Here is a 62,985-nt window from a genome sequence, read left to right on the forward strand (position 1 = left end):
GTTCAAGAATAAAGGAAAACAGAAATCCAAAATTTTTATGAGAAATATTACCTTTTTTTGAAAATGTTTAATGTTTTTATTTATTTTTGAGAGAGACAGAGACAGACCACAAGCAGGAGAGGGGCAAAGACAGAGAGAGACACAGAATCCGAAGCAGGCTCCAGGCTCTGAGCTGTCAGCATATCTGAGCTCAGCTGTCTGAGCATGATGTGGGGCTCAAACCCACGAACTGTAAGATCATGACCTGAGCTGAAATCAGTCACTTAACTGACTGAGCCACCCAGGTGCCCCTGTAAGAAGTATGATCTTTAAACACTGGTGAAGAAGAACACTGTTTCCTGTTTTTAAAACACTGGGGTGTCTGGCTGGCCCAGTCAGTAGAGCATGCAACTCTTGATTTTGGGGTTGTGAATCTGAGCCCCATGTTGGGTGTGGAGATTACTTAAAAATAAAACCTAAAACAACAACAACAACAACAACAAAACACTGTGTAGGCCAAACAAAATACTTACAAGCCGGTTGCCAGTTTCCAACCCCTGGTTAAAGACATGAAAAATACATACATTAGGATAATGTATTTTATCCATTGTATTTATTTTATCCATATGTATTTTAATGTATTTTAGCTTTTTCCAACTCTAAATGATGAACTCAGCAACTGCAAGGATCATCTGCTTAGCCCAGCCAGAACAGACCTTTGATAAATAACAATAATATAACTAATCAAGGTCTTGGACCCACGCCAAAAAACACATACACAGTGAACATGCATTCTAGAATCCGTGGTATATTTCATTTTCAAAATTCTGTCCAATTGGCCACAGAAACTACAGTATTAGTTTCCTGGGGCTTCTGTAACCAAGTACCACAAATTTGATGGCTTAAACAACAGAAATGTATTAATTTGGGAGGCTAGAAGTCTGACATCATGGTTTGGCAGGGCTGGTTCTTCCCCAGCGCTCTGAGGGAGACTGCTCCATGCCTCTCTCCTAGCTTCTAGTGGTCTTAGATGAATTCTAAGTGGGTGGTAGATGATTTCTCTGTGTCTTCACACTATCTTCTTTCTATGTGTATCTGTGTCTGTGTCCAAATTTCCTCTTTTATAAGGACACCAATCATATTGGATTAGGGCCCTCTCTGATGACCTCATTTTTAACTTGATTACTTCTGTAAAGACCCTGTTTCCAAATAAGATCACCTTCTGGGTTGCTTGGGGGTTAGGACTTCAACATGTCTTTTGGGAGGGACACAATTCAACTCATATGGGACACGAAGATCTGTGTCCAGAAATATCTGTATTTAATCTGAACAACTTCTCTTTTTTTGTCTATGCTCAGACACATCACAAAAGCCGAGATTAAGTAACTTCTACACAATTTGTATAACCGTTTCAGGTTCTCTGTTTTTTATACCAGACTTCCAGTTAATGTTTGCTTTGGAAATAGGGTACCACTCCTTAAAAAAAAAAAGTTTAATAAACTTGACTTTATAATGTTGAGGCAAATAATAAAAGCATAAACATATTAAACTCTTACCTTATGTTTCAAAGCTACTGCTAACACACAAAAATCAGAGACTTTTTGAAGAAAGCTGAAAAGGAGAACTTCAAATCTGGTGCTAAACCAGAGACAAAAATTCAAAATACATTCTCTAGGAATTGACTTATAGGATATATGCAAATTACTCAGGTAACTACCTGCTATATATATTTTTAATTTTTTAAAATGTATATTTATTTTTGAAGGAGAGAGAGAGAGAGAGACAGAGCGTGAGCAGGGGAGGGGCAGAAAGAGAGGGAGACACAGCATCTGAAGCAGGCTCCAAGCTCTGAGCTGTCAGCACAGAGCTCCATGCGGGGCTCAAAGTCACCAACTGTGAGATCATGACCTGAGCCACCCAGGTGTCCTTGCCTGGTATATTTTAAAGGGCAATAAATGGCAACAAATGTTGTTATTGACAATGTATCATTGTGCAAAATGAAACTTTTAGTTAGGTCTCCTAGGTAGGAAAGTAACAAGAAACCAGTTCTGACTTTGAAAGGAATTGATTGAGATACTGGGCAACACATAGGATGGCAAGGAAGACTGCTGACAACTTGGAAAAAGACAGGAAGGAGGAACACAAGCTAAGAGCTCAGAATACAACCACCATTGTACCACAAAAATCAGTTCAAGACATAAGAATTGGAAATGAGGAAATAAAATCATCTCCATTTACTGATGTGATTGTATACCTGGAAAAAAAAATCAATTGTAAAGCTACTACAAACAAGAATTCAGAAAAAGTGAGTCAGTATAAAATTAACATTCAGAAATCCATAGATTTCACATATACAAACAATAACCAGTTAGACAATAGAATGGAAAAGGAAGTCCCATTTACAATAGCAATCAAAACATAAAATTCCTAGTACTGAGTGGCACCTGGGTGGCTCAGTCAGTTGAGCCTCTGACTCTTGGTTTCAGCTGAGCATTGACAGTGCAGAACCTGCTTGAGATTCTCCCTCTCACTCTCTGCTCCTCCCCCTTTCACCTGTGTGCTCTCTCTCTCTCTCTCTCTCTCTCTCTCTCTCTCTCTCTCTCTCTCTCTCTCAAAATAAATAAATAAACTTAAAAAAAAATTCCTAGTACCCAGGCACCTGGGTGGCTCAGCCGGTTAAGTGTCCTACTCTTGATTTTGGCTCAGGTCATGATCTCACCATTCATGGGTTCGAGCCCTGAATCCGGCTGTGTTGACAGCAAGGAGGCTGCTTGGGATTCTCTCTCTCTCTCTCTCTCTCTCTCTATCTCTGTCCCTCCCCTGCTCTCTCTCTCAAATCAATAAACTTTAAAAAACAAATAAATAAACTTTAAATATTTTTAATAAAAAATTCCTAATACTGAATAAGAAATCAGATTAAAATATACAATATCCTACAGGTGTCAATTCTCCCAAAATTTATTGGTAAATTGAATGAGATCCCAATAAATATGCCAACAGAATTTTTTTTTCTAGACCTACACAGGCTGGTTAATATCTGAATATGAAAAAAAAAAAACAAAAACCAACAACTAAGAATAGCAAGAAATTTTTGAAAAAAAAAGCAGCAAGAAGGGAGCAGTCCTATTAAATATAGAAACATATTCTAAAACCTCAATAATTTAAAATATGGATTTTGGCATATGAATAGACAAATCAATGGAACAAAATACAAAGTCCAGAAATAAACCCAAATAAAAACAAGAATTTAGTACTTATAAGGTCAATATCTCCTATCGATAGTATAAAGATAAATGGTTTGCACAAATAGGAAGCCATTTGGAAAAAGATAAAGTTGGGTTCATACTCTACGTACTATCTTCAAAGATATAAATTTTAAAAATCCATTAAAGTCTCAGAAAACAAAATTATTTTATGATTTTGACCTTGTCCTAGGACTTAAAATCTAAACACCAGGGGGGAAAGTTTCAAAAATTTGATTATAGGCTTTTCCCAAAACTTTCAGAAATCTTCTGCAAGACCAAAAAAAAAAAAAAAAAAAAAAAAGGAAATAAAAAGTAAAGTTACAAGGCAAATAACAAATTTGGAAAAATATTTGCAACTCATATCACAGGAAAAGGAAGTAAAGGATTAATTTTCTTTTTTTTAAATTTTTTTAATGTTTTTATTTTATTTTTGAGAAACACAGTGAGAGCAGGGGCGGGGCAGAGAGAGACAGAGACAGAATCTGAAGCAGGCTCCAGGCTCTGAGCTGTCAGCACAGAGCTTGACGTGGGGCTTGAACTCACAGACTGAGAGATCATAACCTGAGCCAAAGTCAGACACCTAACTGACTAAGCCACCCAGGTGCCCCAAGATTAATTTTCTTAATATATAAAGAACTCCTAGAAACAAATAAAAAACATCATGTACTTAATAGGAAAATATTTATTTCCAAAGAGTTTGTAGAAAAAGAAATATAAATCACCCTAAATAAAAGATTTCAAACCTGACACACAATAAGAGAAATGCAAATTAAAAGTCAGATTATTTTTCTTATTTTTAAGATTATCAAAACTCAGAAGTTTGACAACATACCTGTTGGTGACACTGGAGAAGCAGCACTCTCACATACTGTTGGTAGAAGTGTAAACTATGGAAGGTGTATTTGCAAGAATTAAGTTTGGCTGGGAGTCACAGTAAAACACACAAAAAATAATTTCTGACATTAAAGTTGAGAAGTTAATTACTCATTAAAATCAAGGTGTAGGCAGGCTAAGCATGAGGTGTCTGTTCCAGGAAGTTCTCATTCAGGCTGCTTCTCTGTCATTGCTCCATTCCCAAAGTCACCTCATGGTTCAAGAATGCTGTAGCTCCAGCCATCATGCCCACATTTTAGCCAGCAAGCAAAAAGAAATGAACGAGGAGGACATGGTCTATCTGGGGAGACTTCTTAGAAGTTACATACGGCACTTCTGCTTACATCCTACTGGCAGAACACAGACTGTATCTAACTGTGTAAGAACTGAGAAACAGAAGAGACTTTTTGTGAGTACTGAAAATCACTGCCACAAAGATGATTTTGTGAAATTTTTGTTTCAATTTTATATAAACATGTATATGTATATTCCTTGACAAAGCCAAAAATATTCTTCTAGTGGGTCTCAATTTTTTTAACTTTGAAAACTAAATGAGGTGATATGATATATTACGAGAACACGGGAAGAAAATAGACATGATTATTCTTCTGACCCACGTGGAAAGGACTTTTCAAAGCATAAGAACAAAGAAGAATGATCTGGTGGGATGAATTGGTAAAAATTTTAAAATTTTTATATCAAAAAATATTTTAAACAAAACCAGTAGGAAAAAGACAGATTAGGTAATAAATGCTGTTAGGACAATTGGTGAGCCATTTGAAGGGATGAGAAACTGGCCTCCATAAAATTCCTAACATCAAAAGCGTGACATACAAAAAAAAAAAAAAAAAAAAAAAAGGAAGGAAAAAATTGAAATATTCCACAGCAACCTCTGGGGTCCAGTCAGGAGACAGAAACCATGTCAGTTATTTTTATAGAGAGAATTTAATAGAAAGAATTATTAACTACATACTCAAGAAATAAAGCACAGAAAGAGGATGTGAGATATCAGAGGGAAAACTGAAGGAAGCAGCCACTATCCCCAAAGGCTGGAAGAACAAAGGAAGGAGTGGGGATTCGTACAATTTAGAAGGTTGTAGATGGGGCCCTCAGAGCTATAAGTGAGACCTCCAGAGAACTGGGGGGTACCAGCTGGCTGATGCCTTTGAGGTGGTGCAACAAGTCTTCTGGTGTCCATTTTGGAAAAACTGCAAACTGGAATATTGCTCTGGAAGCAAGTTGCTCCTGGGTGAATACTCATTGTTGTAGTGCTGTTGACAAGAACAAAAACAAACAAGAATAAGGGAGTCCCTTCTTCTTCCTGGATCCTTCCAGTCTCCCTGTCCTGCCTCCCATTGGCAGAGCCTAGCAGGGAGCCAGCTATCAAAGCTCAAACAAGATTTGCAGAGTCCCAGATGCAGAAGCACAGAACAGAATATAGAAGGGTGAGTTTGAAGAAAGAGGGGATTACTTAATAATCAGCACTACAACTTTAAAAAATTGTAAACAACTAAACAAAGTAACAAAAGCATCAGAAAGAATAGAGTACAATGCATGTGTAATTTAGGGGTTAAGGAGACTTTTCTTTGAAAAGTTAGGAAACCTAGAAGCCATTGAAGAAAAATATAGAGTTCACAACGTTAAAAAAATGTAATGCGATATGGCAAATACCATAAACATAGACAAAAGGCAAAAAAAAGTAGCTCAGGGGAAAGAATTGAAACACATATGAAAGATAAGTGATTAATATCTGCAATATACAAGAAGCTTTTTCAAATTATTGAGAAAATGACAAAAACAGTCCAATGGAGAAAGAGGCCTACAGCTATGAATAGCAATTCAAACACACAAAAATCCAAATGATCAATAAACTTTTATAAGCCTGCTCAAGCAGACAACTGTCAGGGAAATGTAAATTAATATAACAATGGGATATAACTTCTAATTTATCAAATTCACAACAGTTATAAACCAATCAAACACCTACTGCTGGTAGGGATATAAGGAAAACTGTATTCTCATCCTTTACTGCTGAAAATGTAAAATAATGCAGCCATTTTGGAAAGAAGTCTGGAAATATCTAAACAAAGTTTTATTTACTTTTTATTTTTTAGAGAGAGAGAGAGAATGAAAACAGGGGAGAGTCAGAGAGAGAGAGAGAATCTCAAGGAGGCTCCACATTGAGTGCAGAGACAGGCGCCCCCAAAGTTTTCTTTAAATTCATATTCTTTAAATCTAGTAATCCCATCCCCTAAGAATTTACCCCATACACATAAAAGCATCAGTCCAAAGTATATACTGTATTTGTAAGATATTCATTTCAACAATATTTGAGTAGCAAAACAACGGGATATCAATCAGTAGGGAGACAGTTTAATAAACTGCGATACATTGACTATTGTGAAGCCACTAAAAGGACTGAGTTCTAGGGCACCTGGGTGGCTCAGTTTGTTGAGCATCCAACTCTTGATTTCGGCTCAGGTCATGATACCAGGGTTGTGAGACTGAGCCTCTCAGCGGAGTCCCCACCAAGTTAAAACTTGCTTAAGACTATGTCTCTCTCTCTTCCTTCTGTCTGTCTGTCTGTCTCTCTCTCTCTCCCTGCCCCCCCCCCCCTCACACGCAAGGGCTCTCTCTGTCTCTCAAAAAAAAAAAAAAAAGAAAAAAAGAAAACAAAAAGAAAGAAGAAAAAAGGACTGAGTTCCCTCTATATCAGTTAGTTTGTTTGAAGAGACTTCTTTCCCAATGTATTTTCTTTTTTTAAATTTTTTTTTCAACGTTTTTATTTATTTTTGGGACAGAGAGAGACAGAGCATGAACGGGGGAGGGGCAGAGAGAGAGGGAGACACAGAATCGGAAACAGGCTCCAGGCTCCGAGCCATCAGCCCAGAGCCTGACGCGGGGCTCAAACTCACGGACTGCGAGATCGTGACCTGGCTGAAGTCGGACGCTTAACCGACTGCGCCACCCAGGCGCCCCACCCAATGTATTTTCAAGTAAAAATAACAACCTTCATGAAAGTAAACATAATCTAATCACATTTATGAAATAAACCAAAAATCCATGTATTGTATCCAACCATGTAAACATGGAGAAATATGTAAACACAGGTCAGAAAGTTATTAATTACCTGAAAGGAACAGAAGCAAAGAGGGATGTGTAAATAGCATAAAGAGATGATTGAAAGGATGGTTATCAAAATTAAAATAAAATATTTAATACTTTAATGTCAAAATTTTTTTTTATTTTAACATAGTACATTTTCTTTTTCTTTTTAAGTTTTATTTATTTATTTTGAGAGAGAGCGCACATGAGGGGCAGAGAGAGAGGGAGAAAGGAAATCCCAAACAGGCTCTGCTAACAGTGTAGAGCCCGATGTGGGGCTTGAACCCATGTACCATGAGATCATGACCTGAGCCGAAATCAAGAGTCAGAGGCTCAACTGACTGAGCCACCCAGGCACCCCTTAATATTGTATATTTTCACAACCAGGAAATTGAATTTGGTACAATACTATTTACTCAGGTGCTGATCACATTTGGGTTTGATCAGTTTTTATAACAAGCACTGATTTTTTCATAGTTTTATTAATGTATAATTGATACACAAAAAAACTGCACATATTTGATGTATGCAACGTGATGTTTGAACATATGTATGCACCTATGATACCATCACCATAAATCAAGGTAATAAACACATCCATCACCTCTAAAAGTTTCCCAGTGCCCCTTTGCTTTAAAAAAAAAAAAAATCCCCAAAAAACAATAAGAGTACCTGTGTGGTTCAGTTGGTTGAGTGTCTGAGTCTTAATTTCGGCCTAGGTCATGAACCCAGGGTGTGGGGCTCCATGCTGAGAGTGGAGCCTGCCTAAGATTCTCTCTCTCTGTCTCTGCCCCTGTGATCTCACTCTCTCTCTAAAAAGAAAAAACTTTTTTTTTTTTTAACTTAAAAAAAAGAAAAAAGATGGGTACCTCAGTGACTCAGTCGGTTAAGCGTCTGACTTCAGCTCAGGTCGTGATCTTGCAGTTCATGAGTTTAAGCCCCACGTCGGGCTCTGTGCTTAAAGCTCAGAGCCTGAAGGCTGCTTTGGATTGTGCCTTCTTCTCTCTCTGCCCCTCCCCTATTTATGCTCTGTCTCTGTCTCTCAAAAAAATGAATAAATATTTTTTAAAAATGTTTTAAAAAAGAAAAAGAAGAAAATTTCTGTTATAGAACATTTAACATGAAAACTGCCCTCTTAAGGCTTTTTTTTACAATTTTTTTAGGTTTTTTTTTTTTCATTATTGACAGAGAAAGAGAGCACAAGCTGGGGAGGGACAGAGAGAGGGAGACACAGAATCTGAAGCAGGCTCCAGGCTCTGAGCAATCAGTGCAGATCCCAGTGTGGGGCCCAAACCCACCAACGATGAGATCATGAGCCGAGGTTACACGCTCAACTGGCTGAGGTACCCAGGCACTCTTACCCTCTTAAGTTTTTAAGTGCACAACACCATATTGCTAATTACACACAATACATCCCACAGAAGATCTCTAGAACTCACAGATGTTGTATAACTATAACTTTATGCCCATTGAACATCCACTTCCATCTCCCCGTCCCCTGGCAATCACCATTCTCTTTTCTGCTTCTCTAAGTTTGACTATTTCGGAGACCTCGTATAAGTAGAATCATACATTATTTGTCCAAGTATTGATTTTTAAATGCATGCTTCACCATTTCCTCAAACTTTAGACTTTAATAAACCCTATAATAACATATCTATAAGTCCCATTACAAAGTTCTGAGGAAGACTAATCTTTTTTTTAAATCTTTTTCATGTTTATTTATTTTTGAGAGAGAGCATGTGTGAGCAGGGGAGGAGTGCAGAGAGAGGGAAACAGAAGATCCAAAGCAGACTCTGTGCTGAAAGCAGACAGCCTGATGCAGAGTTCAAACTCACAAACTGTGAGCTCCTGACCTGAGCAGAAGTTAGACACTTAACCAACAGAGCAACCCAGGTGCCCCCTGAGGAAGACTCATCTTAAGCAGTGAACTTACTAATTTTGTTTCCTAAAAGACTAAAAAACACCAGACCATGTATGCAAGGAAGTACATCCTTGAAGAAATTGTTTGCTAAAAGTCACATGACCATTGCAGAGGTTAAATTGCCACCTTGCAGATCTGACACATATCCACAGTCACTACAGACACTTTCCCACACAGGGTATCTATCACTTTGCACCTCTCAGCAATTTTGCTAAGCAGGAAAAGTTTGACAATTTCCATAGGTACAGAGTGAAAAAAGGGTTCTGTTGTGATTTCAGATGAGGATCTTTGAGACCACAATGAAAGTCAGAAGGTGTAACTACCAGGTTGACATTCATATCCTCGGGGATGATGTTCAGAACGTTTCACAACTGGTACAGCTTTCACCTACTGAAATAGCCATCCTAATGCCTCCCAGTTGAATATCAGCCCTAAAGAAACTAAGGCACAAGGATATACATATATGGTAAATCATAAAGGTAAACTCTGAATCCACATCTTAAAACCCCTAAGTTTGTTTATAGGGGAGGAGATCAGACAATTTTCCTTATAATAGGCAGTTAAAGGAAACTTTAAAATTATAAAATGGTTCAAGGTGCCTGGTGGCTCAGTCGGTTGAGCAACCAACTTCAGCTCAGGTCATGATCTCACGGTTGCTGACTTCGAGCCCCACGTTGGGCTCTGTGCTGACAGCTCAGAGCTTGCAGCCTGCTTTGGATTCTGTCTCCCTCTCTCTCTGCCCCTCCCCTGCTCATGCTGTTTCTCTCTCTCTCTCTCTCTCTCTCTCTCTCTCTCTCTCTCTCAAAAATAAACATAAAAAAATTTTTTAATTATAAAATAGGAGTCACAAAACCCAAGGCATTATTTCTAAGATAGTATTCCATAGAACAGCATTTTGCAATTAGCATATTATATTTATAGTCAGAAATTTACTTTTATTTAAAAAACATTACTTCAAAAATTTTAGAACATTAAATTGCACACACACACAAAGCTAGTCTATAGTTACAATTAATTCCTGAAAAAAAATATGTGAATAAACATGAGGCCCACCAAGGATTTCAAAAATTTTTCACAGTTTTGAAATTTCTACAGATTAATTTTTTATTGTCTTATATGTGAACAACTGTTTTTTCTAACTTCTATGCATTTTATGAAATAACAAACCTTGAATTTTCTTAGTGTATTTATAGTAGATACATTCCTAATGCACATATTACGATTTACATTTAATAAAAAACATGGAATACAAACACATTAAATATGTGAGAATGGTAAAGATATATAGGAACTAGGCGTTCTTATCAGTGGAGGGAATGAACTGCTGCTTTTGAGGAAGACACTTGAGTACGTAGGAAGAAGCCATAAAGCTGTTTATGCCTTGGACCTCCCCTACTAAGACTGTTCTGAAGAAATAACCAGATATGCAAATAATGAGTTATGCATAGGAAATGTACAAGAATGGTGATCCCATCAGTGTTTATAGAGTGAAAACTCAAAGTCTACATGGCCAGCAGTCAGGGAATGTGTATATAAGTATGGCAAATATTTAAGAAACAATACACTAAAACCTTTAACAACAACAACAACAACAACACTATTTTTAAAGAATATTTAAGGATTGGGGGAGGGGCACCTGGGTGGCTCAGGTCATGATCTTGTGGTCTATGAGTTCAAGCCCCCGTGTGCTCGTGTCTGCGCTGACAACTCGGAGCCTGGAGCCTGCTTAGGATTCTGTGTTTCCATCTCTCTGCCCCTCTGCCATGCTCTCTCTCTCTTTCTCTCTCTCTCCAAAATAAATAAACATTAAAAAAATTTTTTTAAGGATTAGGGGAAATCTTCAGTGGAAAAATCACCATTTTGCAACCCTTAGTAAACAAATGGATCTAGGCATATTGATTATCAATAGCTGCTTAAATCACAGAGAGCGAAACAGACATTATGTACCTTCATATGAAAGTCCACAATAATACCTTTTAAAACGTCTTGCCTGGGTGACCGGGTGGTTCAGTTGGTTAAACATCTGACTCTTAATTTCATCTCAGGTCATGATCTCAGGGTCCTGAGTCGAGCCCCGCTTCAGGCTCTGTGCTGGGCTTGGAGCCTGCTTAAGATTCTCTCTCTCCTGAGGCACCTAGGTGACTCAGTCGGTTGAGCGTCGAACTTTGGATCAGGTCATGATTTCATGGTTTGTGAGTTCAAGCCCCGCATTGGACACACTGCTATCAATGCAGAGCCTGCTTGGAATCTTCTGTCTCTCTCTCCCTCTACCCCTCCCCCAGTTCGTGTGCACTCTCCAAATAAATAAATAAATAAATAAATAAATAAAGTCTTGCAGAAAAAATTCAAAAGTGAATCTGTTATCAAGATGGCTCAGCCCTTGGGGCGCCTGGGTGGCGCAGTCGGTTAAGCGTCCGACTTCAGCCAGGTCACGATCTCGCGGTCCGGGAGTTCGAGCCCCGCGTCGGGCTCTGGGCTGATGACTCAGAGCCTGGAGCCTGTTTCCGATTCTGTGTCTCCCTCTCTCTCTGCCCCTCCCCCGTTCATGCTCTGTCTCTCTCTGTCCCAAAAATAAATAAACGTTGGGAAAAAAAAATTAAAAAAAAAAAAAAAAAGATGGCTCAGCCCATTAAGCCTCCAACTCTTGATTTCAGCTCAGATCATGATCTTGGGCTCATGGAACAGAGCCTTGTATTGGGCTCTACACTGACAACGTGTTACCTGCTTGGGTTTCTCTCTCTCTTTCTTTCCCCCTCCCCTGCTCATACTCTTGCACTCTAAATAAACAAATAAACAAACAAACTTAAAAAAAACAAACCTAGATCTAACAATTTAGGGAAACTAAAAGTAGAGGAGGGGTGTCTGGATGGCTCAGTTGGTTGATCTGACCCTTGATTTTAGCTTGGGGTCATGATCCCAGGTCAATCCCAGGGTTGTAGGATTGAGCCCTGTGTGGGCCTCTCCACTAAGTGTGGAGCCTGCTTGGGATTCTCTCTCTCTCTCTCTCTCTCTCTCTCTCTCTCTCCCCACCCCTGCCCCTTTCCCCTGCTTTCACAGTCTCTCTCTAAAATAAAATAAAAAAAAATTGGGGTGCCTGGGTGGCTCAGTTGGTTAAATGTCCAACTTCAGCTCAGGTCATAATCTCACAGTTTGTGGGTTCAAGCTCCATGTGGGGCTCTGTGCTGACAGCTCAGAGCTTGGAGCCTACTTCAGATTCTATGTCTCCCTCTCCCAACAATGGTGCTTTGTCTCTCTCTCTCTCAAAAATAATAAACATTATAGCATTTTAAATTTAAAAAAAAAGCAGAGAAGCATATTAACTCCACCATGGCAACACAATCAGCACAATCTAGATGTGAAAAACAGTGGGACAAACAACCTGGTTTCTATTTTTAAAAAAGGTCATTTTGAAGGAATAAAAGGAGACTAAATAGAAAGCTATAGATTAAGAGAATTTTAAGTGATGGATCAACCAATTGTAATGTGTGGACTTCCCAAGGATCTTGATTCAAATAAAGAAACTGTAAAATATACATATGGCAATAAGGGAAATATGAAAAGTAGATATTTTATAATATTAAGAAATCATGAATAATAAAAAAAGAATTTTAATTATTGGGGGGGGGGAGTCTATCTTGACCAATGAAAATGGTCCAAAATCAGAGAAAGCAGTTCTAAGAGAGAAGTATATAACAATACAGGCCTACCTCAAGAAACAAACAGAAAAAAGGCTCAAATAAACAATCTAACCTTAGGCCTAGATGAACTAGAAAAAGAACAAACAAAGCCCAAGGTGAGTAGAAGGAAGGAAATAATAAAGATCAGAGCAGAAATAAATGACTTAGAGGCTAAAAAAAAAAAAAAGAAAAGAAAAGAAATAAAATCAAAGAAACCAAGAGCTGGTTCTTTTGAAAGATAAACAAAATTGATAAACTGTTAGCCAGACTCATCAAGAAAAAAAGAGAAAGAACCCAAACAAATAAAATCAGAAATGAAAGAGGAGAAGTAACTGACACCACAGACATACAAAGGATTATAAGAGAATAGCATGAACAATTGTATGCAAACAAATTGGACAACATAGAAGACATGAATAAATCCCTAAAAACATACAACCTTCCAAAACTGAATCAGGAAGAAATAGAAAATCTGAAGAGACCAATGAGTAAAGAAATTGAATTGGTCGTAAAAAGATAGGATTTTTTTTGTCACCAAAAAATAAAAGTCCAAGAACAGATAGATTCACAGATGAATGCTACCAAACATTTAAAGAAGATTTAATAGCAATTCTCTTCAAACTATTCCACAAAAATAGAAGAGGAAGGAAAGCTTCCAAATACTAAGGGCCAATGTTATCCTTATACTAAAACCAGACAAGACATCACAAAAAGAGAAAACTACAGGACAATATCCCTGCTGAACATAGATTCAAAAATCCTCAACAAAATATTAGCAAACCACATTCAACAATACATTAAAAGGATCATTCAAAAAAAAATATACTTAGAGTAGAAAAAAAAAAATAAAAGGATTATTCACCACAATTAAGTGGGATTTATTCCAGGAATGCAAGAATGGCTCAATTTATTTATTTATTTTTTAATTTTTTTTAATGTTTATTTATTTTTGAGACAGAGAGAGACAGAGCATGAATGGGGAGAGGCAGAGAGAGAGGGAGACACAGAATTGGAAGCAGGCTCCAGGCTCTGAGCCATCAGCCCAGAGCCTGACGCGGGGCTCGAACTCACGAACTGTGAGATCGTGACCTGAGCCGAAGTCGGACGCTCAACCGACTGAGCCACCCAGGCGCCCCAAGAATGGCTCAATTTATAAATCAACCAGTGTGATATACCAATTCAACAAAATAAAGGATAAAAATCATATGATCAAGTCAATCGTTGCAGAAAAAGCAGTTGACAAAATCAACACCCATTCATGATAAAAACTTTCAACAAAATGGGTTTAGAGGGACCATACCTCAACATAATAAAGGTCATTAAAAAAAACCCAAAACCACAGCTAACATCACACTCAATGGTGAAAAACTGAATGCTTTTCCTCTAGGAATAGGAATAAGACAAGAATTTCCACTCTTGTCACTTGTATTCAACATAGTGTTGGTAGTTGTAGGGATAGAAGTCAGAGAGAAAAAGAAATAAGAGACATCTCCACTGGTAAAGAAGAGATAAAACTGATTATTTGCAGATGACATGATACTATACATAGAAAACCCTAAAGACTCCACCAAAACAAAAAAAGAAGCTACTAGAAGCAATAAATGAATTTAGTAAAGCTGTAGGATGCAAAATTAATACCCAGAAATTGATAGCATTTCTATACACTAATAACAAAGTAACAGAGAAATTAAGGAAGCAATTCCATTTACAATTGCACCAAAAAGAATAAAATACTTAGGAATACACTTAACCAAGGAGGTGAAAGACTTGTACTTTTTGAAAATTATAAAACACTGATGAAAGAAATTGAAGATGATACCAAAAAATGGAAAGATAGTCCATGTTTATTGATTGGAGGAATTAATAGTTTTTAAATGTCCATACTACCCAAAGCAATCTACAAATTCAGTGCAATCCCCACCACAATACCAACAGCATTTTTCACAGAAACAGAAGTAATATTAAAATTTGTGTGGAACCACAAAAGACCCCAAATAGTCAAAGCCATCTTTTAAAAAAAATTTTTTAAGTTGATTTATTTATTTTGAGAGAGAGAATGAGACAGAGCTCATGAGCAAGCACGAACAGGGAAGAAGCAGAGAGAGGGGAAGATAAGAATCCCAAGCAGGCTCTGCACTGTCAGCACGGAGACTAACATGGGGCTCAAACTCATGAAACATGAGATCATGACCTGAGTCAAAACCAAGAGTAGGACGCTTAACTGAGCCAACCAGGCGCCCCTAGGCAAAGCCATCCTGATAAAGAAAAACAAAGCTGTAATTATCAAAATTCCAGATTTCAAGATACACTACAAACCTGTAGTAATTAAAACAGGATGGTATTGGCCCAAAAATAGACACATAGATTAATAGAAGAGAATAGAGAGCCCAGAAATAAATTCAGGTTTATATGGTAAATTTATCCATGACAAAGGAGGCAGTCTCTTCAACAAATGGTGCTGGGAAAACTGGACAGCTACATGCAAAACAATGAAACTGGAACACTTTGTTACACCATACACAAAAATAAACTCAAACTGGATTTTAAAGACTAAAATATGAGACCTGAAACCTAAAAGTCTTAGAAGAGAACACGGGCAATAATTTCTCTGACGTTGGCCATATACAGCAACACTTTTCTAGGTATGTCTCCTAAGGTAATGAAACAAAGGCAAAAATAAACTCCTGGGACTACATCAAACTAAAAAGCTTTTGCACAGTGAAAAAAATCATCAACAAAACAAAAAGGTAACCAACTGAATGAGAGAATATATTTGCAAATGATATATCTGATAAGGGGTTAATATTCAAAATATAAAGAACTTATACAACTCAACACCAAAAAAGCAAAATCCAATTAAAAAATGGGCAGAGGACCTGAATAGACATTTTTCAAAAGAAGATATGCAGATGGCCAACAGACACATGAAAAGATGCTCAAAATCAGAGAATGCAATCATCTAATCATCTCATCATCAGAGAAATGCAAATCAAAACTACAATGAGCCATCACCTCACACCTGTTAGAATGGCTAAAACAATAACAAACAAAAAAGACAAGAAATGACAAGTATTGGCAAGGATATAGAGAAAAAGGAAACGTCATGCACTATTGGTGGCAATGTAAATTGATATAGCCACTGTGGAAAACACTACAGAGATTTCTCAAAAAATTAAAAATAGAAATATTGGCGCACCTGGGTGGCTCGGTCAGTTAAGTGTCCAACTCTGGATTTTGGCTTAGGTCGTGATCTCACTGTCGTGGGACAGAGCCCCTCCTTGGGCTCCATGGTGAGTATGGAGCCTGCTTGAGAGTCTCTCTCTCCCTCCCTCTCTCTCTCTGCCCCTGCTCTGCTCACACATGCGCACATGCACACTCTCTCTTTCCCTCTCAAAAATAAATAAATAAACATTTTTCATAAAAATAGAAATACCATATAACCCAATAGTTTCACTACTGGGTATTTACCCAAAGAAATAAAAACACCAATTTAAAAAAGTTACATGTGGGGCCCCTGGGGGGTTCAGTCGGTTGAGCGTCCGACTTCGGCTCAGGTCATGATCTCGTGGTCCGTGAGTTCGAGCCCCGCGTCGGGCTCTGTGCTGACAGCTCAGAGAGACTGGAGCCTGTTTCAGATTCTGTGTCTCCTTCTCTCTCTGATCCTCCCCCATTCATGCTCTGTCTCTCTCTGTCCCAAAAATAAATAAACTTAAAAAAAAAAAGTTACATGCACCTGTATATTTATTGCAACATTATTTACAATAGCCAAGGTATAGAAGCAATCCAAGTGTCCACTGATAGATGAATGAATAAGGAAAATGTGATATATGTATATATGATATAATCTTGCACAGCCATAAAACAGGATGCAATCTTGCCATTTCCAACAATATGGATGGACCTAGAAGGTATTATGCTAAGTGAAATAAGTGACACTGAGAAAGACAAACATATATCATATAATTTTACTCATATGTGGAGTCTAAAAAACAAAGAATAAACAAAACAAAACAAATAGAATCAGACCTATACATACAGAGAACAAACTGATGGTTGCCAGAGAAAAAGGGGGTGGAGAGATGGGCAAAATGGGTGAAGAGTGGGAGGTACAGGTTTTCAGTTATGAAATGAGTAAGTCACGGGAATAAAAGTCACAGCACAGGGAATATGGTCAATGATATTGTAATAGCACCCTATGGTGACAGATGGTAGCTACATTTGTGGCGAGCGTAGCATAACGTATAGAGAAGTTGAATCACTATGTTGTACACTTAAAACTAATGTATCATTGTCAATTATTTTTTTAATTCCTATTATTTAGAGAAACATACTGAAATATTTATGGATAAAATGATGATATGAAGTGATGGTTTGGGATTTGCTTCCAATATCCCTGTAGGAAGGGGGAATGAGTGGGGCAGAGATAAAACAAGTTAATCTGCAAGCTGATAACTATTGAAGCTGGAGGATAGGAATATGAGGATTCATTGTCTCTTTTTGTACATGTAATTTTCTATAATACAGTTATTTAAAAAAACTAGTACTATAGACTCATAGTTAAAAAAAGGCCAGTAGACTTGCAAGAGAGTAAGATTTCCTGGACCATATTTTTTATAGCTTGTAATAAATAACCTATAAATAGCTATATTTAATTCTTATGCTACTGTAAATTTTGATATAAACAAATTCACATACTGGGAAAATTGCCTTTTCAGGTTATATATCATGAATTTGGATTTAAAAAATACATCAATATAGAAATCATGCCCATGATCAAGTGAAAAGACTAAAGACTAATGCCTGTGAAACTTTGCCATTCTCAGGATATAAGGCAAATCTTTCCCAAATCATTGGCACTAACCCCAAACGTTAGTCCAGAGCCTTAAACAAGGTCTTCCTCTAGAAATTAAGTATGATCCTCATTTAGTTCACTCTAGAATCTTTCTCCCAAGTAACTCAAGTTTAAGAAGAAAAATGCAGATTTTCTGGATCTGTTTAGAATCACCTGGGTAGATAGAGTTGTTTATTCTTTCATTTCATGCACACTTACAAAGCCCTAAAATGTGACAGGCTTCTGTGATAGGTCTTGGGGACACAGTCCTGTCCGTTAATTATCTGCTAGGGAAGACAGAAAAGTAAAGAGGCAAGTAGCACAAATAATTTTTTTAATGTTTGTTCTTGAGAGAGAGAGACAGAGCATGAGCAGGAAAGGGGCAGAGAGAGACAAAGACACAGAATCTGAAGCAGGCTCCAAGCTCTGAGCTGTCAACCCATAGACCGACGCGGGGCTCAAACCCACGAACCTCGAGATCATGACCTGAGCCAAAGTCGGAGCCACCCAGACACCCAGCAAATAATTATTTAATCTGGATAAAGTCAATTTAATTTGAAGGAGGAAACTGGTTTACAATAATCATTTTCTAGTCATTGCCAGCTTACCCAATTGCTTTAAAACACAACTACCTCCTAATCCTTAAGTGTTGGGCAAACAATAGCTAGCAGATTATGGGAAAGAAAAAAAAATGGTATACATACACAGCCAATTAGGGAAATAGTTATAAATTCCTACTTTGGGAGTCACTACGGTTTTTTTTTTTTTTTTTCTTTTCAGTAGAAAAATCCCTAGAGTAAATAGAATGGGAGCTGGCAGTGAGGAGTAGTTAGCCTGAAAATAGTTAATTCTGAAATCAACTAGGGTTGGAAGGAAAATTTTGAGGCATAAAATCAACTCAAAAAATGGAGATTAAGGGTTTTTTTTGTTTTTTTTGGGTTTTTTTGTTTTATTTCGTTTTTTACTGTTGGTGTGGGTGTCAATAGATTCAGCAAACACCCAGAAATTAAAAGCACTAGGAGACTCTTATTATGAGGCTCTTACTACCTTTCATAAGGAAGCTTAAGCATTTGTACTGGGAGGGTGGGTAGGGAGAAGATAATGTTTTTACATTTTTGCCTCTATATGCATAAAATATCTCCGGAGGAATTCACACAAAGCTAGAAACATTTCTTTCATGGAGGGGGATTAAGAGGCTAGGAAATGGGTGAAAGGATATTTTTTTTCTCTAAAACCTTTATGCCTTTTGGGGTGCCTGGGTGGCTCAGTCAGCTGGGCATCCAACTCTGGAGTTTGGCTCAGATCATGATCTCACAGTCGTGAGACAGAGCCTGAGGGTCAGGCTCAATTCTCTCTTTCCCTCTTCCTCTGCCCCTCCCCTGTTCCTGCTGTCTCTCTCTCAAAAATAAAAATTAAAAAAAAAAAAAGACATCGTATTAAAAAAAAAAAAAAGAATTTCCCAATACTCTGGCAAAAATCTAACTGTCAAGGGGAAAATAAGGAAAGTAAGCAAATACATTTGGGATTTCTGACTTCAAACTTTTTTTAATTTAAATCCAAGTTAGTTAACAAATGGTGTAATAATGATTTCAAGAATAGAATCTAGGGGTGCCTGGGTGGCGCAGTCGGTTAAGCATCCGACTTCAGCCAGGTCACGATCTCGCGGTCCGTGAGTTCGAGCCCCGCGTCAGGCTCTGGGCTGATGGCTTGGAGCCTGGAGCCTGTTTCCGATTCTGTGTCTCCCTCTCTCTCTGCCCCTTCCCCGTTCATGCTCTGTCTCTCTCTGTCCCAAAAATAAATTTAAAAAGTTGAAAAAAAAATAAAAAAAAAAAACAACTATGTTGGAGATAATTTATTAAAAAAAAAGAACAGAATCTAGTAATTCATCACTTACTTATAACACCCAATGCTCATCCCAACCAGTGTCCCCTCTAATGCCCCTTTCCCATTTAGCCCATCCCCCACCCAACACCACTCCAGCATCTCTCAGTTTGTTCTCTATATTTAAGAGTCTCTTATGGTTTGTCTCCTCTCTGCTTTTATACTATTTTTCCTTCCCTTCCCTTATGTTCATCTTTTTAATATCTTAAATTCCATGTAAGAGTGAAATCATGATATTTGTCTTTCTCTGATTGACTTATTTCGCTTAGCATAATACACTCTAGTTCCATCCATGTTAGTGCAAATGGCAAGAATTCATTATTTTTGATCACCAAGTAATATTCCATTGTATATATATACATACATACATAGATACATATATATTTTCTTTATCCATTCATCTGTCGATGGACATTTGGGCTCTTTCCATACTTTGGCTATTGTTGATAGTGCTGCTATAAACATAGGGGTGCATGTGCCCTTTCAAAACAGCACATCTGTATCCCTTGAATAAATAGCTAGTAGTGCAGTTGCTGGGTCATAGGGTAGCTCTATTTTTAATTATTTTACTGTTTTCCAGAGTGGCTGCACCACTTTGTATTCCCACCAGCAGAGCAAAAGGGTTCCTCTTTCTCCGCATCCCCGCCAGCATCTGTTACTGTCTGAGTTGTTAATGTGAGCCGTTCTGACAGGTGTGAGGTGGTATCTCATTGTGGTCTTGACTTGTATTTCTCTGATGATGAATGATGTTGAGTATTTTTTCATGTGTCTGTTAGCCATCTGGATGTTTTCTTTGGAAAAGTGTCTATGTCTTTTGCCCATTTTTTCACTGGATTATTTGTTTTTTGGATGTTGAGTTTGGTAACTTCTTTATAGATTTTGGATACAAACCCTTTGTCTGATACATCATTTGCAAATATCTTCTCCCATTCTGTTGGTTGCCTTTTAGTTTTGCTGATTGTTTCCTTCATTAACCAGAAGCTTTTTATCTTGATGAAGTCCCAATAGTTCATTTTTGCTTTTGTTTCCCTTGCCCCCAGAGACATGTCTAGTAAAAAGTTGCTGCAGACCAGGTCAAAGACGTTGTTACCTGTTTTCTCCTCCAGGATTTTGATGGCTTCCTGCCTTACGTTTAGGTCTTTCATCCATTTTGAGTTTATTTTTGTGTATGGTATAATAAAGTGGTCCAGGTTCATTCTTCTGCATGTCGCTGTCCAGTTTTCCCAGCACTATTTGCTGAAGAGACTGTCTTTTTTCCATTGGGTATTCTTTCCTGCTTTGTCAAAGATTAGTTGACCATACGTTTGTGGGTCCATTTCTGGGTTCTCTATTCAGTTCCTTTGATCTATGTGCCTGTTTTTTGTGCCTGTACCACTATCTTGATGATTACAGCGTTGTAATACATCTTGAAGTCTGGAATTGTGATGCCTCCAGCTTTGGTTTTCTTTTTCAGGATTGCTTTGGCTATTCAGGATTTTCTCTGGTTCAATACAAATTTAGGATTGTTTGTTTTAACTCTGTGAAGAATGCTGGTGTTATTTTGATAGGGGTTGCATTAAATATGTAGATTGCTTTGGGTAGCATTGACATTTTAACAATATTTGTTCTTCTAATCCATGAGCATGGATTGTTTTGTTTTTTGTTTTTTTTTTTAAGAGAGAGCATGAGTGGGGCAGAGAGAGAAAGAATTTTTGTTTTGAGAGAGAGAGAGAGAGAGAGAGAGAGAGAGAGAGAGAGAGAAGGCATGCATATGGGGAGGGACAGAGAGAGAGGGAGAGAGAATCACAAGCAGGCTCCGTGCTGACAGCAAATCATGAGATTATGACCTGAGCTGAAATCAAGAGTCAGACAGTCATGTAAGTAAGCCACCCAGATGCCACCCAACAAAGAGAGAATCTTAAGCAGGCTCCAGGCTCAGCATGCAGCCTCATGCAGAGTTCAATCCCATGACTCTGGGATCATGACCGGAGACCAAATCAAGAATCGGATGCTCAACCAACTGAGCCACCCAGGTGGCCCTGACTTCAAACTTATTTTTTTAAATATTTATTTGTAGGGGTGCCTGGGTGGCTCAGTCAGTTGAGCATCTGACTTCGGCTCAGGTCATGATCTCATAGCTTGTGAGTTTGAACCCTGCGTCGGGCTCTGTGCTGACAGCTTGGAGCCTGGGGCCTGCTTTGGATTCTGTCTTCCGCTCTCTCTGCCCCTAACCCACTCGCATTCTGTCTTTGTCTCTCTCAAAAATAAATAAACATTAAAAAATACATATTTATTTGTATTATGAAATGTAAAGAATTGAATTGAATTGATTCACCAACAGTCATAAGGATTGTCAGAGTATTCAAGTTCCTACTTGAAATTTTAGCTGTACTTAACAGCTCAGTCAACAATTCTTTACCTAGAATTCTCTTATGTAACACTACCAAGACATAGGTTCAAATGACTGCATTTTTTTTTTTGAGAGAGAGAGCACATGTGAGTGTGAGCAGGGGGAGGGGCAGAGGGAGAGGGAGACGGAGAGAATCAGAGAGAATCTTAAGCAGCCTCCACACCCAGCCCGAGCCCAACTTTGGTGCAACTCTGGGCTCGATCTCACAACCGTGACATCATGACCTGAACCGAAATCAAGAGTCAGATGCCACCCAGGTGCCCCCAAATGATTGCATTTTAAGGTAAATATCAATTGTTCCAGGACACACTGTAGTGATCAGAGAACAAAGCTCTGGAGTTAAGCTCTCCAGGTGGTTCCACCAGTTTTGAGTAGGTATCTCATCTACAGATAAAGACTATTAGAAAGATCACATTTCTTTTTTTTTTTATTTTTAAAAAATTTTTTTAATGTTTATTTATTTTTGAGACAGAGAGAGACAGAGCATGAGCAGGGGAGGGGCAGAGAGAGAGGGAGACACAGAATCTGAAACGGGCTCCAGGCTCTAAACGGTCAGCACAGAGCCCGACGCGGGGCTCAAACTCACAGACTGTGAGATCATGACCTGAGCCCAAGTCGGACACTTAACCGACTGAGCCACCCAGGCGCCCAAGATCACATTTCTGAGACACAGAGAGAGCATTAATTTTAAATGTTAATTAACATTACCCTTACTTCTTTCATTTTACCTGAAATTAGCATGGCACTTCCAAGTAACTTCTGACAAATTTACTTTTTCTCCCATGAACAAACCTATTATAGGTTCTCACACAGAATAGGATTGTTCTTTAAGACTCAACTTCTTATATTCACCTTAGGGATATTTATAATATGTTTTTTAAAAATTCTATTTAGCAACTGCAAAATAGTTTGATTTTGGTATTTCTCATCTGTTCCTTTCAAAATACTTAAATGGTTTTCAAAAACTTACCTCCCAAATAGCTGATTTCTTTGGCTTTTTTTTTTAGTAGCCCACAAAGAAATCAATTTAGTTAAGACTTTGAATATTTTGTCAATTTTGTCTTAATCTAAAAAAAATTTTTTTTAATGCTTTTATTTTTGAGAGAGAGAGAGAGAGAGAGAGAGAGAGAGAGAGAGAGAGAGGAGCAGGAGCAGGGGAGGGGCAGAGAGAGAAGGAGACACAGAATCTAAAGCAGGCTCCAGGCTCCGAGCTGTCAACACAGAGTCTGCTGCGGGGCTCGAACTCACGAACTGCGAGATCATGACCTGAGCCAAAGTTGGATGCTCTACAAGCTGAACCACCCACCCACCCTTGTCTTCATCTAATTTAAAGACCATTTTGGAGATAAGGTTTCCCTTTTCATCATTAGAGGTCATTCCATCTGCAAGACAGAAAGGTATTTTATAAACAGCAGAACAAAACAATTTGTGCTCCTATTAATTCCATTCTGTAAATTAACAAACGTCAATCTTTTCTTTTTTTGTAGGAGAGAAAAGCTGTCAATTATCTTACAATGCCTCAGTGGATTCTTGAGATGAGCTGCAACTTTTTGGAAAGAAAACAGCACTCAGTGACACAGAGTTCTTTGGGGGAAAATGCTGGTAATGTGTGCCATTACCTTGATAATTTCACTCAAGTGCCTGCAGAATCTGACTCTTATACCCTGAAAACTTCAAGGTTAGCTTAAGCAAGTTCAGATTAGTCAGTTCAAGGGGGCTAGTGCATAAAGACCGAGTGTCAACGTTTGGATTTATAATAAAAAAATACACTGGGGCACCTGGGTGGCTCAGTCAGTTGAGCATCCAACTTTGGCTTAGGTCATGATCTCACAGTCTGTGAGTTCGAGCCCTGTCTCCAGCTCTATGCTAAAGGCTCACAGCCTGGAGCCTGATTCAGATTCTGTCTCCCTTTCACTCTGCCCCTCCCCTGCTCACACTCTTTCTCTCTCAAAAATAAATAAACATTTAAAAATACACCTGTACAGAGACTAGATACTCAAGTTAACATGCCTGAACATTCTTTTCCAATGGGCACACCTCCATGGGAAGAAACAAAAATCATGATCACAAGATTGAATAGTGGACAGGGAAATGGAACAAAGGGAATAAGTTAAATATGCTGAATGATTGCTAGTAAGAGAGCTTGATGAGCCCACTTTCAAACATGGGTTAGATTTGCCCCAGAGAAGGGATTTCTCAAGCGTTGCAAGTAAGTTTTTTTCTCTGAGCAATGTCGAATGAGCACAGCTAAAATTTTCTTTAGGAATTTCCTTTTTCTTGTTTTAAAGGATAATCAATTCCGCTTCTGATTGACATTTGTTCTTTAGCAAATGAATTCAGTTTAGCTTCTGTCTTCCAATCCTTGAAAGCTTTTTTTTTTTTAAGTGACATCCCTATTTGAAATCAGGATATATCGTTTTTTTAATTTACTCCAAAAGATGGAATTTTGTTTCCTTTATTTATAATTAGTATTTGGGTTTCCCCATCCCTATCATGCCCACACATATATAAATCTGCCCCTATTATATGATCATCACCGTTAATTTTACAATTATATAAAATTAGGATTGGGACTGTAAAAGCTTCTTTTTGAACACTCAGGCAAAAATGTTGATTTTATTGTAAGAAAAGATATTCTCAGAACTGCTGAGGACTTGTAAGAATACCATCTTTATAATTTATGAATTTTAATAGATTTTTAAGTTTTACTACCACTAGATCTAAATCCTAAATTTTGATTGTTTGCAGTGTGGACCTCATATAATAGAAAATAGAAATGCTCTCCTTTGTCTTCACAGAGTGTAGGAAAGGACTAAGAAAATCTTTGAGTAAAATATGTTTAAGTAAATACACACATATTCATACACTTACAAATATACACACATTTATATTTATAACAGTTGCATCCTAAAACTGGAAAAAATATTTCAAATTAATGTTTTTTTCTTTTCTCTACCACTTATTCTTTTTGCATGAAATGTGATTACAGGGACTAAAAATTACAAAATAAAAGGCTAACTTCTTAGCAAATGATTTACAGGTATTTCCCATGGATACAGCAGGTACTTTCTTTGTAAAATAGATGTTTGATGTTGAAAGAAGACCTAAGAGTATTGTTGCCTAACCATATAGTCATTCTCATACAACAGCTATAATTTAGTCCTGACTTCCTCCTTGGAATCATTTGCACGACCCAGGATGAAAAAAATACACCTTAACATCGAAGCTTTGAAAAATAACCAGGAAATTTAGTAAGAGTAGGGGGCACAAGTGATAAACTCACAACATCATCTACTTAGGCCAACTCTTTTCATTTGTACATAAGAATGAAATGTAATCTATTATGTATAAAATATGAGAACGATATACATTATAGCTCTCTCTCTTTAAGCTGTATCTGGAGAGGCAGTATCTGAATGAGTGCAGTGCTGGAGGCAGGCTACCCTGTGAAATTGCCTGCACCACCATTTGAAAGTTGTGTGATTTGGGGCAAATTAGTTCTGATTTTTGTACTTCAATTTCCTTATCTTATATAATTTGGGTGATATTAGCACCTGTTTTATTGGGTCATTGTGAGGCTGACACGGGGCGACAGAGGGAGAATTGGGCATAGTCCCTGTTGTAAAGGAGGAAAAATTTTACCCATCTTAGGTTTCTGGCTGAGACTCTAATAAAAAGACAGATTAACAAGAGAAAAACATGGACGAGCATGGCGCCTACCATACTTTCCAGAAACTCTACTGGAAAGTAACTGAAAATGGCAGCTTAGACTTCCAGCTTAGGTAGCACCTTCAACAAAAGGCAATAACTGGGGTGCCTGGGTGGCTCACTCGGTTAAGCTATGACTTCAGCTCAGGTCATGATCTTGCCCTTCCCAAGTCTGAACCCAGCATCTCGCTCTGTGCTGACAGCTCAGAGCCTGGAGCCTGTTTCAGAGTCTGTGTCTCCCTCTCTCTCTGCCCCTACCCTGCTCACACTCTGTCTCTCTCTCTCAAAAATAAATAAACATTAAAAATTTTTTTCAAAAAAGGTAATAACTGAAAGGCAAAGAAAATCAGTTTTTGATTTCCCAAGTCAGCAAACTGAGGAAAGACAAACATATGAGAGAAGAACAACGGAGTAAGATTTGTTCACAGATTCCTCCAGTCTCTGATCTGACAAGAAGGTCTTCTATCCTCCTGGTACAGGGAAGGTATGGTTCACACGAGAGTTTTATCTCCTGCTTTCAGCAAGAAAAAGAAGGGTCAGACTGTCCTTGCACCTACTCTTAAGTGCTCTTAATTCAAAATAATCAAATATGCCCAAGTGGCATATTTTGGGTGACATATTCTGGTTTCCTTCACTGTCATACAATAGGACAGGATTAAGTGCTGGCAAGGAAGTAGAGTAACGAGATTCTTATCTTTTACTGGTAGGACTATAAGCTGGTGTGCCCACTTTTGAAAACTGTTCTTACTAAATTTAACACATACTTACTACATGACCCAGAAATTCTACTCCCAGGTATTGAGAGAAATGAAAACTCTTATCCACCAGAAACGTTTTCATTACTGTTTAGAGCAGCTTTATTCTTTTTAATTTTTTTAATGTTTATTTATTTTTGAGAGAGCGTGAGTGGGAGAGGAGCAGGCAGAGAGGGAGACACAGAATCGGAAGCAGGCTCCAGGCTCTGAGCTGTCAGCACAGAGCACGATGTGGAGGTCAAACCCACAAACTGAGATCACGACCTGATCTGAAGTTTAACTGACTGAGCAACCCAGGCACCCCAAGCAGCTTTATTCTTTTTTTTTTTTAATGTTTATTTATTTTTGAGAGAGAGAGAGAGAGAGAGAGAGAGAGAGAGAGAGAGAGAGAGAGACTGCCAGCAGGGGAGGGGAAGAGAGGGAGGCACAGAATCTGAAGCAGGCTCCAGGTTCTGAGCTGTCAGCATAGAGCCTGACGGGGGGCTCAAACCCATGAACCGTGAGATCACAGCCTGAGCCAAAGTCGGTCACTCAACCAACCCAAGCGGCTTTATTCTTAGCTGAAAACAACCCGAATATCCATCAAGAGTGGAATAAATAAATTGTGATATGTTCATACTACTCAGCAAGATGAAGGAACGAATACCTGGAGCACACAATAGCATAGATAATCCCACAGACATTATTCTGATTAAAAAAGAAGCCAGATACTAGAAAAGTACATACTGTAAAGTTCTATTTATGTAACTTTCAAGAACAGGCCAAGCTACTTTTTAGAGATAAAACAGAAGTTACTTCTTGTAGAGTAGGAAAAAGGGACCTGAAAGGGCCACAGGGAAGCTTGAGGGGTGACAGGTGACAGCAAAGGTCTACAGCTTAATTGGGATGTGAGTTACACAGGGACATAAATATCTATCAACGCTCGTCAAACCATATTCTTTTTTTTTCAGTGTATTTATTTATTTTGAGAGAGAGAGAAAGAGCAGGAGCAGGGGAGGGGCAGAGAGACAGAATCCCAAGAAGGCTTTGCACTGTCAGCACAGAGCCTGATTCAGGGCTTGATCCCACAAACTGCAAGTTCATGACCTGAGCTGAAACCAAGAGTTGGATACTTAAGTGACTAAGCCACCCAGGTGCCCCTCATCAAACTATATTCTTAAGATCTAAGCATTTCACAGTTGTAAAAGCTAAGAAGAGTTCTATTTTACATCATCTCCTTTATTTAAAAAAATTTTTATTTGACATTTATTGATCATTTATTTTATGCCAAACAGTTTTACATATGCTTTGTTACAAGTATTCTCCTATAACCTTATAATGAGTCTAAGATTTAGGTGTTATTATTATATAGGAATATATTATATATTGCTGGGAAAGCTTAAGTAACTTAACCTAACTCCCACAGCTACTAAGAGATGCTGCTAGGGTCAGATGTCTTATCACTTACAATGCTCTCCTCTCTTCCTTACTTCAGAACGAGCTTATGATTCAATCCCATAACTAGAACAAATCATTTAAAAAAAATTTTTTTTAACATTTATTATTTGAGAAAGAGACAGAGAGCAAGCAGAGGAGGGGCAGAGAGAGAGGGAGACACAGAATCAGAAGCAGGCTCCAGGCTCTGAGCTGCCAGCACAGAGCCTGACACGGGGCTCCAACCCACAGGCCACAAGATCATGACCTGAGCTGAAGTCGCCCGCCTAAATGACTGAGCCATCCAGAGCCCCTAGAACAAATTGTTTTAATTGTAGTTCACTATCACATGTACTTTTAAGAATTATTTTTTTAATCTTGACAAAATTTCAGACTTCTGACCTAAAGAACTATGAGATAACAAATGGGCATTGTATTAAAGCACTATGTTTGTGGTTTTCTTATAGCAGCAATAGAAAAATAATACAGATGTCTGGCTCTTCTTCAGCCTGGGCATCAGCCACCGCCAAAGCCCTTCCATTCAGGATGATATGGTAACCCTCAAACAGCTAGCGCCATGCAATATCCCCGTTAAATGTTAAATACACTTTTTGAAAAATAAAAAAATATTTTACTAAAGGATCTTTTGGTACCTAGAAGCACAAAGCCATTCAAGCAATCCAAATGTTTTCAACCTTTATATATTGGGGCACCTGGATAGTTCGGTCAGCTGAGCATCTGACTTGGGCTCAGGTCGTGATCTCGTGGTTCGTGGGTCCAAGCCCCACATGGGGCTTTGCACTGACAACACAGAGCCTGCTTGGGATTCTCTCTCTCTCTCAAAAATAAATAGAGAGAGTGAGCAGGGGAGGGGCATAGAGAGATGGAGAGAGAGAATCTGTCAGTGCAGAGCCCAACACAGGGTTTAAACCCACAAACTGTGAGATCATGACCTAAGCCGAAACCAAGAGCCAGATGCTCAACCAACTGAGTCACGCAGGCACCTCTCAAGCAATCCAAATTGAAGGGAGTTTGTTGTAAGAATATCAGAGGAGGGGCACTGGGTGGCTCAGTTGGTTAAGCATCCGACTTTGGCTCAAGTCATTATATCACGGTCCGTGAGTTCAAGCCCCTCGTAGAGCTCTGTGCTGATAGCTCGGAGCCTGCAGCCTGCTTCAGATTCTATGTCTCCCTCTCTCTCTCTGACCCTCCCCCCCATTCATGCTCTGTCTCTGTCTCAAAAATAAATAAACCTTAAAATAATTTTTTTAAGAATATCAGAGGAAATCTCATGGACCACCACCACAGGTAACGAACCTAGTCATTACACAAAAGAAAAGGGATTGAATAGCATTTCTGGAAAAGGTTTCCCTCATAGCTTCAAGCAAGAGTAGAGTGAGAATAAGTATAAAATAATGTCAACAAATTAGTTAAAATTAAATGCTTCCTTTCTCTCTGCACATTCATGGCTCATTTGATATAAAACCCTCTGTAAATTTGGTTATATAGGAGCTATGCAATTCAAGCTTTTAAAAAAGATCTAGCGTGGTGATGCTGGTGGGAACCAGAGGAGAAAGGATGTGTAGTACCTTGGATGGAAGTAGAATTCACAGGTCTTCGTGACGGAAGCGGTGTAGGGGTGAGAGAGAAAAAAAACCACATAAGAGTCCTAGGATATTAGCTCTTCCATAAGCTCCAAGAAGATAAATACCAAATCTTTATTTTCCTTATCCTTGTATCTACAGTATTCAACACATAGTTTAGTGTGAGATATTTGTTGTTCACTGATAGAAAACCACTACGTATTTTTTTATTAGAATTGTTTTTAATTTTAGAGAGAGTGAGGGCACACTCACAAGCAGGGGAGAGGGGTAGAGTGGGAGAGAGAGAGAGAGAGAAAGAATCTTAAGCAAGCTCTATGCTCAGCATGTAGCCCGATGCAGGGCTCGATCCTATGACCCCGGGACCATGACCTGAACCAAAATCAAGAGTCTGATGCTCAACTGACTGAGCCAATCAGGCGCTCCTATTTTTATTTTAACTGAGGGACTAACATGATCATATTTAGGATTTAGATAGCTAGCATTGATAGGGGAGAGGATGAACAAGGCTGAGAGGTATCTATCAAAATCCAGTCTCCTTTTCTTCCTGAGAATACGGCTATACTAGAGTTCCCAGCCGCTATTAAGTTAGGTACAGTTATGCAAGCATGCTCCATCCAAAGCAATGTGAGATGCACCAAACCCACATCAGTACACATTAGGCTGAACCTTTTTCTACTTTCTCTTTCCAGCAGCTGCCATATGCACATGGTGACCCTGCCTCTACTGCACAAATAAAGAAAAGGTCCTAGCAGTTGACAGAAACACAAGATGGGAGGAGTTTGGATCCCTGAATCACTAGATAGAGGAGAGTTACCTGCTGACTTAGAAACCTACTCTGAAATGAGATGAGAAATGAACTTATTGTTCTTTCAGAGGTCTACTTTTTTCTGTCAATGTAGCCATCCTTATTAATGCAGGGTGGGAGCAATGCTAGTGCAGAGTATGTTGTGGAGTCCGCTGGGGTCTTCACCACCATGGAGAAGACTGTGGTTCACCTTAAGGGTGAGGCCAAGAGGGCCATCATCTCTGCCCCTTCTGCTGATTCGCTCATGTTTGTGATGGTCATGAACCATGAGAAGTATGACAACTCCCTCAAGATTGTCAGCAATGCCTTCTACCAACTGCTTGGCTACTCTGGCCAAGGTCATCCATGACAACTTTGGCATTGTGGAGGGGCTCAGGACCACAGTTCATGCCATCACTGCCACAGTCTTCTACTGTGGACAACCACTCTGGGAAGCTGTGGTGTGATGTCCAACAGGCTTCCCAGAACATCATCCCTGCTTCTATTGGAGCTGCCAAGGCTGCTGGCAAGGTCATCCCTGAACTGAATGGGAAGCTTACTGGCATGGCCTTCTGTGTCCCCACCCTTAATGTATCAGTCATGGATCTGACCTGCTGCTTGGAGAAAGCTGCCAAATACAATGACATCGAGAAGGTGGTGAAGCAGGCATCGGGATGCCCCCTCAAGGGCATCCTGGACTACACTGAGGACCGGGTCATCTTCTGCTATTTCCACCTTTGATACTGGGGCTGGCATTGCTCTCAATGACCACCTTGTCAAGCTCATTTCCTGGTATGACAATGAATTTGGCTACAGCAACTGGGTAGTGGACTTTATTGTCCACGTGGCCTCCAAAGAGTAAGAGCCCCCTGGACTACCAGCCTCAGCAAGAGGAAGAGAGAGGCCCTCAGCAGCTGGGGAATCCTTGTCCCAACTCATCCCAAACACACTGAGAATCCCCTGACCTCCAGTTTCCATCCCAGACCCCCTGAAGAAGGGGAGGAGATTGGGGAGTCCTACCTTATCAGGTACTATCAATAAACGATACTGTATCCAACAAAAAAAAAAAAGTAAAATTTTAGCTATATTTTCTCTTCCCTCCTCACACTATCAACTAGTGTGAATAATAAAATTACATTAAAATGGAGCAGGAGGGAGGGCTTAGATCTTTTGACTTTTGCCTGCAATTTACCTGAGACAATTGCCTGCACCTATTACTCTATAGTTTATTTCCCTCTTCCCAAGCATTAAATTGTGTTCTCTTCAGCCTGGGTCATCCAGGAGGGTTAGAAGACTGGCTGATATTTATAGGTGTGCCCAGTGTTTGCTGGAATTTTACTTCTTATCTAAAGATAAGCTGAAAACATAGGATATTTAATAAGAATAACTCAATATAATAGAAGACAAAAAGAAAAAAATTGACATTTGCTAAGAGTGATTACATGCCAAACCCCATGTGGGAGTCTACTTTAATATCAAGAGTTGTTTGTTAAGTAACTCTTAACCTTAAGATTATAATTCATATTTCCTTGTTTGGTGTAGGAAATTTTATCTGTTCCCTGTGCATGTTAAGGGAAATTAAACTTAAATATACTCATTAATCTTGCAATGTTTAGCTACTATGACTTTATAGATCTAGTTATAATTAACTCAATCAATATAAAGTACTATTTAGACTATCTTCAGTTAAGGAAAAAGGCACTTCTATTCCTTTTTAAATCAGTTATGATGCACATAAAAATAAATGGCACATGAGGTGCCCAGGTGGCTCAGTCGGTTAAGCACCTGACTTTGGCTCAGGTCATGATCTCATGGTGCGTTGGTCTGAGCCCCAAGTCTGGCTCTGTGCTGACAGCTCAGAGCCTGGGGCCTGCTTCAGATTCTATGTCTCCCTCTCTCTCTCTCTCTCTCTCTCTCTCTCTCTCTCTCTCTCTGCCCCTCTTCCACTCACACTGTCTCTCTCTCTCTCAAAAATAAATAAATATTAAAAAAATGTTTTTAATAAACGGCACATTATAGAACTTGACTTTTTTTTCTGTGACTGTTTCCTGAACCCACAATTCTCCCAGCACAATAAACTTATCTATTAACTCTTATTTGAAAAAATTTTAATGCTTATTTATTTTTGAGAGAAAGAGAGAGAGGTGGGGGGGGGGGGGGAAGAGGGCAGAGAAAGAGGGAGAGAGAGAATGCTAAGCAGGCTCTGCCCTGTCAGTACAGAGCAGCCCAGCAAGGGGCTCCCACTCACAAACTGTGAGATCATGACCGGAGTCAAAATCAAAAGTCAGTCCATTTAACTGACCGAGTCACCCAGCTGCCCCTAACTCTTGTTTGAAATGTGTTTAATTATTTCATCACAGAATCCTCATGGCAAGTATGTTAATAAATTAAGAATGTTGCCTTTCAATGAAATTTCTGGGTCAAGTGTTACCTGGGCTATGCTAATGTAAATGTAGCCCTTTTTTTTTTTTGCAAAGGACGAGGTACAATTATAATATTCACCATATTTAAAATTTAAATGTAGCTTGAAAAACAACCACCCCTAACCGTAAACTATTCCTGCAATAATTTTCCAGTGCCTCCCTCCTCAGACTAATAATAGCCACATTAGCACATCTCTGAGACAGAAGCATCCTTAGTTCTTTCTGGTTTCTCTTGGGGATTACAGTTTCGTGTTTCACTTAGGAACCCATTAACCCACCTACATTACAGTATTTTCACATTGTCATCATTATTTCCAGTTTCTTGCATGTTGCGCAAACATGTTCATGAAATGAATAGAGGACACCTATCCTAAATCTAGGATTTTGATCTTCACAAAACATTCATATTTGGTATATTTATCAATACCTGATTTCAAGGCCTCTAGGAAATATTTTCTGATGAATACATATTATTCAAATGGCAGCCCAAAATAGTGAGTTAAAGAAATCAACATTCAAAGTAACTTCCAAAGGTGAAAAAGAAACTTGTTAAAAAGTTCTTTTTCGAATCAATATTTCTAAGAGCTTCTACCTCTAATTTTACATCTCTTCCATTTTGACCTTCTCTTTCACTGCCTTCCCTTAAGGGGATTAGCATCTGTAACTGACAGAAGTAATCACGTTCCCCAACCTTAACCTGACCACTCATAGAAAATAAGGTCAATAACCAGCCTTATTGGGGTGCCTGGGTGGCTCAGTTGGTTAAGTGTCTGACTTCGGCTTAGGTCATGATCTCGCGGTCCGTGAGTTCGAGCCCCACGTTGGGCTCTGTGCTGACAGCTCAGAGCCTGGAGCCTGTTTCAGAGTCTGTGTCTCCCTCTCTCTGACTCTCCCCCCGTTCATGCTCTGTCTCTCTCTGTCTCAAAAATAAATAAACATTAAAAAAATTAAAAAAATAATAACCAGCCTTATTAAACAGTTTATTCTTTTAAAAGCTTAAGTAGTTGTATTCCATTACCTAGAAATTATAATTCTAGGATACAAGATATTTTTAAAATTAGCATGAATGACTAGTTCTGTGATTAAAACACACACACATATTTTAAGTAAAGAATGATCATTCACTGATGAAGCCTGTACTACTTTGGAATCATTAAGTGAAAATAACAAAAATTGCGGGGTGCCTGGCTGGCTCAGTTGGTAGAGGACTGACTGATGCTTGACCTCAGGGTTGTGAGTTTGAGCTCCATGCTGGGTGTAGAGATTCCTGATAAATAATAACAAAAGCTTACAATTTTTGAGCACTTCATATGTACCAGGCACCATTCTAAGAGTTTCACATGAATCAACTTAATTATTCTGATAAAAATTATTTGAGGAAGCTATTATTATTGTAGTTTCACAGACTCAAACTGAAGTCAAGTAACTTGGTCAAAGTTATATAACTGGGACTCAAGGGTGCAAGAGCACTTGGCTCTGGGGTTCCATACAGTCCCAGGTTCCACCACTCCCTGCCGACAAAATCCAAAGGCAGAGATACCAGCAGTGGTAAGGAATTTCTTTCTGTGAGGCCAACACCTGGGAAGACAATGGGACTAGGCTCAAAGACTGCCTCCAAAGTGCTGAAAATACTTCCAGGTTTATGTAAGGAAAATGTGGGGCAAGTGTCGTTGGGTACGTGCAGGTGGGCAGAAAAGGTCTGGTCAGATCAGTGTCTTGGGGTCATTCACAGTAGGGTCTTGCTGGCCCACGGTGGTCCCTATTGCTTGAGGGGTAGTTTTGCCTCTCAGGATCCTTTGCCTGCAGGGTCTTTTGCCTGAATTAAGAGATAAGCTGGAAAGAACTTAATCAGAAAGTACCGACTGAGGTGAGGACCAAAGGCTGAGGGCAAAACGCAAGCTGACACCCCTGGAAACCTCCCCCACCACACACACTTAAGGTGGGACACGTGTAACATTCCTCAGACACTAGTGACTGCCTAAGAACAAAGGCGAGGGGAAACAAATGGTGAATCGATAAAGATCGAAGTCACGTAGGACATGAAACTGCACTATAGTTTGTAACTGTCTTAATGATTTACAGGAAAAACACAAACTTAATAATAGACCCCCAGACTCCATTTCCTGGAGCCCTAATGTCACTGTCACCTCCGTAGGTTAGAAAACCCCATAAAAGCAGTCACTCCTCACAATCACAGTGTGGCTCTTTCTGCCCATGGGTCCTGTAAAAACACCTTTTTCCTCTATAAAAACATCTTAGGAATTCTTCCTTGACTGTTGGGCTCCATGACCCCGCATCAAAGACTGAGGTCAAAATAGAGGTAGGTAGTTGAAGTCCTCTTTCAATTACATAGTTTGTAAGTGGAGGAGTCAGAATTTCATGCCTGGCCATTTGTGTTTGAGCCTGTGTTCTTAACCAGTATTGTAACACGCCTTTCAAATAGCATTTACACACTTGTTTTGAAACTGAATTACTGAGGAATTTACCACATTCAGTTTGGCACCAAAATTAGGACTGAAAATGTAATCATGTTAAGAAAAGAGAAGAATTTGTTTTAACAGCAAAACACCAAAATTATCTCTCATCATCTCCTCCTGAACACCCTTATCTCTTGCCTACAGCAAAAATATCAGTCAGCACTCTTTTACTAAGCCCAGGTTAGGCTTCAGGGTCCTCTCAGTACAACATATGTGGTAGTTGGGACACAAGAGGAAACCTGTATGCTATGTCTAGCAATACACTAAAACAGGCAGTTTCATATAACACAAGTGTATGAGACTTTCCAGTCTTTTTCCTTTTTTTCCACAGTGTATCTTAGAGAAAATTTGCCAGTCCAAAACAAGTTGAGAGGTCACTGCTTCCATTATTGACATCCCCATTTAATTGTACAGTTGACCATTGAACAATGCAGGGGTTAGGGGCGCCGATCTGCCCCTCCCCAGTCAAAGCTCTGCATGTAACTTTTGATTCTCAAAACCAGCCTACTGTGGACCAGAAGCCTTACCGATAACATACACAGTCAACTGACACATTTTGTATGTTACATGCATTTTTTTTAAACATTATTTATTTACTTTGAGAGAGCGAGCAAGCAGGACAGGGGCAGAGAAAGCAAGTGAAAGAGAGAATCTCAAACAGCAAGCTCCACACAGTCAGCACAGAGCCTCCATTGTGGGGCTCAAACCCACGAATTGTGAGATTATGACCTAAGTGAAGTCAGACGTTTAACCAACTGAGCCACTCAGGCCCCCCTGTATGTTACATGTATTAAATACTGTATTCTTAAAATAAAGTAAGCTAGAAAAAAGAAAAGCTATTAAGAAAAAGCTATTAAGAAAAAGCTATTAAGAAAATCATAAGGGGGTACCTGGGTGGCTCAGTTGGTAGTGTGTCCAGCTTGATTTCAGCTCAGGTCATGATCCCAGGTCGTGGGAATGAGCCCCACTTGAGGCTCGGTGCTGAGCATGGAGTCTGCTTTAGATTCTCTCTCTGTCCGTCTGCTCCTGTCTCTGCTCACGGTCTCTGTCTCTAAAACAAAAATACTTTTTAAAAAAGAAAGAAAATCATAAGGAAAAGAAAATACACTTGCAGTACTCTACTGTATTTTTCAAATATATATATATATATATCACGTATAAGTGGACCCTCACAGTTCAAACTTGGGTTGAACAAGGGTCAGCCACATTACTGCTTGGGGTCAAATTCTCTGGAAGCAGAGACTGAAACAGGAAATGGTATGCATGTGGTTGATTGAGGGAGTGCTCCCAGGAGTCAGGGAGTAAGAAAAGCAGGATAAAGCTGGAGAAGTAGCTAAGCGAGGATGTTGTCTCTACCTGTTCACACCGTGGAAGCAGGAGCACAAATTGCCACCAAGTATTGATCCCACCTTGAGGCAGAAGAGCCAGCTTTTTGTACCCATGCATTGGGTCAATTATTGGCTGTGGGTTGCACCTGGGGGTGGGAGGCAATCACTCCGGGAAGCAGATCCCACTTGGCCAAGAGCAATTCTCTGGAGAAGGTTGCAGCTGTGAGCCCTAACAGCCAAGACTCAGCAGCCTCGAATGGGTGTGCTGGCCAGGCGGAAGACCTGCGTGGGCACCAACGGTGTTGACTACAGAGTCCTTTAATATTTGAAATTTTGTCCACGTGTGTATAGAACCTGTATATAAACAAGAAATGTTACATATATTAGCATCAAACAACGGGAAGAGCTGTGTAAATATGGCATCTGAGCTTCATTATATCAAGATGTTAGAAAGAGAGGGTATGGAGAATCACTTGTGGGACATCCTCACGGGCAAGGCCTAGAGGAGATGCACATCACCTCTGCGCATATAAGGGTCAATAGATGGAAAATAAAAAAAATTTTTTAATGTTAAATTTTAAATGGGAAACAGACAGAACTTTCCCCATTTCCCTCTTCTTTAGCATTTCCTTTAGAAAACTTGAAACTGAATGCTTTCCCTTCTCCCAGAAATGTATGTAATCTCTTTAAAAGCTAAATGAGCCTCTTGCCAGTTTTGCATTTAAGGAACCTCTTTCTCACAGCCACCTTTCTGAAATATGAACCTCAAGGAGACTGACACCCCGTCTACCTGTTCTAGCCCAGATGCTTGACTCCGAGATGTGACTTCCCGGTTGTTGAAAAGGTATGAGAAGTTTTATTTTCCCATTGGATAAGGACAATTAACATGCATATGTAAAAGGATGAGATTTCTTTTTTCTTTAGCCATTACCTGTGATGGGCATCACACTATTGTTTAATATGTATTCAATAATAAAACTTTTTTTTTTCTTTCTTATCTACCTTTGTGGAGGTGTTTTCTGGGTTGGCAGGAAATTTATTTTTAAGTATTTCCTCAAAACTCATGTTCCATGGCTTGTATTCAGTCACATGGCCACAGCTACAGGGGTAATACAGGAAACATAATTCATCTGTGTGTCCAGCTAAGTAAGGCACTGGGTTTTTTTTTCTTTTTCTTTTCTTTTCTTTTCTTTTCAGAAAGAGAGCAAGAGTGAAGGAGAGACAGAGAGAGAGGGAGAGGGAGGGGAGGGTAGAGAGAGAGGGAGAGAAAGAGAATCCCAATGCATTCTCTCCCTCTTTCTCTGTACCTCGTGGGATTCTCTCTCCCCCCCCCTCTCTGCCCCTTACTCACTCATGCTGTCTCTCTCAAAAATTAAAAGATAAAAATAAATAAAAATAAATAAATAAAAGAGAGTGGTTTAGGGCTGCAATGGGGAAGTATGGAAGAAAGGTTCTGCTTTTTTTTTTTTTATACTTATGGGCAGCTGAATTAATACTTCCTCGAGCTAAGAGTCCGTCTTCTTCCAAGTGGGAAACTCTCTTCAAGAAGGGTCAATGGCAACCGTATTTTGGGGAGGCTCTGCTTAAGCTTAGATGTTTCTTTCTGTGGCTGCTGACTGTTGAGATGTTTCCAGGTTAGAGTAATTTTCATACGCTGTTAATCCCTTCAGTTTGATAAACAACCAGCTAGCCTCGGTCTCTTTCAAATATCATGTCTCCCTGACAACACAGAACACAACTCAACACTTAACCAAAGAGGACATTCGAACATTCTGTTCTACCCAGTTACTGCATTCAGGAACATAGTGATTTCCGCACAGCCCTGCTGAAGATCTGGTCTCCTCTTGCCAACAGATAACCCAGCAGAGGTATTGAATAGTTTCTTTACATCCTACTTTTATACTGGGATCTTACAAAATTTTTGGATCTGCCCTATGAAGGTGGAAGAAGAATGACTGACATTTAGGAGCTACTCCTCTCTCTAACCCACTATGGAAGGAAGTCATTGGTGGTACACAGAGAGGGACCAGATATCAGCAAAGAAAGACAGGTCATGCTTTGGGGACAATGGCTAGGATGAGAAACAGATTCCAATTTTAGTTTCTATTCTAAAACAATCACATAATATGAGATTCTTAACCAGTCCTTTCTCAGAGCTCCTCGTGTAAAGTGAAGCAAGAATATACATGAAATGGACTTACCTCAAACGAGTAATAAAACTTGTCCCATGTGAAATCCTTGATTCCATGAGCTCTCTTTCCCTAAGAGCCATGCATCAATATCCTGCCTTTCTCAGACTCTGAGATTGCTTCATTTAATCACAGTCTTCCTTACCTGCAAGGTTTTCATAACCGCCAACACAAAGGTTCTTCACCTATCAAAGCCTCCATCTAGCAACACCCACATTTCACGCGATCAATTGCTCAGTGCTGACTACTGCTATGGCAACTGCCTGAGTTCTGCCTCCTCTGGCATCTGGGATGCCTTTAGCGTACTGCTGTTTTATCTCAGACCCAATCTCCAGTTCTGGAGCATCCTTACTGTTTCCCTTTCCATTTCCTTTCCAAACCACGAAGTTTTTAAAGGTTTTTTTCATTTTTAAGTAATCTTTTTTAATTTTTAAGTAATCAATGCAGGGCTTGAACTCACAAGCCCAGGATTAAAAATCGCATATTCTACGGACTGAGACAGCCAGGCATCTTCCCAAGCCACAAAGTTCTAAAGAAAGATGCAAGTCCGGATAGGCATGGTAAAGTACATATTCTTCATGACACTTTTCTATTCTTTAAGAAATTAATTCTGTTTTATTCTTTTATCTGCCAGTTATCTTTTTTTAAAAAACAAGTTTCACTTGTTTAAATAATCTCTACAACCATCGTGGGGCTTGAACTCACAAACCCAAGATCAAGGGTCATATGCTCTTCCAACTGAGCTAGCCAGGCACCCTGCCAATTATTTTTTTATGCACTCTCAATGGTGGCTGTAGCGGTGCTCAAGGTAATACAATTCTATAAATTAGAAACAAGTTTAGAAAAGCAATGTCTTGGGGCAACTGGGTGGCTCAGTCAGTTAAGTGTCTCTGACTGGCTCAGGTCATGATCTCATGGTTCCTGAGTTTGAGCCCCACATCGGGCTCTCTGCTGTCAGCACAAAACCCCCTTCAGATCCTCTGTCTCCCTCTCTTTCTGCCCCTCCCCTGTGCATACTCTCTCTCTCAAAAATAAATAAAAACATTTTTAGAAAAGAAAAGAAAAGCAATACCTCTGAACTGAAGCCAGTAAAAATTCACATAGCATAAAAGAGTTTAGCTATTCTGCAGACAAAACCATTTTGCAGCCAAGGAAACTGAGGCTTAGAATGTAAGGTGGAATTCAAACTCTGTGCTTCCAGCAAGTACACTAGACTCACAGAGATGAAAGTATTATCATAAAAAATAACAAGACTCTAGCTGACATAGAAGAAAGTTGAAACTAAATTATATGTAAGAAGGTCCATGGGAGTACAGAGGAGAAACATGACCTTAGGGATATTTGTATCAAATGTGGCTGTAATTTGGACACCTCAGTGGATCAGTTGGTTAAGCGTCCAACTCTTGATTTCAACTCAGGTCATGATCTCACGGTTCGTGAGTTTAAGCCCCCGTCAGGCTCTGTGTTGACAGTGTGGAGCCAGCTGAAGATTCTCTCTCCTTCTCTCCCTCTCTCTCTGCCCCTCCCCTGTGTATGCCTTTGCCTGCTATCTCCCTCTCTCTCTCCAAATAAATAAACATTAATTTTTTTAATGTGGCCACAATTTAATGAATTCTTTCTCCTTTTTAAGGATAATTCTTTCTTCTCCTTATTCTCCTTCTCCTTCTTCTTCCTGTAACAACTATATTGAGATATAATTTATACATAACATAATTCATTCATTTAAAGTGTAAAAATAGGGGCGCCTGGGTGGCGCAGTCAGTTAAGGTCCGACTTCAGCCAGGTCACGATCTCGCGGTCCGTGAGTTCAAGCCCCACGTCGGGCTATGGGCTGATGGCTCAGCGCCTGGAGCCTGTTTCCGATTCTGTGTCTCCCTCTCTCTCTGCCCCTCCCCCGTTCATGCTCTGTCTCTCTCTGTCCCAAAAATAAATAAACATTGAAAAAAAAAATTTTAAAGTGTAAAAATAGAGTGGTTTTTAGGATAGTCACAGAGTTTTGCAACCATCACCATAATCAATTTTAGAACATTTCCATACCTCATAGAAACCCTATGCCCTAGAGGCACCTGGGTGGCTCTTGGTTAAGTGCCCACTTCAGCTCAGGTCATGATCTCACAGTTCGTGCGTTCGAGCCCCACGTCAGGCTCTGTGCTGGCAGCTCAGAGCCTAGAGACTGCTTCAGATTGTGTCTCCCTCTCTCTCTGCCCCTTCCCCACTCATGCTCTATCTTTCTCTCTCAAAAATAAATACACATTAAAAAAAAAAAGAAACCCTATGCCCTTTATTTATGACCCTTAATTCCCCTATCTTCCCAGCCCCAGGCACCCACTAATCTACTTTCTGTCTCTATAGAGTTGTCTGTTCTAGTCACCGCATACAAATGCAATAATATAATATGTAATTTTTGTGACTTACTTCTCCCACTTAGTATAATTTTTTTTAAGTTCATCCATGTTGTAGCATGTATCAGAACTTAATTCCTTTTCATGGCTGATAATATTCCATCATATAGATAATATCCACTTTGTTTATCCATTTATCAACTGATGGACGTTAGATTGTTTACACTTTTGGCTATTATGAGAAATGGTGCTATGAGCATTTATGTACGAGTTTTTGTGTGGAAATGTTTTCATTTCTCTTGGGAATATACCTATGAGTAGAATGCTAGATCAGATGGTTAACTCTATGTTTAACTTTTTGAGGCATTGCCAAACTATTTTCCAAAGACACTGAATCATTTTACATTCCTACCAGGAGTGTTTGAAAATTTCAATTTCTCCACATCCTTACTAATACTTGTTATCATCTGTCTTCTTTATTATAGCTATTCTCACAGGTGTGATGTGGTATCTCAATGCAGTTTTGATTTGCATTTCCCTGATCACTAATAATGATGAGCATCTCTTTGGGTGCTTATTGGCCATTTGCATATCTTCTTTGAAAAAAATCTCTATTCAGATTTGTATTAATTTTGGATAAGTTTCTGGAAATTGAAACTAATGGGCCAAAGGATATACACATTTCAAGATATGCCTAGTAACATTGAGTAGATTTGCCCCTCCACCAGCAATAATGATGCGCCTCCTCTGTGCCCTTGCCAAAACTAGGTACAAACTTTTAAAAATCCTTTCTACCCTAGTGGATTAAAAAAAAATTATTGTTGTTTTAATTTGAATTTATTAATTAAGATTGTACTTTCCCCCCATATATTTGTTGGCTATGTCAGAGATAGCTAGTTTCCTACCCAGTATCCATTCTCCTTTCTTTGTCATTAACAGAAATCCCAGTTTTATTAGGTACAGTGATATGTCTAGCTAAAAAAGTACATTCATCAGCCTTCTTTGCAGATAAGGGTGGCTGTATATCAGATCTAAGTGTGTGTCATTGGGTGGAACTTCCAGAAAGGCATCTTTAAAGGGAAACAGACTCCACTGGTATGTTTTCTTCTTTTTTTGTCTGATATATAGACATGATACCTAGAGCTACAGCATCCATTTACAACAAATCATGGGAATTAACTTGGGAACAAACATGGTGTATTAATTAGCTTGGGCTGCCATAGCAAAAAACAATAGATTAGTTGGCTTAAACAACAAATTTAGGTAAGAGAACTAAAAGACGTTGGCCTTGAAATCCTTGAGCTGCTCACCAGCCCAAATGAAACTTCTTCTAGACTATGTTATTTAAGCCAATATTACTTGACTTTTCTGTTAGATGGTACAATAACACAAAACCTCACTCCTAATTAATAATTTGATCAATCATAGCTCCTTAATGAATTGCTCACTCAGGCCAGACTGTTGTCTCTGCCACCAATCTGCAGCCTCTCAGAAGCAATGTTGAATTAAGATCATGTTAAACACGACTTTGTAGTATCCAGTGTTATCTAAAAAAAAATATTTTTTAAACTTTGAGTGTTTTCACCTGTCTACAAAATAATATAGATTGGTTTCAATCCACCTATTCAACTAACTTACCTCTTACTAATTCTTCCTTTGGTGTCCTGATGTGATTTTCCACTTTGCTAACTCCTTTTCCCAGAATTCATCCCACCTGTTCCACACTTAAGACCTACCTGTCCTTCAAGATCAAGTTCAAACCTTAATTCTTCAAGATAAGTTTCTTCAGCTACTCAAGCCTATAATGTTCTCTTTCTCCTTTGGATTCTGTGGCATTGATTTTCTGTACTTCTAATTTTCCCTTTACATCATATTTACCTCTCACTTTTCCTGTCACCCTCCAAAAAGAATGTAAATATTCTGAAACTTGGGTCTGAATCTTATATACATAGCAAGGGCCTAATAAATATTTGCTGGTGGTTATGATCATAAAAATTTTACTGTAAATGTCTATCATGCATGCTGCCAGTGGAGTGGAGCTGTCCTTTAATAAATTCTCCACTGACTGAAAAGTAAGAACTGACCTACAAAGCATAGTATCAGGGTCTTTCACAGGCTTGCTCCAACCTACTTTTCCAGCACTTTCCATTGCTGCTTCTCCAACACATCTCTTGATCTTTGTCATGATTTTCCCCTGCATTTTATCATATACAAAGCTGAATCTCTTCCAATAGTCCCTGAATGATCCTACCCCTCACCTGTGACCAATGCCAGAAATCCAAAATGATTCTACATCCCTAACTTTCATTCACTCTTCACCTCCAATCAGGGACTACAGGTAGATTCTAGAGTCTATCAACTTAATATCTCTCATAGCTATGCCTTCCTCTCAATTATTGTATCAGTGCTTTAGTTCAGATCTTCATCACTAATTGGGAGCAGTCCATGTAAGGGGAGACCTCAGAGCAAAAACAGTGATGGATTTCAGAGTGTAAGACCTGGAACCACTGGTAATTATTCTGGTGCAGTAGAGATCTGAGGTCTCCATATATGGCATCCACACACACACACACACAATTATATATATTCTATATATAGAATGAAGTATATGATGAACATGATATTTCAAGCCAATGAAGAAAAAGATGATGTAATAATGCTGGGATGATTGGCTATGGATTTGAAAAGCAAAGTTTTATTTATATCCCAACCTAACATCTAAATACTTTTGTATAATTTTTTAATGTTTATTTATTTTTGAGAGAGAGAGAAACAGAGTGCAAGCAAGAGAGGGGCAGAGAGAGAGACACACACAGAATCCAAAGCAGGCTCCAGGATCTGAGCTGTCAGCAGAGGACCCAACGCAGGGCCTGAACCCACAAACTATGAGATCCTGACCTGAGCCAAAGTCAGACGCTTAACCAACTGAGCCACCCAGGTGCCCCTAAATATTTTTTTTAAAAACCTTAAAAGAAAATATCTTGAGCATGTAGAAGGCCTTTACAAGAAAATAACTAAAACTGAAATCCATAAGGAAAAGATTGACCATTAGGTTTTATTAAAATTTCAAGCTTTCAGGGCCGCCTGGGTGGCTTAGTCGGTTAAGTGGCCAACTTTGGGTTGGGTCATGATCTCATGGTTTGTTGAATTCGAGCCACACATTGGGCTCTCTGCTGCCAGCACAGAGCTTGCTTTGGATCCTTTGCCCCTCCCCTGTTCGTGCTCTGTCTCTCAAAAATAAACAAACATTAAAATTTCAAGCTTTGATATAGTAAAAAAAATCATGACAGATAAAAGACAAGCAAGATTATTTCAGCACACACACACACACACACACACACACACACACTCACTCTAACGAAAAAATGGGCTTGAAAAAGAAATTCAAATGATCATTAACCCTATGAAACATTGTCCTTCTTACTAGTAATTAGGAAAATGCCATGTAAAATAATGAGATAGTATTTTTAGTTTCCATGCAGACTAAGATTGTTTTTAATTGGTTACAAGAAGTGGAGAAAAAAATCGCTCAGATACTTTGTTAAAGGAAGTGTAAACTTGTGTAGATTTGGGGGAGGGAAAGTGGACGGTAGTCAGCAAAATTTTAAGTGCCCGTGTGCCTTAGATCAGAGTTCCAAATCTAGAAATCTATGGAACAGTAATATTCACACACATGCACAAAGATGTATAAACAAGGATGTTTAGCAAAAGCAAAACATTGTTAAAAAAAACCTAAATGATTGTCATTAAAGGAATAGTAAGGGCACATTAGAGAATGTATATGCAATATATTCCATATATATTGTACTTATGTATAATATGTTATGTTTTATAGAATATTATGAATCCATTAAAAAGGAAATAATACTATAGTTTTATATATGTTAATGGGTAGATCAAGGTATATTACTAGGTGAAAAATCAATGTGTGGAACAACATCGATATATGATCATTATATATCATATGATTATAATGATTCCTTTTGTATTAACTTTTTAAAAAATCTATATAAATGACATATGTTAATAAACATAATTTTTTGGGAAGAGTCACATGCTCTCACATTGTTTGTTCTTTTCTGGAGTGTTCATTCTCTAGCCATGAATATTTATTTCTTTCATTATTTTAAAAATGTCAATAGATGGGAAGTGAGATTATGGGCTCCTCTTTATTTTTCTCTGAATTTGAAAAGAAAATAACGGATGTTATTTTATTTATTTATTTTTTTATTAAGTTTATTTATTTATTTTGAGAGACAGAGAGAGAAAGGAGCAGAGAGAGAGAGGGAGAGAGAGAATCTCAAGTAGGCTTCATGCTGTCAGCACAGAGCCCGAGGTAGGACTCAATCCCACGAACCATGAGATCATGGCCTGAGCTGAAATCAAGAGTTGGATGCTAAACTGACTGATCCTTCCAGGTACCCCAACAAAACTTATTTTAAAATAACATTTAAAGGAAGAAAAACTTCATAATAAAAAATAAAACAATCTGATAGTTGTATGCAAAGATCCCTATGATTTATCACTTGAGAAGAGAAAGCTATACAGCAAATGTACTATAAGATCCTCTTTATTAATTAAAAACAAACACACACACTGAACTAAATACTTGTATAATACAGATATACAGAAGGATATAGGTACAGATATAGATGTACACTGATGCACCAATCTGGTTAACAGGGATGATTAGGGACACCTGGCTGGCTCAATTGGTGGAGCATCTGACTCTTGACCTTGGGGTTGTGAGTTGGAGCCCCATGTTTGGCATGGAGATTGCTTAAAAATAAATAAATAGCTAAATAAACAAATTTTAAAATTTTTAAAGAGGAAAAATAGGGATGATTCACGGAGAGAGAAGTGATACTGTGGTGAGCGATGAGGGACTTCAAATGCATACACTTTATACTTCTGTACTGTAGTTTCTTAAGTTTTTCTTATTTATTACAGCTTTACAGATTTATTATTGTACCTAGGGCTTTCTAAGAACTCAAGACTTTATTCAGTTCTAGAAAACTATCAGCTGCTCTCTCTTTACCATGCTTCCCTCTATTCTCTTCTGGAACTCTGATATATCTAGATCCTGTCCTGTCAATTCCTCATAGATTTAGATCTAGATAGATTTTATTTATTTAAAAAAAATTTTTTTATGTTTATTTATTTTTGACAGAGAGAGAGAGACAGAGAATGAGCAGGGGAGGGGCAGAGAGCAAGGGAGACAGAATCTGAAACAGGCTCCAGGCTCTGAGCTGTCAGCACAGAGCCCAACGTGGGGCTCGAACTCACAGACCGCGAGATCATGACCTGAGCTGAATTCGGACACTCAACCGACTGAGCCACCCAGGCGCCCTAGATCTAGATAGATTTTAAAATAGCTTCATTTACATATAATTCCCATAACGCACATAATCATTCATCTGTGAAATATATTTTGCAATGTCTCAAACTGTCCTCCATGTTTGTTAACTGCTTTTTCATATTTTCAAAATAATCTTTTCATCTCTGTGGTGCTCCTAGATGAATTCATCAGCGCTATTTCTCAAATTGTTTTTTTTTTTAAATAGTATTCATTCTAGGCTTTATCTTGTTTGCTGAGATTTTTGTTTCACTGCAGTTTTCCTTTTCAGCAGTAGTGTTTCATGATTTTGTTCTCTTCTGGATGTCCTTCATTTACTTCTTTGAGAATTATAAACTTTTTTCTGTCATCTGTTTCCTCAGGAGTACATTTTCCATTTGTACTTTTTTCTTTAGTTTATTTATTTAAGTAATCTCTGCCCCCAGTGTGGGGCTTGAACTCACGACCCTGAGATCAAGAGTCACATGCTCAATCAATTGAACCAGCCACCCTGCCATTTGTACTTTGAACTTTAGTTTGCAAGCTCTTAATGTGGATTTTTTTTTTTTTTTGAGAGAGAGAGAAGGGCAGAGAGACAGGAAGAGAGAGGCAGAGAGAAACAAAGAGAGAGAAAGGGACAGAATCCCAAGCAGGCTCCCTGCTGTCAGCACAGAGCCCAATGTTGTGGGGCTAATCCCATGAACCGAGAGATCTTGACCTGAGCCAAAACCAAGAGTCAGGCATTTAATGGACTGAGCCACCCAGGCCCTCCTTGTGGGATGTTTCTTTTTTTTGTTTCCTATCGTCTGGTCCCACCCCCTCCATGTCTGGTCATTTTGCAGTGTGCTCACATGACTGACCAGGAAGGATACTCTGTCAACAGATAGCATCCAATCCCTGGTTCATAGATCGCACCTTTGATTCAGCCTCAGAAACAACAGCCAATCTAGAACTGGTCCCCATTTCCCTCTGACAGTCCTTGAAACCTTCAGTGGGAACTACAACCTTACAAAAATGCTGCTTTCCTTCCTGTAATAGAGGGTCATTCTTGTTTCCTCTGGGGCGTGTCTCCCTACTCCCCTACCCTGCCTGGCTGGAAAGATCGATATTCTGAATATAATCTTCAGTTAATGAGGCTTCAACAACATAGTACAGCTTTCTGTAGTACAATCTCAGTTGATTTTTTTATACTTAGGTGATGGGCTTCTTGAGGTAAAGCCTCACAGAAGATTTCTGAATGACCTACTAAACTCATGAAAATGTGCTCAACAAATTAAAATCATAATGTAAGACACCTGTATACTCTAACTTGGATTTAAATAAAATTTTAAAAAATATTTAAAAACTATAAACAAACAAAAAACATACTCACAAAATGGCTACAATTTAAAAGACTAGGAAATCAAAGTATTGGTGTGGGTGTGGGGTAATGGGAGAGAATATGAAAGAGAATAACCACTTTAGAAAACTGTTTCCTAGTGTAAGGGCCTAAGGCAGCCTGTCTCAAAATGTGCCACTTTGACATGTTGATTATGTTAAATAAAAGTTACTTAAGAGACAGCTGTGCAAGCACATTCAGACCCTCCTCTGTCCCCCTGAAATCAGGAAATCAGTCTCCTCTGTGAAAGCTACCCTCCCTGGACTAGGAGGTAAAGCGATGTCCTTATCACCAAGAGATGGGAAATTTAGAGCCAGGAAGGCTGTATCAACAATGCTTGTTTCTTTTTAAGTAATTGTAGCTCCCAAAGCTAGGTTTTCTTTGTCCTGTCAATTCCTCATAGATTTATTGTCTCTTTGTCTAAAGAGTATAAAAACTGCCTGACTCGGTCATTTCTTTAGGTTTCAATTTCATTATTGGGCCTCTGTGCTCACCTAATAAAACTGTGGCTTTTTTCTCCTGTTAATCTGTTTCATGCAAATTTAATTCTTAGTCTCGCTAGAAGACCTTGAGGGGTGGAGGAAGAAATTTTTCTTCCTTCCATTAGTTTCTTACAGTAAAATGTCCACCATAATAAAGCAATTTCCATGATAGAGGAATTCCGCTTCTAGGCATGTACCCAGAAGAAACGAGTGCACATGTCCAAAAAAAATTGTACAGGAATATTCATAGCAGCTTTATTCACAGAAGCCCAAAATGGAAACAACACAGCTGTCCATCAAAGGAAGAATAAATAAAGAATGGAATACCGTAGTATATCGCACAGCAGTATAGAGGAATGATAATAGTAAACACTGTGTGATTCCATTTATAAGAAGTTCAAGAACAGGGGCACCTGGGTGGCTCAGTTGGTTAAGCAACCATTCTTGATTTCAGCTCAGACCTTGATCTCAGGGCTGTGAGTTCAAGCCCCGCACTGGGCTCCATGCTGAGTGTGAAGCCTACTTAAAAAAAAACAAAAAACAAAAAAACAGTGATTGTAATGTGCCAGGGGAAGGGCATGGGGGCTGTAGGGCATGGGATGAGGAGACATGAAAGAATTTTCTGAGGAGAAGGAAATTTCTTTATCTTGACCTAGACAATGGTCACACAAGTATACATGTTTGTCAAAATTCATAAAGCTTTACACAAAACTTGTCCATCTTTTTTTTTAATGCTTATCTATTTATTTTTGAGACAGAGAGAGCTCAAGCACAAGCAGGGGAAGGCTACAGGGAGACAGAGAGAGAGAATCTCAAGCAGGATCCACACTGCCAGTGCAGAGCCAGACTTGGGGTTCCATCACACGAACCATGAGATCATGACCTGAACCGAAATCAAGAGTTGGGTGCTTAACCAAATGAGCCACCAGGTGCCCCTAAACTTACCCATCTTAAAAAAAAAAATTTTTTTTAATGTTTATTTATTTTTGACAGAGAGGGAGAGACAGACAGAGCATGAGCAGGGGAGAGGCAGAGAGAGAGGGGGACACAGAATTTGAAGCAGGCTCCAGGCTCTGAGCTGTCAGCACAGAGCCTGATGCGGGGCCCGAACTCACGAACCGTGGGATCATGACCAGAGCGGAAGTCGGAAGCTCAACTGACTGAACCACCTGATTAACTTGTCCATCTTTTAATACCGAAGTCATACACCACTAAAGTACTGTTAGGATAAAGAGTTGGAGAATGGACGTTTGTATGTTTTCTGAAGAGGAATACAGGACATGTCAATGGGCTCTAAAAGTTGATGGTATTTACTCTTTATTTAATTTTACTCAGAAACTCTTTTATTTCCTTTCCCTGTGTCTATAACTAGTACTCATTTCACCTGGTTAGTTCCGTTTCCAGAAATAAAATAGAACTGAGACAAGGAGAGAGAAGAAAAAGTTGTACATGATGTACTATGATAAAGATAGAAATAGATTTAATTACTTAATGAAAAGGCTCTAATAGAATTAACTAAATTGTAAGTAGTGACAAATACAGGGAAAGAAGTATTTCTCCAGAGAGAAGGAGGGATATCTTGAAGGAAGTCTTTAGAGAGAAAAGGTGAGCCCAGAGCACTAATTAGCTGTATATGACCTCAGGGAAGTCACTTAATCTCTCTAGGGATGCTTCCATTTTACAGATTTTCTTGCATTTTAAATGATAGGATTGAACTGAGCTCAGAGCATCATGTTATTAAAGTACAATATAATAATTAACGTTCCTGAGTCATCCAGAAAAGGTTAATTTCTATTCTCTGTATTTTGTTTCATTAGGTAAAGTATGTAACACATTGATTTGTAACAAAAAATTACTATTGACATATTGAATGTCTACATTACTGTGCCAAGTAATGTCCTAGGTAATACACTTTCATTGTCTTATTTAACTTCCATTTTAATTAATTAGCAATTTTTATAATTTGTATGATTGGATCAAATAAAACGTTTTAAAATAACATTTATATATATTTTTCCATTGTAAAAATAATATAGCATTTTTGCCAAAAGCAAGGAAAACATAGAAAATTATAACAAAAAAATAATCCTGTCACTTCAGAATTGACTGTCACCATTTTGGAGCATTAATATGTTGAATCTTTTGCATATATACACATCTGTTTTTAATTTGTTTTGTTTTATAAAATTAAGATCAAATTCAACATATATTTTGTATCCTTTTTTTAAAAAAAATGTAATTTTTCAATAAACAAATAGCATTCAATTTCTGTAAATATAACTGATTAGAAAATCCATTGTTGTTGGCTATAAGAAAAGTCTTGACACCAGTGATGTAAATTTTAGTTACACGAAAAATTCCCTGGGGCAATGTCTCAATCAGGGTCCCAGGGGGAAACAGATGGCACACTTCAAGAGAGTAATTTGAAGAGTGTTTAACACAAGATCTATTCAGAAAGGAGTGGGTAGGGATTAGGGAAATCACAAGTAATAATGCAGTATGTGACACACTGGGCAAGAGGAGGGAGGAGTGGGCAGTTACTGGAATGTGGAAACAAAGAACACTTGGTGGAGACCCCTGCCTGGTCTAAGCTGTAGTAGGCACTTGGTTAAGGGAACAGACTGCCCGCAGCAATCCTGAAAGAGAGATCAGAGGAATAAATGCCAAAATACCCCACCTGGCTCTGAACGCCTGTCTGTGCTCCCCACTCAGATTGTTTTCCCCAGTCGTAAGCCAGAGGGCCAGGGAGTCTTTGGTGTGGTCCTTACAAGTTGGCTTCCTTAGATAACAAAGCAAGGTAGAAAAGGTGGAGAATGTATCTGGAGGGGTAATTGGAAATCTCTCTGTAATGGCCTGGTCTGTGAGTCAGAGAAATTTTCTGTTCAAAAAAAATTTTGGGGGGGGGGGGGTGCCTGGGTGGCTCAGTTGGTTGGGCGACCAACTTCAGCTCAGGTCATGATCTCACAGTTTGTGAGTTTGAGCCCCGCGTCGGACTCTGTGCTGACAGCATGGAGCCTGGAGCCTGGAGCCTGCTTTGGATTCTGTGTCTCCCTCTCCCCTGCTCACACTCTGTGTCTCTCTGTCTCTTAGTAATAAATAAACGTTTAAATAATAATAATAATAATAAATTTAAAATTTTTTAAATGTTTGTTTATTTCTGAGAGAGACATAGACAGAGCGTGAGAGGGGGAGGGGTGGAGAGAGAGGGAGACAGAGAATCCAAAGCAGGCCCCAGGCTCTGTGCTGTCAGTACAGAGCCAGACGCTGGGCTCAGACTCATGAGCCGTGAGATCATGACCTGAGCTGAAGTCAGACGCTTAACCCACTGAACCACCCAAGCACCCCAAGAGAAGTTTTCTCTTAAGAAGTTATGTTGAATCTGAGATCTAAAGGATGTGTAGGTGTTAAGAATGTGATGAGTCCAAAGAAGACATTCAAATGGCAAATGGGTATATGGAAAGGTGCTCAACATCACTAATCATCAGGGAAATGCAAATTGAAGCCACAATGGAAAGTCACCTCACACCTGTTAGGATAGCTGTAATCAAGACAAAAGGTAACATGTCGGCAAGGATGTGGAGAGAAAGGAATTCTTATACTATGTTGATGGGAATGTAAATTGGTATAGCCATCATAGAAAACAATATGGAGGTTCCTCAAAAAATTAACAATAAAACTACTATATGATCTAACAATGCCACTTCTGGATATATATTCAAAGGAAATAAAATCAGTATCTCAAAGAGATATATGCATTCCCACATTCATTGTAATATTATTGACTGTAGCCAAGACATGGAAACAACCTACATGTTGCTGGTGGATGAATGGACAAAGAAAATGTGTATATATATACCTCATATACAAGTAAATGAAATATACGATAATAGGTAATAATGTGTAATATGTAATAAAAGATAAATGTGACAGAGATATAAATATATATAAAATATGAGATATATATTTCTCATAATAAATATAAACATTTATTTCTCATAATAAATATAAAAATAAATACTTTTCAGTCATAAAAAGAAGAAAATCTTTTCATGTGCAACAACATAGGTGAAGGTGCTATGCTAAGTCAAATAAGCCAGAGAAAGATAAATACTGTATGGTATCACTCATGTGTGGAATCTAGAAAAAAAAGCCAGTTTCATAGAATCAGAGAATAGAATGATGGTCGTGCCAGAGGCTGTGGGGGAAGAGGAAATGGGGAAATGTAGGTCAAAAGGTACAACTTTCAGTTACAAGAAGAATAAGTTCTGAGGATCTAATGTAGAGCAAGCATGGCAACTACACTTAACATGGTATTGTATACTTGAAAGTTACTAAGTAGATCTTAAGTATTCTCACACACACACCCACACCCACACCCACACCCACACACGCACACACACACACACAAAGAGTGTGTACAAAAGAGTTAACTTTGTGAGGCGATGGATGTGTTATCTTTATCTTGGTAATCATTCCACAATGTATATCAAACCATCATGTTGTACACTTTAAAAGTATACATATTTGGCAATTATTCTTCAATGAAGTTATAAAACTAAAAAAAAAATTTTAAAGAATGTAATGAATAAGAAAAAGAACATACTAAACAGAAGGAATAGCTTGTACAAAGTTCCTGTGGTAGGAGAGCATGTTTAAGGTATTGGAAGGACAATGGATGAAACAGAAAGACAAAAGGGGAGAACAGAGTCAAAGAGAGTGAAGATTTTGGCAGGAGCACATTGTAGGTTCCATTAAGGATTTGGGTTTTTATCCTTAAAAAATAAAGTAAACCATTGATAGGTATTAGGCATTCAATGACAAATTAGATTTGTGAATTAAGAAAATTCTTCAGGGGAGGGGTACCATGGTGGCTCAGTGAATTGAGCATCTGACTCTTGGTTTAGGCTCAGGTCATGATCTCAGGATGTGGGATTGAGCCCCACAACAGCTGGGAGATGATTGTGGAACCTGCTTGGGATTCTTTCCCTTCTTCTCTCTCTGCTCCCCCCCCCCTCAAAATAAATAAACATTAGGGAGAAAGAAAGAAAGAAAGAAAGAAAGAAAGAAAGAAAGAAAGAAAGAAAGAAAGAAAGAAAATAAATTCCTCAGGGGAGAATGGATTGTCAGGGAGGCCAAAAATGAAATGGAGGTGGAGATAGCAGTAATCCAGGTGGGAAGTTAGACTAAGGTGGTGGATGGTGATGGAGAGACAAAGAAAAGTTTGAGAAATATGGGGGGACATAAAATTGAGAAGACTTTGTAATATACCCGACATGGTGGTGTGGGAGTGGGGACAATTACAAAAATTCTGAGATTTCTTGATTGTAAGACCGGAAAGATGGAAAGCTTTCTGGAACTGGGACATTATAAAATAGTCAATATGGGCCGCTGACTGGTTAGGTAGAGTATACAACTCTTGATCTAAGGTGGTGAGCTTCAGCCCCACGTTGAGTGCAGAGCTCACTGAAAAAAAATTTTTTTTAAGTCAATATAAGTAAAAAAAAAAAAAAAAGAGATTTGGCTGCTTTTTTTAATAAGTGAAAGCCTCTATATTCTGGAAAGGAAGGCAGTTTAGGAGCTGAACAATGGGAGCAGAAACTATTTCTACAATTTAGGTTTGTTAATTACTAGGGGAATGTGATACGCCTGAGGAGGAAGAACTGGAAGGGAGGGCAGAGGGGTGACATGAAGTAGACAGTGAAAAAATAGGAATTTATGCAAAAATGGCTCAAGTTGCTGCAGATTTGAGAAACTAAAACTTTGGACAAAATAGAACTGCAATAAAAATAGTTTTTCACAAAAATACAAATAAACAAGGGAAATCATATTTTTCTATCCATTACTTATTTATTTTGCTTTCTCCTAGTTAACAGCACAGCATGCTGTTTCCATTCTTTAATTTTTCTTTTTGTCAAAGATAGTGAGCTTCCTGAGGGAGGCGCCTCACTTTCTCAAGTATTTTGAATATGTCAGGCCTGTCTTTACCTACTTACTTTGAACCACAGTGATAATCCTGGGGACGAGTGTGAGGATTGTGTGTCTTTTACAAACCCTCTCCAGCTGTTTGCCCCTCCGTTGAGTGCAGGCTTTCCTCATCTTATACTGTGGTGGAGTGTTCTAAGCCCACTAGAGTGTAAGCTTCTAGAAAGCAAGATTGACGTTAAGTGCGGAGTAAGTACAAGTGCCATGGAGAACAGAAGAGAGTGTAATGGAGGCTTTAGAAGCAATCTGACTACCATCTCCCTCGTAGGTGTGGACATGAACCCTGACTTAGGCCTATATTTCCTCCTACTGCGTTAGATATTGTCATGCATGGGTGCTGGGAGGGAGGGGGGAGGGGGATTTCAAGGAACATCTTTCACATTTCCTAGTCTGTCCCTCTCGCATGTTCTATCTGTCAAATGCGGGAGCCCAGGGAGGACAGTATTCATGCCAGGTGGGCTTCTGCACACAGTAGTCACTAAGACTTATTTCTGGAATAAATGGATGGATGATGAAACTCTTGTGCATGGAAACATCTTGAGGTTCCTTCCCGGGAAGAAGCCCACTCCCCACCATTTATTTCCGCAAGCCCAAAGCCCGGGCCTCTCGCAGTTTACACAGAGGCCCCACCCACCTCCAGGCTTGGCCCCGCACCAAGCGCCCCTCAGCACCTGTCCCTTGCACTTGAGGATGAGCGGAACCTTAGTCAAATTCCAGGCTATAGTGCGCTTGCGTTGGAGGCGCACCCCCCCCCCCCTCCCCTGGCTGGGGGGCGGGGCCTGCGGAACTCAGCCTGCGGTCATAAGGAAAATACGGATAGGATCCGAAAAGGAGTCGGCTCTGGCTCCTCGGAGTTAGTGAAGGTGGGGCCGCGTAGGGGGTGTCGGCGGATACTCAAAGGGAACCTGTTGGAGACTGACCTCAGTTTGCACACGATGCGCCTTTTACCGCTAACTGTAGAAGTCTGTTGATTTTGCCTTTCAGTTAAATTTAATGGTCAAGAGCTCATGCTTTGTGGGTTCCAATCCATTTAAGACTTAGTGTGACTGTGGCTTTGGGCAAGTTAATCGCCTGAGACTACCTGGCTCAATCAGGTGAGCATCCTACTTTTGATTTTGGCTCAGGTTGTGATGTCAGTTGGTAGGTTTGAGTCCTGGGTTGGGCTCTGCGCTGAGGGTGCGGAGCCTGCTTGGAATTCTCTGTCTCCCTCTCTCTCTGCCCCTCTCTCTCTCTCAAAAATAAGTAAATAAACATTTAAAAAATAAAATAAAATGGAACCGATAATAGTCATGGACTGCAACAGGCTTTTGTGAAGATTAAATGAGACTGTGTGTAAATTGCTTAGCACTCTGCCTGGCACACAGAAAACCCCCGATAAGTGATAAGTACTATTATTATCATTATCATTATTAATAGCATAATAGTCATCATATTGTGGTTTTTGTGCCAGGATCTTTTGTTTGCCACTGCTATGCTAGTAATCCTTGGAAAATGTCAGAGTATGTGTGTAGTAACAGGAAATTCAAGACTGGAACATGTTCTGATTTTAAAAAGCAGAAAAAAGTAATCTTGAAAAATGCCATCTAGTAATCTTGACTTTTACTGAGCACCCATACACACCCAGAATGGATCATATCAAAGGTAATTTGTAGGCATTTAGAAAAAGAACTGGTGTTCATTATGCAGCAGTCTGCAGTAAGAATAAATCAATCCAGGTGTGCGTGGGTGGCTCAGTCAAGTAAGCTATCAGCTCAGGTCATGATCTCATATGGAGTCCTGCTGTGTGCCTCTATGCTGACAGTGCAGAGCCTGCTTGGGATTCTCTCTCTCCCTCTCCCTCTCTCTCTCTGCCTCTCTCCCATGTGCAAGCGTGCTCTCTTGGTCTCTCAAAAATAAATAAACATTAAAAAAAAAAGAATAAATCAATCCATACTAACCTTTTTGAATGGAGAGTAATCTGATAGCTCAGCGGAAAATCTTTTGTCTTCCTGGGCTTCAGTCATCTGAAAAAATAGCCTGAGGTGCTACCCCATTGTAAGCTCCTTCCCTGTCAGCAAGTCCCTTTCCATTTGACATCAGTCTTATACAAAAAATGTTTTTTTTACTTACATAGGTAATATGTGTATACCTTTATGTTGTAAGAGATTCAAAAAGTGAAAATGAAGCTAAAGCCTCCCAACATCTCCTCCCCATTCCACTCCCACCTCCAGTTGTCTTTTATCAGTTTAGTCTACACTTTGTTCAGATATTTTTAAATTTATCTCCACACTTGTATGACTCGTGGCAGTTAGGACTCTATTCAGCCAACTGAATACCCAACAAAAGAAGGCAGTTCACTGGTGTCTTCAGTAAGAAGCTCAGGGGCAGACCGGGCAGAGCCAGCAATGCAGGACAGCCCTGTGATATCATCAGGAGCCCAGGCTCTTTCTTTCATTTCCACCATCCACAGCATTTGGCTTTTGTCCTCACAAGCCACAAGGTGATTGCTGCGCCTCTAAGAATGTGTCCACACACTAGACAGGAAAGGACAAAAGTCATCTTCTTGCGAAGTTTTTTATTTTTATCAGGAAAGGAAGCCTACCAGAACATCTGCCTATAATTCATTGGCCAGAGCTGTATCACATGACCCGTCTATCAACAAGGGAGTCTAGGAAAGTAATTTACCTTGCAAGTATCTGAAGTATAGAATGGCACAGTAAAAGCAAGTTGTGAATATCTTTTAGGTAACCAACTTTTCAGTGTCTGCTACAGAAATATAGAGGCTGATTCTGTTTTTTCCATAAATGAGCTCATAGTGTATATATTTCTTGCAACTAGCTGTTTTTCCTTTGCAATATGAATTAGAGCTTTGCATGGTAGCATATATGAAACTGCCTCGGTCCCTTTAGCTGTGGCCTGATATCCTTGTTTCATTATTCTAAGGCACACATTTTCATTCACATTTTATGATCTTTAAAATTGGTATGCACCTTACAATTGCTGTCAGCTAGGCAGCAATAGTGATGTAGCCGTCATTGCCTGCTGGATATGCTTCAAAACTTGCAGAATGGATGTTAGCAGCCTGGAATATTGATGATTCGGAGTCTAAACATGATTCAGAAGGTTCAGGCTCTGAGAAGAAGATTTAGATGTGTCTTTATTTTGTGAATACTTTCCTTTTAGTGTATGCACAAGGATGATATGAAATTTTGAAAAAATCCATGCCATAAGTCTTAGTTGGCTTTCTGAATAAGTATGAAAAAAATATGAGTGATAAGTGTGTCATAATTAGGAGCATTTTTCTTAGTGATACATGAAATAATGATGTCTATAATTGATGATGCCTGTAGTCAATGAAATGTGGTGTTCTACACTATGGCTATTCCATAGTTTATTTAATCATTTCCCTATCAATAGATGTTTTTTACTTTTTTTCAAATAATGCTCCAAAAACCCTTGTCTGTACCCTTTTCCCATATGTGCAAGTAGTATTTCTCTAGATGCGCAGAATTTCACAATTGAAAATTCTAATAGTTACTTCCCTCCCCCAAATCCATAACCCCCATCTAATATTGAGAAAAACTGAGGGACATCCTATAAAATGCCTAATACTTCCTGAAACTGTGAAAGTCATTCAAAACTAAAGATAGTACAGTGTTTGCATATACCCCCCACACCCAATTTTTCCTATTGTTAACCTTTGATATTAGCATGGGGCCTTTGTCACAATGAATGAACCAGTGTTGATACATCATCATCAATATCATCATCATCATCATCATCATCATTATTATTTGATTATTGAGTATTGATTATTATCATTATCATCATTATTTTTTTTAACCCAATCTGTATTCTATCCTGCAGTCAGCATTCTCCCCACTATGTCCAGCCTGAGGTTGGGAAAAGGAACACTGATACATTATTATTAACAAAGCTTATACTCTATTCAGATTTCCTTTGCCTAATGCCCCCCTTTGGTTCCCGGTTTCATCCACACAGCACATTATATTTAATTGTCATGTCCCCTTCAACTCCTCTTGGCTATGAAAGTTTCTCATATATTCCTTCTTTTAATGACTTGGTCATCAAATTTTTGACCTTGTCCAAATTTTTACATTTTTATTTTACTGAAATTGTAACTGAGAGGATTAATAAAATCAATTCCTTTATGAACAGTTTCTATTTAATTGGTTAGCTTTTCTGCTATTTGAGTTCTAGTTTATAATTAGTATTTCTAGTAAGTCCTGTTTTTGCAAGTCAAAGTTGGCAGATCTGACATCTGCCATGTGCACTTTTAGCCACTGTCAACTTAATTTTGTATTGTGTGCACCAGAAATATTTATTATGAATTGGATAAAATACTGACAGTTTATACTAATTCTTAATTTGTGAGAATATGTAAGGAAATCCTTTCAGGTGTTCCAGAGGAGTAAAATCTCCTTGTCATCTTCTGTAGGTCTATTGCTTTTTTACCTTTGCTTACAGGACCAGCTATTCATATTCGCTGTAGAGTTAAGAGCAAGCTAACTTTTTAGTTGCATCAAAATGGATCACAACATCCTTAGATCACAATGTCCTGGGTGAAAATATGCCCAAGACTAAAATATGTACCAGTTTAAAATTGTGGAGTCAAAATGACTGGGCAAAACCAAACAAAACCAAAATTAAGCAAACAAAAAATCAATAGAATGCTTTGTTGTCCCATAAAAAAAAATCATAGTTTATTGAAGTATTCTCCTATTGATGGACCCTTAGGTATTTTCCAAAATTTCCTTCTCCCTTTATCCTTTTCTTTCCTCATCCTTTCCTCCTCTCCTCCTCCTTGTTCTTCTTCCTTTCTGCATCTCTCTCTCTCTCTCTCTCTGCCTCTCTCCCTCATGCCTTCCTTTACGTTCCATCATCAAAGCTGCAGTGAACATGCCTCTTGGTAACCACAGGTAAATATTTTTCTAGAAGAGACACCTAGCAGTGGAATTGCTGTGTTAGAAATTGGATAGTGAAAGGAAGACAGGAGTGGCGAATAATGCCAAAACAGCCATCGAGGATGTAAACCAAACTCTTCATTTTTCAGGCACTAAACCTCCCTCCCAAGGTTTCACAGCCTATTAGTGGCAGAGGAGGTCTAGAAATACAAAACAGTGTCAAGCAGTTTTATGAAAAGTAATGCAGGCTTGCCCCAGTGTCTTTGGACAGTTTCAAGGGTTAGGCCTGACGTAATTGTGACAGCTTGTGGAACAGTGTGTTCAGGCTGCTGTTGCCTTGAGTCTAGTGTTGAGCCTGGATGTAGATGAGATGAAGGACAGACGAGCACCTGTGAGGACAAATTCGGGTCTACAAAGAACATTGGAATCTGCCTCTTGCCCCAGCTGACATCTTGACTAAAACCATCTGACAGACCTGGAAGAACTGTTCAGCTAAGCTGCTTCCTGCCCCACTGAAACTGTGAGATAATAAATGTTTGTTGGCTTCCGCCTCTAAATTTTGGAGTGATTTGTTACACAGCAATAAATAACTAATACACCTAGGTACCAACAACATGTTCCCAAAACCACTTCAATGTTAACGTCAAATTACTATGGCACCAGCAATTTTAGTGGCCAGCAGCTTGTGAATCCAGCCACTTTAAAATAGACAAGGTGGGGCACCTGGGTGGCTCATACAGTTAAGTACCCTACTTCAGCTCAGGCCGTGATCTCATGGTTCGTGGGTTCAAAACCTGGATTGGGCTCTGTGCAGACAGCTCAGAGTCTGGAACCTGCTTCAGATTCTGTGTCTCCCTCTCTCTCTGCCCTAGCCCTCTCTCTCTCTCTGTCTCTCAAAAATAAATAAACATTAAAATAAATAAATAAATAAATAAATAAATAAATAAATAAATAAAATAGGGCGGGGGAGGGAGTCGGTGCCTGGGTGGCTCAGTCAGTTAAGTGTCCAACTTTGGCTCAGGTCATAGTCTTGTAGGTTGTGAGTTTGAGCCCCACATCAGGCTCTGTGCTGACAGCTCAGAGCCTGGAGCCTGCTTTGGATTCTGTTTCTCTTTCTCTCTCTCTTTCTCTGTCCCGCCCCTGCTCAGTCTCTTTCTTTCTCAAAAATAAACAAACATTAAAAAAATTTTTTAATAAATAAAGTAAAATAGATAAGGTGGGTCTCAGGGAAAGGTAGAGGGCAGTGTTCAACTCAGGTTGAACTCCCTGAGTCCTGGAAGTTTCAGGCAGCCTGGATTTCACCTTGGCCTCTCCCCCCATCACTTTCTGATCTGACACTCCTCTAGATTGTTCCATCAACACTGGCTTTTGTTCTTAACAGCTTCACCTGTAGCCTCTTGTTCAGCGCTCCATGCTCTGTGCCCCTCATTCCTTCCCTCGACAGATAGGTCCTGTAAACTGAGGCATTTTTGTTGATCTCAGTGCCCACGTCTTATGAAAGATATTTGGATACATGTGGCCATTGAAGAATAATAGCCTACCTTTCTCTAACTTAGGGAAGGAGATGTTCACATAGAATATTAACTCAATGCCCTCAGTGGTAAGATCCTAGGAGGAATCCCTGAAGCTTCCTAAAAACTATCTTCCTACTTATCTGTGCTTAATATTGTATTTAAAGAGAAATGTGCCAAGAGACAGATGGACCAACAGTCAGGGATTGCCTGATAGTATAGTTGCACCTTAGTAGGATCACTACAGATAGGTCTTCCACTATGTGATAATAGCTTGTATTATATGGGAACTACTTGAGTGATTTTTATATACAAACCTCAGTCCTCTAAACAATTCTGTGATGTACGTATGCTGCTTTATAAAATCACTCACCATCTTAGAGTAACTAATATTTTCCAGAAAAGTCTCAAGTTCAAAAATCTGTGTTTATTATTGTCATTAGCTTTCAAAATGCTTCAGAAGTTTTGATATTTTAGCATCAGAACTATATCTCCTAGATTACCTCTACCATCAGAGAATGGATTGCAAATACTCTTAGTACAACTTATCCTGATATTTGGCTCAGAAAGTATGATTTTGGTGCATCTATCCACCCATGCCCATATCCAGTGAATACCCCCACTCCCAGTGTCCGTTGTGCTGGGTGGTTATTTTTGTACTGGATGATACCTCCCTTATATCCCACAACTGCCGATTGAGTCAGAAATGGACTTCTAGTCCCAAACTAGTCAATTCATAAGCTGCCAGCTTGTGTCCTGGCGTGAAATGATAAGCTAGACCAATCACATTTTTTGTGTGGGTAAATATGAACCAAGAGACAAGGAGGAGGTTTCTACCCTAGGCCAAGGTACCCATGATAGTCAAGTGCAGGTAAGTAAGCAGAAGGAACAGGCTGGGAGATAGGGGAGTACATGGACAGAGGGAGACAAAGGCAGGCCAAGACAAAGAGAGGGGACTGAGAGACAAGAAGAAAAAGTCAGAGAGGTAGAGACAGAAAGATACACCTCAAATAAGAGAGAGAAATGTTCCTATTGGCTCTTAGGTGCCTGTGAGGCCCTGCTCAACTTGGGTTCTTGTCTTCCAATTCACCCGTAATTCAATAAACATCTTTTTCTTTAGCAAATTTGAATGAATCTACTCCTTACCCCCCAAAGAGCCAGATGAAAGAAGTCTCTAATGTCTATACTTCATTAGATTTTAGGAAGACTGGATCTGGCCGGTCAAAATCAAAACAGGCACATGGATAAATGAAATACCAGTGCATTAATTTTCAAAGAGAACTGTACTTTCTCAGAACTCTAGAGTGTTCAGTTTAGATGATCCGTCTATTTTTCCTCCTGTAAGGAAACTTGTGTAGAAACCAACTCCTATGTCAACTGCTTGGTGAGACTGGACCTGAGTGTAGAGGAGACCATTTGCAGAGTTGTTCTCCACATGCTATCAGAGCACAGTGCATCGTGTGCCTCCAGCATGGGGATGGACCATCTGAGGCAAGCCCCATGCTCTTGGGGAAGAGACGAGTCACCTGGATGTGTTCTTTCTGTAGGACTTCCTTTTACTAGATATGTGGACCTTACCCTTCTGTTAACATTTTCTACAGAGAAGTTATAACAGCTGTATTATTATTATTAAAATTTGTTTAATGTTTATTTTTGAGAGAGAGCACAAGCGAGCAGGGGAGGGGCAGAGAGAGAGAGAGGGAGTCACAGAATCCAAAGCAGGCTCCAGGCTCTGCACTGTCAGCACAGAGCCCCATGTGGGGCTTGAACTCATGAACCGAAGTCTGACACTTAACAGACTGAGCCACCCAGGCACCCCAATAACAGCTTTATTATTTTTTTTTAAACTTTTTTTTTATTAACGTTTTTTATTTATTTTTGGGACAGAGAGAGACAGAGCACGAACGGGGGAGGGGCAGAGAGAGAGGGAGACACAGAATCGGAAACAGGCTCCAGGCTCTGAGCCATCAGCCCAGAGCCCGACGCGGGGCTCGAACTCATGGACTGCGAGATCGTGACCTGGCTGAAGTCGGACGCTCAACCGACTGCGCCACCCAGGCGCCCCAACAGCTTTATTATTAATAATGAAATAACAGCTAACATTGATTAAGTATTTTCTATGAAACTTGCATTGTGCTAAGCCCTTTAGAGACAGATACAGTACTGAGTCATCAAACAATCTTGTTAAGTGGGTATTGCTACTCTACTTTCCAGAGAAGTTTCAGACAGATTAAAGAAGTTTGTTCAAGGGAAAGGAACATGAAGAGAACTCAGTTAGGGACACGGAGAGAACTGGGAGGGCAGTGACCACATTACAGGTCTGAGTAGATTCCCTGGTCATGTTTGTTTTGGAAAACGTTTGCTCTCTTGATTCGGGGAGGAGACACATGATTAAATATGAGTTTTCTGGGGCACCTGGGTGGCTCAGTTGGTTAAGTGTCCAACTTCGGCTCAGGTCATGATCTC

The 62,985-nt window shown here is 39.2% G+C and overlaps 1 long non-coding RNA gene and 1 pseudogene across 1 annotated transcript; one reads left to right on the forward strand and one right to left on the reverse strand.

Moving 5' to 3' along the window:
- Positions 1-9,425: 9,425 nt before the first annotated feature.
- On the forward strand, positions 9,426-31,058 carry LOC101094798 (annotated as a pseudogene).
- Positions 31,059-35,964: 4,906 nt separating this feature from the next.
- On the reverse strand, positions 35,965-37,585 carry LOC123381785. The gene is made up of 3 exons (XR_006589220.1): positions 37,399-37,585; positions 36,425-36,750; positions 35,965-36,119 (listed from the first exon to the last, which is right to left on the reverse strand). It is a non-coding gene; the product is annotated as an uncharacterized LOC123381785 (long non-coding RNA).
- Between the last annotated feature and the right edge of the window lie 25,400 nt (positions 37,586-62,985).

This window comes from Felis catus, chromosome D4 (genome assembly GCF_018350175.1).
Source record: "Felis catus isolate Fca126 chromosome D4, F.catus_Fca126_mat1.0, whole genome shotgun sequence".
Classification (NCBI taxonomy): Eukaryota; Metazoa; Chordata; class Mammalia; order Carnivora; family Felidae; genus Felis; species Felis catus.